General features: G+C 40.8%; 1 pseudogene; it reads right to left on the bottom strand.

Annotated features, from left to right (window-relative positions):
- Positions 1–15,550: 15,550 nt before the first annotated feature.
- Positions 15,551–17,671, bottom strand: LOC102417135 (annotated as a pseudogene).
- Between the last annotated feature and the right edge of the window lie 41,927 nt (positions 17,672–59,598).

Raw genomic sequence — 59,598 nt, forward strand, 5'->3', positions numbered from 1 at the left:
ATATATATATATATATATATATATATATGTATATATATATATATATATATATATATATCTCTAGAGGACTTTAACAGAGGGATTGAGAACAATACAGTCATAATAGGGGACTTTAACACCCCTCTGACTTCCCTGGACAGATTTTCTAGACAAAAATTTAACAAGGAAATGGAGACTCTAAAGGACACACTGTATCAGATGAATTTAATAGTCATTTATAGAACATTTCACTTCAACTCAGCAGAATATACATCTCAAGTGCACATGGATCATTCACAAAAGTATTGTGTTTCCTCAAAATATTAAAAATGGAACTCCCATTTGACCCAATAATCTCACTTCTAGGAATATATCTCAAGAAATCAGAAACAACAATCAGAAAGGATATATGCACTCCTATGTTCATAGCAGCACAATTTACAATATCTAAGTTTTGGAAACAGCCTAAGTGCCCATCAGCAGATGAGTGGATTAGAAATCTGTGGTACATCTACACAATGGAATACTATGCTGCAGTTAAAAAGAAGGCACTCTTACCATTTGTAACAGCATGAATGGACTTGGAGAGCATCATGCTAAGCGAAATAAGCCAGTCAGAAACAGATAAATATCATATAATCTCACTCATTTGTGAAATATAATGAAAAACATAAACTGATGAACAAAAATAGAGCCAGAGGGGGAAAAATATATTGGAACATAATAGAAGTAATGCTGTTATTTGCAGATTTTTAATATGTCCTACAACTTTTGTGATAGCATACTATGTTAGTACAGTTTTGGTAATATTGTTATACTTAAAATCCTTTCATTCTTTAAATATTAATGTTTATTGCCTGTAATATTATATATAAGATCATTTTTCTTGAATAATTGGTGTTTATTGCATGTAACATTATCATACTTAAAATCATTTTTCTTGGAGATAAAAAAGTAATGTAGTATATACATATAGTGGAATATTATTCATCCTTTAAAAGAATGGAAACCCTGCCACATCTACAACATGGATGAATCTTTCAGCCATTAAGCTAACTGAAATGAGCCAGTAGCAAAATGACATATGTATGATTATACTCAGATGAAGTATCTAATATAGTCAAAATCATAAAAAATAGAAAGGTGGTGGTCTAGGGCTGAGTAAAGAGAGGAGGGGAAATTAATGTTTAATGGGTATAGAATTTCAGTTTTGCATGCCCGAAAAGTTCTTGAGATCTGTTGCACAATAATCTATATCCTATATAATAAAAGGCTAATATGCATATTAACCGAATGGCGGAATGACCGGTTGCTATGACACGCACTGACCACCAGGGGACAGACGCTCAATGCACAGGATTGAGCTGCCTCCTGTCTGGATTGGGCCTGCGGGGATTGGGCGAAACTGGCTATCCAACATCCCCTGAGGGGTCCCAGATTGCGAGAGGGTGCGGGCCAGGCTGGGGGACCCACCAGTGCACGAATCTGTGCACTGGGCCTCTAGTCTATATATATAAAAGCCTAAGTGACCATTATGACCGAACGACCAGAATAACTGGAACGACTGGTCAACCAGTTGATATGATGTGCACTGACCACTAGGGGGCAGACACTCAATGCAGGAGCTGCCCCCCTGGTGGTCAGTGCACTCCCACAGCCAACTTCCTGTGGCCAGCCAACCACCTGCAGTCCATCCCCCTGGGGGGCAAGCCCCCATCGGCCCCTGGTGCTAAACCATTTGTAGATGACCTGCTTCTGGGTCAAGGTTTCGTACATAGCAGAGCAGCTCCTTCACTGCAATCTATTGAAAGTCAGCCCTCGACACAAGGTTTTGTCTTGCTCCCATCCTCTCCCTTCCCTGGGGGCTGCCTGTCCACCATGGTGGCAGTGCAGTGACAAGAGAAGGGGGGGGGGGTAGCAGGGAACCGTGTGGTGGCAGGGCAGTGTCAACGTCTGGCATCTTTTCCTTCCACTCCCAGCCCAGCATCCATCGCCTCCTCTCCCGACCCCGCCGGGCCCTTCAGGGCCTGGCCTGGGACGGGGAACCGGGGGGGGGGGGGGGGCAGGGGACACAGTGCCTTTCCTAGGGGGCTGAGGGTCAGCTCCTTCCTTGGAGCTGGGAGCCAACCTCCTGCAGTCCCCCCCCTCGCCCCCTTCCTTTGCACAAATTCCTGCACCAGGCCTCTAGTGTGAATATAATTAGCGCTACTGAGCTATACACACAGAAATGGTTAAAATGAGCCCAGCCGGCATGGCTCCGTGGTTGAGCATCCATCTATGAACCAGGAGGTCAGGGCACATGCCCAGGTTATGGGCTCCATCCCAAGTAGGGGCATGCGGGAGGCAGCCAATCAATTATTCTCTCTGATCATTGTTGTTTCTATCTCTCTCTCTCTCTCTCTCTCCTTTCCTCTCTCAAATCAATAAAAAAATGTTTAAATGGTTAAAATGATAAATTTAACGCTATGTGCTTTTAACCACAATAAAAAAAGAAAAACACAGTTCTGAGCCTTACCCCAGAGCTATTGAACCAAAATATCAAGCATCAGAGCTGTGAGTATGCAGTAGTTCCCTGTGTGATTTTTATCTCCTCAACTTTGAGAACCATTGACAAAATGTATAGTAAATACTCTCTTCACAGCTGTAAATTTAATGTCATGATCTTAGTTTCCCTTTTTCCCCCAGAATATTTATGTGCACGTTCGCTTGCTGCCAACTAGTGTGCTCAGAGAATATAAATTCATTTTATTATTAGCCAAAGCAGAAAAAAATCCAAAAGGCATCTGTACTCCAAAAGAAGGTCATCCAGTCCATTTCCAAACCAAACATAGATGACTTTGAATCCAGCACGGTTTTGGATTACCCATGACTGATTTTCTCCATTAGAGTGAGTAATTGAAAGTTGGCTATGTGTATGCTTACAGATATTATTTTAAATTGTTCATATTAGATAAATCTCAGTCTCTGGTGCTGTCTATAAGAAATAGTGTTAAGAATATTAATGAGAACTGTCTTTAGAATGAAATTTTATAGTTTTAAAAACACTATGAAGACGCCTGTTTTTATTGTCACTAATTAGGGAGCTGCTGAGAAGGGGCTTGCCTTATTATTCAAGGTCAGTGTCAGGCAAAGGATAAGAACATTACCTCACATTTACGGGGCACTTACCATGTGCTGGGCACTGGGTTCAATTATTTCCATGGATGAGTTCATTCAATATTTACCCGAGGCCTATAGATATATGTCATTATCACATTCTTTGTTTAAATGGAGTCTCAGAGGGCCTCAGTAATTTGCTGAAGATGACACAGCATGTGAGACACAGAGCAGGCTTGAAACGTAGGGTGTTCTGTCTCTAGAGCCCATCATTATAACCATGATATGATGACACTGCTAGTACACAGTCTTCCTCTTCTCATACTCCCTACCTATTGGTAGTTTCTGCCCCAGACAAATAGTACTGTCAGACAAGGGGCATTAGATAAGAAGCTTTAGTTGGCTGGTTAGAAGTTAACTTTTCACCTTATCTGTAATATCTGGACTTTGTTCCTAAGACAAGTACACCTTGAAGGCCAGACTTGATACTTCTGTCCTTGTCTTGTTACCTGGCCTGTTCTATGCCTCAGTTCTTAAAGCTAGAAGCCTGTCTTTCTCTTGCCAGTCTTTCCCTGATTCTCTAATTTCATCCTGTCTTGGATGTTCTTGCTCGCTTGCTTGGACATTCCTAGATTCCTCTTTGCTGTGCTATTCATGGGGTGGGTGCCTTGTTGCCTTAACTGAAGTTCTTTGATGCTGACTTCATGGACTCTGAAAATTAAAGTACCATTGGAATCACAGCCCACAAAAGTAGGCTACGACCTATGTGCTAAACTTAAACAGGGTAGCTGACTGAAAAATTAAAATAATTAGTACACAGAGTCTCCTAACATAACAGACAAACTGTTCAGGATGCAATTGAATATCACCTGTTATGCCAAGAACCAAGAAAACTATAGCTTAAATTAGAAAGGTAATTAACTGAAGGAAACACTGAGATTAATCAGATGTTTGGATATTCCGTGTCTGTATGACACATTGGTTTCTACAGTACTCAAGGCTGGGAAGTTCAAGATCAAGGCAAATTCCATGTATGGTGAAATCCTGTTTCTTCACTGATAGCTGTGTTCACACCATAACTTCTCATGCTGGAAGGAGAATGGGATCTATTTGGGGTTTCTTTTTTTTTTTCTTTTTTACATTTATTTTTAATTGAATTTATTGGGCTGACATTGATAAATAAATTATGTAGGTTTCAGGTATACAATGATATAATACATCATCTGTATATTGTATTTTGTGTTCTCCACCCCAAGTCAAGTCTCCTTCCATCACCACTTTATCCCCACTTTACCCTCTCCTACCTCACCTGAACCCCATTCCCTTTGGGAATCTGTTTTATCCATACTGTTGTCTGTTTATGAGCGTGTTTTTTCTTTGCTTAATCGCTTCCTTCACCTTTTTCATCCCTCCTTACCTTCTTACCTCAGACAGTCATCAGTATGTTTTCTATATCTATGAGTCTGTTTCTACTTTGATCCTTAGTTTATCTTGTTTATTATATTCCACATATAAGTAAAATTCTATGGTATTTGTCTTTCTCTGACTGACTTATTTCACTTAGCATAATACTCTCCAGGTCCACCCATATTGTGGCAAAAGGTAAGATTTCCTTTTTAATTTATTATTATTAAAATATATTTTTGTTGCTTTTTAAAAAATTTATCTTTATTGTTGAAAGTATTACAGATGTTTTCCTTTTTTTCCCATTGACCCTTCCATCCCCAACCCAGTCCTCCTAGGTTTTCACCACACTATTGTCTGTGTCCATGGGTTGTGCATTTTGTATATAGGTTCCGCGGTAAGTCTCTCCCCATCACCCGCCTATCACTGCCTTCCCTCTGAGATTCGTCCATCTGTTCCATGCTTCTATGTCTCTGGATCTATTTTGTTCATTAGATCCCACATATGAGTGAGATAATGTGATGCTTATCTTTCTCTGACTGGCTTACTTTGCTTAGCATAATACTCGCCAGGTCCATCCTTATTGTCTCAAAGGGTAAGAAATCCTTATCTTTTATAGCTGCATAATGTTCCATGGTATAAATGTACCACAGCTGTTTTATTCACTCATCTACTGATGGGCACTTGGGCTGTTTGACTGGTGTTTAGAGTTTTTTAGGGTATGTTCCTAGAAGTAGAATCCCTTGGTCATAAGGCAGTTCCATTTTTAATATTTTGAGGAAACTCCATAGTGCTTTTCACAGTGGCTGCACCAATCCGCATTTCCACCAGCAGTGCATGAGGGTACCTGTCTCTCCTCATCCTTGCCAACACTTGTTGCTTGTTGATTTATTGGTGAAAGACATTTTGACAGGTGTTAGGTGATATCTCATTGTAGATTTTATTTGCATTTTTCTGATGATTAGTGACATTGAGCATCTTTTCAGATGTCTATTGGCCATCTGTATGTCCTCTTTGGAGAAGTGTATATTCATGTCCTTTGCCCATTTTTTTAATTAGATTGTAGGGTTGTTGTTTTTTTGATGTTGAGTTGTATTAGTTCTTTATAAACTTTTCATATTAACCCCTTATTAGATGTATTAATGGTGAATAAGTTCTCCCATACAGTTGGTTGTGTTTTTATTTTGTTGATGGTTTCTTTTGCTGTGCAAAACTTTTTAGTTTTATGTAGTCCCATTTGTGTATTATTTTTGTTTCCCTTGCCCAAGGAGATATATCAGAAAAAAAATGTCGCAATGAGAGATGTCTAAGATTTTACTGCCTATGTTTTCTACTAGGAGTTTTATGTTTTCAAGTCTAACATGAAAATCTTTAAAATATTTTGAGTTTATTCTTGTGTATTGTGTGGGGTTGAGGGGCTTGAGGATGAGAAGGACAGGAGCAGCCACTGGACACAGGGTATTCGCCAAGGCTGCTGAACATCACTGCAGGGGCCAACTTAATGGGAGCCACAGCCATCAGACAAGTAGAAGTAAAGGACATCTAAATTGGAGAGGAGGTAGTCAAACTGTCACTATTCACAGATGACATGATATTGTATATGGAAAACCCTAAGGACTCCACCAAAAAACTAACTAGATTTAATAAATAATTTTGGAAATATAGCAGGATACAAAATTAAGACCCAGAAATCATTGGCATTTTTAAATAATAATAATGAATGCTCAGAAAGGGAACTTAAAAGAAAATAATTCCATTTACAACTGAAACAAAAAATTAAGATACTTAGGAATAAACTTAACCAAGGATGTAAAAGGCCTACAGTATACTTGGAAAACTATAGAACGTTGAAAAAAGAAATAGTAGAAGATATAAACTAGTGGAAGAATATACCGGGTTCATACATAAATACAACATAATTAAAATTCCCATAATACTCAATGCAATCTACAGATTCAAAGTAATTCCTATTAAAATACCAACCTTTGTCATTTTAATTATGATGTGTCTTGGTGTGGGCCTCTTTGGTTCATCTTTTTTTGGATTCTCTGCTTCCTGGAATTTTGTGACTATTAGTAGGTATCCTGTGGAACCCAGTGGCACAGTTTCCCTGATCCTCTGATCTGGGTGCTCCAGGAATGTCCCTTATGGGGGTTATGTAGGCCCTTTTGTTGTGATTGAGTCTTGATTGGTATTGGCTCATTCGTGTGTGGGTGTGATCCTTAAGAAGGCTGACTATGAGGATTGACCTCAACCACAGTATATGAGCTTCTGTGTAGGTGCTGAACACTCAAAGTGGAATCTGCCTCAGTAGGGGCTTATGACTGAAGAGATTTCCCTTTGGATGTGCCACTTGTGAAGCTAATTGGATTCTGCTCTAATGTTGTCTGAAACTGACCACTGGGTATATTGGTTCTGGGGCCTCTTGGGAGGAAACCTGATGTAGACCAATGTCAGACGTTGCCTGTGACTGGCCCTGGGCAACCTGTTAGGTGGTACAATGTGATCTACAGTTTTTGACTGCCTCTGATGGGTCTGACTGTACATGGAAAGAACTAATCTATGCACCAAGGCTGCCTATTACTAGCACCAGGCCTGGGGGAAGTTCAGTAAAAGTCCCAAATTACCCCAAGATTTACCTCCACCTGAAAGCAGTCTGTTAGGTTCAATCACTGAAATAGCCTATGGAATTATTTGAATTGCATGAGGTTTGTTCTCAGTGAGTCATCAGGTAGGAGTGAGTGGTGTTCACCAGATTGATACAGGTTCAAACTTGGTTCCAGTGCTGGGCCTGAGGCCACTTAAAAAATGTTCCAGGTTATATCAAGTCTAGCTGCCACCCACAGGGCGCTTGCATACTTTTTGGTGGGGCGGGGTCTCAGGGAGTCATCAGGGTGAGGCCAGCAGTGTTTATCAGGCAAAAACAGACCAAGAGTTGGCCGTATGAAGGGAGGGCTCCGCACTGGTCAAGCATGCAGGGGGAAAATGGCCCTGTCCTAGAGCCACCCAACTCAGTCTATTCCAGATTCTGCAAGGAACCCAATCTCAGCAGGACAGGGCTGCCAGGAGTTAAAAGGGTGAGGCTAGTAGGTCTCCTGTGAGGGGGAGTTATCCGTCAGCCCCCAGAACCACGTAACTCAATCTTTCCTGGATTCTGCCTAGATCTCGGCAGGTTGGAATCACCAGGATTTGGGAGGGTGGGGCCTCTGTGTGCCTAGAGAGTTGAGCTAGTGGATCGTCTGTGAGGGACTGGCACCAGTCAGCTTCATGGGAAAGTGGAGGGAATGGCCCCCATCCCAAAGCCACACAATTCAGCCACTGACAATCCCTGAGTCTGCCTAGACCTCTACACCTCTGGCCTCTGCAGGTCGTGAGCTCTGTAGGATAGGGGTAACAGGGAGCACAGAGGGTGGGGATATTGCATTTCCCTAGGATGATTCCACATGGAGGGAAGTGCTCCACCCAAGAAAAATGGTGTTTGTAGTGTGGAAGAAGGACTCAGCACAGGTATTGTGGTGACTGTCCTTGCAGTTCTCTCCTCAGAGCCACAGACCCTAGTCTTTTCTCACATGGCTCTAGTCTACTCTGACCTCCTCCTGCTGGAGCCCAGGGTGAGTGGTTGCAAACTAGATTTTGTGCACTGGCCTTTTAAGAAGGTGTCTGTTTCTCTAGCAGAGTTCTGTCTCTCCCTGGTGGACAGAATCCCCACTGATTTTCAGAGCTAGTTATTATATCAACATCTCTTCCTGGCTCTGATGATCTGGTCTTGGCTTGGTGTTGAGACCATTTGGCTTGGTGTTGAGACCATTTGCTTCTAAGGAGGGACACCCTAATGCTGAGGTATCTCTCGGGAATCTCAGCCACCACCCATAAGAGCGGGATCAGTCCCTTTCACGTCTCTGCCCTTCCTACTAGTCTCAATGTGTCTTCTTCTGTAAATCCTTGGTTATAAGACTTTTCTTCAGCTAATCTTCTATTGATTATTGAATATTGACTGCTCTATATTTTAGTTGTAATTCCAGTTTAGTTTTGGAAGGAGGGGAGTGTAACATTCACCTATTCTGCTGCCATCTTGGATCTCCTATCTCTGACAAGGATTTTAAAACAATAATCATAAAAATGCTTCAACAATGCAAATTATATTAAAATAAATAAAAAGTAGAAATTTGCAGCAAAGAAATGGAGGTTACAAAAAGAGCCAAATGGAAATAATAGGCCTGAAAAATACAAAGCAGAAATGGAAAACTCACTGGATAGACTCAGTTGTAGAGTGGAAATGACAGGATTGGATTAGTGAAATTGAGGACAGATCAATAGACTTTGCCCATTCTGTATAACGGAGAGAATAGACTGAATAAAATAAGACTGAATATTGACCTATGGGACAATAACAAAAGATCCAGCATTTGTATTATCAGAACTCCAGAAGGGGAAGATAAGGGAGTAGAGCTGAAAGAGTATTTGAAAAAAATAATGTCTGAAAACTTCCAACATTGGGTGAAAGACAAAAACCTACAAATTCAAGAAGGCGAGCAAACTTCAAACAGGATAAACACAAAGAAAGCCATGCCAAGACACATCATAGTTAAACTTTTTGAATTAAAGACAAAGTCTTGAAAGCAGCCAGAGAAAAACAATGCATTACCTATAAGAGGATGCCAATTCAAATTATATCAGATTTCTTATCTTAAACCATGAAGACAGGATGAAGTAACACATTTTTCAAGTTCTGAGAGTAAAGAACTGTTAACTGCAAATTCTATACAGTGGGGCCTTGACTTATGAGTTTAATTCGTTCCGTGACGGAGCTCATAACTCAAATTACTCGTATGTCAAATCAATTTTCACCATTACAATGACACGTGTTGCTGGGCTGATGTTGTGGCGTTCACTGTGACGTTCGCTGCACCAACTAGCGGTGGAGTATCTGAAGCTGGCTAGTAACCCGAATTTTAGCTCGCAACTCAAAGCAAAAAATCGGCCGAGAGATGGCTCCTATCTCGAAAAACTCGTTAGTTGGGACACTAGTAAGTCAAGGCCCCACTGTACTTTCAAAAATATCCTGCATGAATGAAGGAGAAATGAAAGAAACAAAGGATAACCAAAAGAATGTTTCACTAGCAGACTTTCTTTTAAATAATGATTTAAGGAAGTTCTTTAAACAAAAAAATTATTAAAAAAGGAATCTTGCAAAATCAGGAAAGAATGATTAAACTGAGGCACATCCATACCAGGGAATGCAACTTAGCAATTTAAAGAAACAAATTATGGATACATAAAAGTGGTTCAACTCTCCTGGGGTGAGTTTTAGGTTCTGCCTTAGCTTCTCTAGGATGGAGTGATCTAATGGCAGAGTGTTGAGCTTTTAATGGGTATGGTCCTGGAGCTCAAAGGGGGAGTTAATCACTAATAGGTCTAATTTCCACACTAGGAAATTGGCTTTGACTGGCACCAACTTCCTGGAGGTAGGCCTAAAGGTGGTTGTCATTATGCCTGGATTCTTCTTGGGCAAGATGATAGATTAGGCTTTGATTTTGAAGGTGCATGTTCTGGCTATATTGAGATTCACCAAGATTTTGGTGTAAGAGAGTAAGTTTTTGGAACCTGGGATGCCATAACTGGTCATCAGGCATATAGTCTTCCTTTTTGAGATGACTTATTAGTGTTAGCTTGGTGAAAAATAGAATGTGAATCATTGGGATCATTTTTGAAAAACCTAAGAATTCCATGACAACTTAAGCCTAGGACCTTGCTAGGCATTACTCTTGTCATTTAAACAATCCCACTTTGTGCAGTTAGTCATTTTACCCCCAAATGGCCCAGAAGTGGCACTGTCAGAGTTTTTCCAGATTGATTTGAGGCCAGATTGGGTGATATACACCAAAATATTGCCTAGGTGGATCACTACTACTCTGTTCAGTATTCATATAAAAATCCCTTCATTGTTCACTATGTTAATTAGGATAACTCTTGGTTGCTGTAACAAAGGAATCCAAAAATAGTTCGATGGCTTAAAAATTTATCTCTCTTAAATAACAATGACAGTGAGTCGTTCAAATTTACAGAGCCACTCTGTCCCAGGTGCTCATTCAGAGACCTATGGTCAATCTATTCTATTTCTCCATAACTCCTTGAGCATTGAATTTAACAGCATAGTTGCAGCCAGATCAGATGCACCTGTGTGCATCAGCTCATGGGAGGGTCAAGGCTACAGAAAAGCACTTGGCAAATTTTTACAGGCTAGGGCTGGAAGTAACATACATAATTTCCACTCATATTCCAGTGGTGAAAATAATCATAGCACTACTCTAATTACATAGTGTTTTAGGACTAAAAAAAGGAATTCCTAGCCTGGCAGCTATGTCCCAGCTACAGTTCTATTATTATAGAGGAAGAGGAGAATAGTTTAGATGGGCTGTATGCCACATGCAATTACAAGTATACTCTGACCAAGATGCAACATTTACCTTCTTTGTTCTCCCTGATTTATGTCTCAGAAGTCATTAACTCAAATGTATGTAGGAGCCAGGCAGGTAAAATAGTGAAACAGCCTTGACTAGCCAGAGAGTGTGTGACCTATATCAAAGTTGTTCTTGCTTGGCTCTAGCCAATTGTTGTCATTTAGGGTTTTTAGGTTTAGGGACACTGGCACTCTAATAGAGACATACACTGGTGGTGTCCACCCATGCAAAAGTGGGAAGTGGGTTTCAATCAGATGTGCACCAGATGTGCTGAAATAAGGCTTGGTATATCATATGTCCCTAAGCTCCTGAGTGTACCCATGGTGCAGGAGAAGATCTAGACATTTTCCGTTCCAACACCTCCCACAAACACCCCTGAGCTATTCTTATAGGACAAGTGAATTTTCAGAAATGGAAATGAAACAAAGGTTGAGTACATACAGACTGTATGGTCTATCATATAGGGCTGATAGTAGCCTATATGATATCTTTAGAAATTAAAAATCTCAAGCAACGTGGAGATTTCTAAATTAGGATTAGAAAAAGATGGTCCTTTGGAGTAGAAAAATTAGAAGAAGATGCCAATATCCAGACGGACGCAGCCCTTTGCAGGGCAAACAACTTAGTGAAAAAAGAACGAGCTGAATTTTAGTCCCACACCACGTTGACCTGGAACCTTTATGCTAGTCATAAACCCCGCTGCCCTGCTGCCATATCTAGTAGAACTTTAACTATTCTGCCTGCTGTTGTTGCTGCCTGTGGACACCAGGGGGCAGCCAACTACATAAATTGTATCTACTCTTGGGTCTCCAAGGGAGAATCTGATGTGCTCTGGAGATGTCTGGCAGCCTTCACATTCAGGTAAAACCTGTTAGCTCCCAGAGGCTACAGGGCTCAGCTGATTGGGGAAATTCATTGCACATTGATCTCTTTGAGACTTTGAAAAATTGGGCTACCAGTTTGTTTCACCCTACCCGTGGCACCTTTGCTTAAGTAAGCAAAACAAATCCAGTTTCCTGCAGGTGGAGCCGTGAAGTGTTTTTTTTTAAAGCAGTTTGGAAATCTGAAAAATTCTAGCATAGTACACATTATTCCAGCATAATTTCAATGTATTCTTGTTTGCAAAAAGAGCCCTGCTGTATTAATGCCTTTCTGCCAGCTAAGAGACAAGGAAAATTATTTAGGCAGTATTTCCTTAGGACTATTAAAACAGTATTGCCAGTTATAATTGTATCTGAGCAACCTGTGTCTAGTGGGTTCCCTTGTTAATCTCTTAGGTGGCAGCACCAATGGTGATGATGGAACAGGTCAAGTTGATTATGAGAAGAGTTCTACAACCTCCTTGCCTGGCATTGAAGCACAGGGCAGAGTACAGTTGCCCTTCTGTGTCTGTGGGTTTTGCACCTGTGGATTCAACCAACTGCAATAAAAACAGTATTTTCGATCCACAGTTGGGAATCTGTGGATGCAAAGGGCTGACTTTGGGTATACAGTCTTTGACACCGTTTTCTGTAAGGGACTGGAACATCTGTGGATTTGGGTATTTGGGGGGCTCTCTGGTGTCTCCAGCCTTAGGGAATAGGTCAGCTCAGTCCAAGGGAATGGGCAGAAGCTGAGTGTGTGATGCTATGGGGAAACTAACAGAATTTGAGAGCACTTGCTGAGACCCAAATGGAGGAATATGGCTAAAATGGTCCTGGAAGCAGGAGAAAAAGGAAAACATCAGGAGCCTAAGTACTGAATCAATCAGGGCTGACAGAACCAAGGTGCATGGAAACAAGCTTGCTTCAGTGGAGCTGAAGGAGGCTAATCAAGAGCACTGGCATCCAATGCCTCCAGCTGGGTTGTTATGTTTGTATTTCTCAGAACAGAGCAAGCCTAGTTAATGAGGCTAAGATGTGGAAAATAACAGTAAGGCAGGCTTTCAATACTTCTCCTCTAGGCTGTAATAGGCACTGTTCATGCTGTGTAGAGAGAATAGGGGACTTGCCCTGTCTTGTGTCCTGGCAAGGTGTTCTACATGTTCTCTAAGGATAAATGCACTTTGTTGGACAGCTTGGCACCCTGAATAGTTTTTATTAGAAACATATGTTATGAGCTTAAAACCATTAACACACAAAAGGAATTTTTGCAGCGAAGTCTTGCTGTGAAGTTTCCGATGAGGCCTGGCTTTCCAACAGATGGCAACAGCTGCTGGTTATATTTCTTCATTCTGGGACAAGTCTAGTGACAGCTTTAGGGAAATTGAGGGGATGAGGGTTGTGGTCTGAAAAATGGGAAGGAGAGCAGATTTCCTCATGCTTCATATTTTCTTACAGTGTCATGGTACATCTGAGGCACAGCTATCATTGAGCATTTATTCTCTCCATTGGGTAGGTGGAAAAATCATAGAGGGACCAAAGAGGCAGACAGGAACTTTAGCTTCCCTTCCAAAGAATCTTGTGCAAAAGAGTGATCACTCTGTAGAAAAGTAGCTACCAGGATTGCTTGTGATGTGGGGTTCTTTTCTGTGGTATGTGAAAACACTGTCTTTATTTCCTTTTAACTGAAAATGGTTTATCTCAATATGAGCTCATCTTCCTTCCCATTTCCAAGTAGGCCCTCCTCAAGTCTTACTTCCTTATAAAATTTTCCACCTAGTAGCTGCCACACTTTGTTTTGGAAAAAGGAGTAACCAAGACCATTATTGGCTCAAACCTTAAACTACCTCAAAACTTAATTGCTCTCCTTGTCAGGGACTCACAGCTACCTGAGGTCCCTTCTTCCCAGGCCAGTCAGTAATGTAACCAGGTCCTGTGTGTCTGCAACTGATGGGAACCCTTGAAGAGGGGCTTGCATGGAACTTGGTTCCTCTTTCCACTGAAGAAAACCCAGACAAGTCTTAGTCACTCACTGATAACATGATAAGAAGCAGAAGTGGTATTTGAATACAGGATCTTTTGACTGCAAATCTAGCCCTTGTTCTAAGACATTGAAGAGCATTATGAACAATAGAAACTCAATTAATGTTCATTGAGAAGCAGTATATATAACACAGTGGTTAAGATTCAAGCTTTTGACAACTGGCTTGTTTTTATTTTGTATGTCTGGTAAAATATACCATACAGTGGCATTAGGCATATTTGCAATGCTGTGCAATCATTTCCAGAATTTTTTCATCAACTCTAACAAAAACTGTACTGACAACTGGTTTTAAATTCAGGTTCTTCCACTAAGTAGCTGTGCACATTTGCACAAATTTCTTAGAGGACTTCAATTTCCACATTTATAACATAATAATAATAAGTGCACCTGCTTCACAGGATTGTGTGTGTATACATAATACATTGTGATATTAATTAATATTAATTATTATTATATTTTAAATATATTTTTATTGATTTCAGAGAGGAAGGGAGAGGAAGAGAGAGATAGAAACATCAATGATAAGAGAGATAGTTGATTGGCTGCCTCCTGCACACCCCCTACTGGGGACCAAGCCCGCAACCTGGGCATGTGCCCTTGACTGGAATTGAACCTGGGACCCTTCAGTCCCCAGGCCGACGCTTTATCCACTGAGCCAAACCAGCTAGGCCCTAGCTGCTAGGGCAATTAACATTAATTATTACTATCAATTGATTGGACAATTGATTGTTTACTTCATATTTATTGAGTTCTTACTCTGTGTTAAGCACTGTGCTTGAGCTACTAAGTGACAGGGTTTACATTTCTTTTTTGTCATTACAAAAACACCTTTATTTACATTGCACTCCCACCCAAATTAAGGGAAAAACTAAAAACGGAAATAATAAATCCCAAAAAGAGCCCCTCAAGACTTCATAAGCTATTAATATAGAGCTGGTAATTAATACAGTAAAGGCAGAATTTTCAGGCTTGTATAAAAAATTCCTATAACTTAGGTAGATGTTTTTCTCACCCATTACATGTCTTTGCACCACAATGTGAAGTTGTGCTACTCTGAAATTTTTACCCACTGTACAAAAACAAAAGCAAGAGACCATGAAAAAATTTATATATGCTCTTCATGGCCTGAGAGCACAAACAATTTTGAGTAATAAAAAGGTAACTATGAAAGCCTGACATTTTTCTGTACCTCACCTCTTCTGCCTAGCTGTTTAAAAGTCAGTAAGATCTGTGTGTGTGTGTGTGTGTGTGTGTGTGTGTGTGTGTGTGTGCTTTATTGATTTGAGAGAGACAGAGAGAAAGAGAGAGAGAGAGAGAGAGAGAGAGAGAGAGAGAGATTTTGTTCCACTTATGAATGCATTCATTGGTTGATTCTTGTGTGTGCCATGACCAGGTATTGAACCCACAATTTTGGCATATTGGGACAACACTCTAACCAACTGAGCTATCCGGCAAGGGCTGAAGTCAGTAAGATCTTAATAGCAGAAGTCTCCTCTGTCTGACCTCTTCTTTCTTCACTAATACTACTCAATTTTTTCTCTTCTTCCTGAGCATCTTCCATGAACAGCGTTGCAAGTTGGTTAAAAAATAATTAATAAGTAAAACAAAGAAGAAAAAGAAAGCAAATTTTACAAGGGTTTTGTAATTATTATTACTTGTCCATATTATGTAATTAATTACTTATAATTAATTATTTACCAATGTAGTCACTGTTCAATTTCATTGGCTAGCAGGTGGTTCATGTTGAATAGGCCCCCTGGGAGCTTGGTGCTTTCAGGGGTGCTGTTGGCAGAGCTGGAACTTGCGCTCATTTTGGCAGTAGTGCTGGCTGTGGGACTCAGCTCCTTCTAACTAATTTCGCTGGCTGGGGACACCACGAAGAGCAGCAAGAATATGATACCACAAACAAGGATATACACCCAATGAGCAGGCCAGAGGGCAGAAGGGAGGTGGCATAATCTGCTATGATACCAGCTACATCTAGATTACAAACTTTATCAAAGGTGATGAAACCTACATTTTCATTGGCATCAGAGACACAGAAGGCACTATCCTCTTTCATCAACAGGTCAACGCCACACACATCCATCCCCAGAATATTAGACATCTGAATAACTGGCTGCTTCCCTTGTTCACTCAATTTGCACATCATCGCCACACCACTTAATGAGCAGTTGCTTTACATCATCCCGTCTGTTGAACAACATACCATAGTGCCAACCACACGGCCTCCCACAAGAATGACATGTACACCCCTTCCATGAGACTTTAGCATACTTCTGGAACAAGTATGGAGCCACATGGATAATAAAACCACATAGATCAGTCAAATGGTGCTTATCTCGAGTTAAGAAAATAGCTTCGCCTCTATGACTCTGTGTATTCTTTATTTTCTATTTACTTAATTTTTTGCTGCAAAAAGCTTTATTGTTTCCATTTGGTCCAATGCATGGGAGAAGGCTCCAGGGTGGTTAAAAGAATGGCTAGCGGTTTTGGGGAGAGGCTCAGGCTAAAACTAGACATCAGGGAAATGCAGAGGGGCCCCTCAAAGGCCTCTGAGCTTCAAAGGTTGCTTGTCATGCTTGAGGGTGAGCCTTTTGAAGAGATACTCGCTGAGCCCAACCTGGGGGCTTGCCAGCCTGTGGAGATTAGTCAGGTGTTGCCCATCTTCTTGATGAGTTTCACCTCCTCATCCAGGAAGTGGTTCTCCAGGAAGTCACAGAAATAAGGGCCTGTGCGGGTAGAACACAGGGCATCCAGACCCAAAAGGGCCTAGTTCAGGTTCCTCTTCAAGGCCATGGCAGCTTCCATGGCATCCTGAGTTTTGCCCACTCATCTTGGAAAGGCTTCCTAGAAGAGAATGCAGCCACCACGCTGGTTTTGCAACTTTCAGACACGCTCAGCGCCCTTGCGCTTCTTCTCTGCCAACTTGTGGAAGAAGTGGCCCATGCACTTCAGAGCCACACCATTGCAATCGAAAGAGAAGCTCAGAGAGAGGTTAAGTGTAGGAGGCCCACAGATGCAGGTTGGCCAGGCAGTTGACAGCAGCCTCCGCCTTGGTGGAATTATCCTGGCAAATTTGGGTGTTCATAGTTTGTCGGCAATAAGGAGTTTAAGGTTAAAACACACACACACACACACACACACACACACACACACACAACGGAGTTGGCTGGTCTCCGATGCTGAGGATGGCTGAGGTGGTTCCAAAGTTGGTGACTAGAAAAGAGGTTGGACGGTGGTTGGAGGCTGGAAAAAGGGGTGTCCCTGGGTTTGTTCTGTCCAAACATTGTTGAAGCAAGAGACAGATCGGGGGAGGGCACTGCCTGACCCCATGTATTCTTTACTACTAATGGTACCTCCAGTACTTCTGCTTCATCAATAATTTCATAGAAAAATTTTCATGACCACTATAAGAGAAAGTATCTGGGATAGGAACACCATGGCCAACCAAATCTTAAAATGTCCAGAACTTATTAACACAGTTCATGATGGCTTGAGATCAATTCATCAACCAGCATTTCATCTCTAGATGGTACAAAACAGTGATGTCACTATCACTTTGCAACTAAGGGGTTGGTACTCTCAGTACCAACTCTCAGTACCACTTAGGGGTGGGCAGGAATTAATTCTCCATTGGTCCACAGACCCAGGTTTCCTTGTCAGTTATCAGCACCACCTCATCCATCAACATGGCCCTAAAATCCAGTTTCTCCTCACAACACTTGGCCTTTAATGCTCATAAGATCTCTTTTGAGGGATAGTCTTCCCTGATTGATTTAACAATCTGTCAAAAATCATACCTTAGCAGCCACAGCGCTACACATCTTGATCTGCTTGTTCTTCCTTTACCTGGAAGATTTCTTCCTGAATGTAAACTATTTGATTGCAGGAGCTAGCAAAAGCAAGTCCAAAATCTGAGAGCAGGAGTCTTCAGGTGAAACATCTTTCAATAGGGCTAAGATTTTAAACTCAGGTTGGTTTGAGCTCAGGGCTTCCATTTATATTGATTATACTGTGAGGATTAAATAAGATAAGAAAAGTTAGGTGCCTGCCACATAGCATTCTCTCAAAAAGTGTTAGCTATTTTATTGTTATCATTACTGTTATCAAATTGAGTTTCAAACTCATGCTTCCTTACCCTCTCTGGTGATGATAGATTGCTCTCTTCTGCTACAAAGGAATGTTCCCAACTTAATAAATTTTCCTCCACACTTAAATAGAAAAAAGAGGCTGGGAGTCTCTTTGATGTATGTAGGACTAACTACATATGGCTGCCACCTAGGAACTGCCACCCTAGCTGCATGGCCGGAGGATATCTATTTCTGCTGACAACCAAGATCAACAGTAATTGATATAAATGTGAGGAGTCTGGCAGAAGGCTGACCAGGACTCTTTTTGATATTCACAGGGTGAATATCTACATTTTATTACCTGCTGCTGACTCAATGGCCTAAAGCAAACTCCCCCAAGACCTGGCAATCTTACTGTTTGCTAAACATTACCATTGATATGTCTGTTTGCATTCCTAAAGGCAATTGTGTATTCTAGCTAATAAAAGCAGCTGGGAAAGGAGCAACAGGGAGAACTTGACTTCTTTAGTTGAGTTATTCTCTGGTTCCCCCGGTAATTATAAAAATTAATATTCCCTGCTGTGTGTATCATTTGTGAGTCAGCCCTCCCTCCAAGTCTTTGAACCCGCGAAAGCCACGCTGGCCATGAACTCTCGCACATTTCTATCTCAATTTCTCCCTCCTGGCAAGCCCAGGGCAAGAGTGACAAAGACCAACTTCCAGAAGGTGAAGAGGAATGAAGGAAAAATCCCTTTTTAACCACTGCCTTCCACAGCTACTCTCAACTCCCCACCACTCCACCCCCACCCAACCCCTCCCCAAAGTAAATATCAGTGTCAGCCCCAATTGACAACTGAAGTTTTCCCACCACACTCTCTTATTATTTCAGTGTCAGTCTCTTGGGCTGGCCAGAGGTGGAGAGGGGAAAGAGGAAGAGGGGCAGAATTGGAGGAAATGGGGGCAGCTCTTGCTCATTTCTCAGCCCTAACCTAGAGCTTCTCCTCCAAGTGCACGAGCGTATTCTATATCCCAGAATCCTTTTTCAAAAAATTTTCAACCTTCAACCTGCTGGATTCTACATCTTAACACCCTTAGTGTGCCTTACTTGAACTAGAGGAGTCATTGTCCAAACAGGGGGTGGGAGGAAGAGGTTGTTTTTGTTCCTGCTGCCAAGGATAGTCTGGGATTTTCAAGTTACATATCTGGATTCTCCCCTAATACTCTGCAATATTTGCCATTTCCTAGCACATTTCACATTTTCCAATTTCCATGCCTTTGTTTCTGTTGTTCCATCTCCTTGAAACACCCTACCCCTTTAACTTTCACCATTCATGTCAAATTCCACTGATGTCTGTTTTTTTTTTAATATATTTTATTGATTTCTTACAGAGAGGAAGGGAGAGAGATAGAGAGTTAGAAACATCGATGAGAGAGAAACATCGATCAGCTGCCTCCTGCACATCTCCTACTGGGGATGTGCCCGCAGCCCAGGTACATGCCCTTGACCGGAATCGAACCTGGGACCTTTCAGTCCGCAAGCTGACGCTCTATCCACTGAGCCAAACCGGTTTCGGCTGATGTCTGTTTTTTAAAAAATATTTTTTTATTGATTTCAGAGAAGAAGGGAGAGGGAAAGAGATAGAAACATCAATGATGAGAGAGAATCATTGATCGGCTATCTCCTGCACATCCCCCCACTGGGGATCGAGCCCACACTGGGAATCAAACTGTGACCTCCTGGTTCATAGGTCGATGCTCATCCACTGACTCACACTGGCCAGGCTCCACTGCTTTCTTAAAGCCCTTCCATGGTTTCTCCTTCCCAAACGTGGTATCTTCCTCTTTTTGATCTTGACTGTTCTCCATCTGCACCACTCCAACTGGCACTTCAAATAGTCTGTCTCTCATTGTCACTCATGCTAATGTCTTATCTCCCCTTACAAAGGAGATACTTGGTAAACACTTGATCTTAATTGAAAGCATTTTCCATAGAAACATAGGTAAATTTTGATTACTTTATGGATTTGGAGGGATGACCCTGGGGGATCAACTACTATGTGAAACAGTGCTTGTGTTTATAGAATAATGCAGGCAAGCTATAAACAATGGATTTCAACATGCACATGGTGTTTATAAATTGGGGGTGGCCTAGATTAATAGCAGGAAAAGCATGCAGCAAGTGGTCAACTACAAGTTGAGTCTTCTGCCAGCAGAGGTCAGCATCAGTAGCATCCAAGCCAAAACAACCATGAACCCACTTTCCTTTTCCCTGTGTGGCAGTCCTGACAGTGTAGAAGACAGGATTCTCTGGCAACCTGCAACAGAGGCTCCTTATTAGCTATGTTGAAATTCAGGGTTGAGCTGAGAAGTGGCTACAGAAAAAAAAGGGCGGGACTAACCCCCTGTCTCACCACCATCACTACCATCGCCATCACCACTACCACCGTATACATTAAATTCCCTTCCATTGGCTCCCAGTCACTACTGGCATATTCTTGCACTCCACAATGCCTGCTGGGGCTCTCTCCCCTCCTGGCGATTTTCCTGTTATCCTCATTGTAGGTTTCATGATTAACGGCCTTCGGCTTCCAGTAAACCTCCTCACCCAGTATCCAGTGACCGTCTACACCTGGCCCCCACCTGCACCTGGTCCCACTTATTACTCTGACTGATCTTTACAAGAGACAGAAATATCTTGCTCCCCCTACTTTGCCCTGCTGATGCCATTTTGGCCTCAGCCCTTCTGCTAGCAGATGTAATAATAAATTTATAACTCTTTACCCCTTTTGGCCTCGTGCATTCCTCCTTAAGTAACCTTAACAACTACAACTCTTTACATTCTGATATTATAGTATGTATTATCCTAAATAACAAAGAGGTAATATGCAAATTAACCCTCACAAGATGGCTGCCTACGACCAGGCCAGCAGTGGGGTTAGTGAGGGACGACCAAACGACTGAACAAGCAGGTTGTGTGGGGCGACCAGGCCGGCATGGAGGGCAGTTAGGGGCTATCAGGCCAGCAGGGGGAGGGCAGTTAGGGGCGACCAGGCAGGCAGGCAGGTGAGTGATTAGGAGCCAGCATTCCAGGATTGTGAGAGGGATGTCCGACTGCCGGTTTAGGCCCTATCCCTGGAATTGGACCTAAACTGGCAGTCGGACATCCCCCAAGGGGTCCCAGATTGGAGAGGGTGCAGGCTTGGCTGAGGGGACCCCTCCCATGCATGAATTTCATGCACCGAGACTCTAGTAATGATATAAAATGAAAAAATGGCATAACTTATGGTAATTATAGTTTTTAACTCATTTTGCCCTAAGATCCTACTTTTGGTTGGATTTTCATAGGCTTTACAACTGATAGGAAATTTAAGGAATTCGTAGTCTAATACTTGTGGAGTTTTCTTTAAAAATATTTAAATTAAATATTTTCAGCATATGAAAAATATAAATATTATAACCAATATTCACATACCCACCACCCAGATACAGACACAGCACTGGTTATACAAGTATGCTCACACTGCGAACATTTATTGAACTGTACTCTTTTATTTTTACACATTATATTTCAAAAACATTTACCAAAAAACTGATAGATACAAGTGTAGCTTTTGTGTATTTTCCTAGTCTTATCCTCCTATTTGTAGAGGTCCAAAATGTAGAGATTCTCATCCCTAAGCAAGTTTTTGCACATTTATGAAATACATATGCATCCATAAACAACATATGGTAGTTTTTTTACATCTTTTTAAACTTCATATGAATAATGATCTGACTATATCCTTCTTCAATTGGTTTTGCTCCTCACTGTTTTGTGTATTATTATAGTCACTAGGAATGCATTAGAAAAAAAATAGTTGTGAGATGTTTATCTGCATTTATATATATCATTGTCTTCTGCTCTTTGGGACTATCTACTTAAAACTTGATTATGTGATTAGATTTTGAGAAATCACTCAACTTGAAACCTCTAGAAAACAGCCTCCTCTCCCCCTTTCAGGCCCCTAGTCTTCATCAAAGGCTACTATTCATTCAAGGCTTAAACATATTCAATGAGCAATTTCAAACATCTCTGAAATGTAAAGTTCTGCAGAAAGGTATTAGCATGCATATGAAAATGTTATATAGGCAACTCTGTTTTTTTCTGAAATGCTAATGAGTTATCTTGAAATTTACACCTATTAAATTCTGCATCTTGATATTTTTTAAATCCCCATCCTCAAACAAGGGCATATGAAAGCAAATGGAAACAAGTTAAGAAAACATTTTTCATACAAATCTTGATCTCATTCAATGAGCATTTTCAAACATCTCTGATCTCATTTTTCTATTAAGACCTGAGAGGAAAAAAACCCTCAGATAATATTCCCTCTCCCATTCTCCTCAACACTTGTATCATTTGTTTTATCTAAATAATTGATTAACAAGATCAAATAAGGTTATCATACAATTTATCTGTCATTTCCCAGATAAGATATAATGGACTCATACTCTTCTTCTTAGAAATTTTTTTTTAGTTTAGAACCATGTAAATGTTACAAAATATAAATTTTATCTAAAGGTTGAAAAAGTCTAGTCATTTTTTAAGAGTGTCTCATTTTTCAAAGAAGAAATCCTCAATTTATAGCTCTGCAAGTTTGGGCATTTCACTTGTCACTAGAAAACTCACTAGAGTTTTCTTTCTTTCAACACCCCCATCTATTGTAATCTTATGGAATTGCCACTAAAGGCATATGGCTTTGTTTCTGCAACTCCCAGGGTGGGGGTCAGAGGGTGGGGTGGGAGGTGCAAATCTAAGTCAAATGATCCACACATTCTTGGCTACAGCCACTTCTTTTTATAATTTAAATGGGCAAGTTTTTACTTTTCCCGAAGAGCAATTAAGGAAATAGGAAAGCACTAAAATAGTAATAGATTTGTGGGTAGGCCCTGCAGTGGGAAGGAAAAGAACAAACATTTCTGCCATAGATTCATTCCTATAGTCAACAAATAGTTATTGAATTCATACTGTTTGCTGATAATTGTCCTAGTTGCTGAGAGAATAAGCAGCAAGCAAGACCAACAAGGCCTCTGTCCTTGCAGTTAATGGTCTAGTGTGGAGCCACAGATGGCAAAAAAAGTAAACTAATAAAATAAACATGACTTTAGACATTGGTAAGGGCTATGAGAAAACAAAATAGGGTAAAGGTGATGAAGAATGGCAATGGTGGTGTGATTATTTTGGATGGAGTGTCAGGGAAGGGCTCTCAAAGGAGGTCACATTTGAGCAGTGTCCTGAATAGGAGTGAGTCCACTGACAAAAACATGGAGTTGCTATATGACTAAGCAATGTAACGTCTATATATACCCCAAAGAAATAAAAACAGGCCCACACAAAAACTCATACATGGATGTTCACAGCAGCATTATTCACAATAGCCAAAAAGGGGTGTTGCAGTGGACATTTTTCTTCTTCTAACCTTCTAGTATCTTTGGCTGGTCTAATAATCAAATTATCATAAGACAGTTTAGAAAGAAGGAAGCAAATTTAATTATCTATGTACGGGGGCCTCATAAGAATTTGAGACCTATAAGTGGTCAGGTAATTGAGGCTTATATGTCACCCTGAGCTAGGAGAAGTTTGCCTGATTCTGAACTTTAAAAGGGTGGAAGACAATTTAGGAAATGAGAAAAGCAAATGTTAGAAAAGCAAATGTTTTCCATGCCATGCAGAGATAATGGGACACAGAGAATAATTTTATTTCTAAGTCCTGCCAGCTCCTCCACAGCCCACCACACCATATTCTGTGTAGTTATCTCTGGTGATAGTTCTCTTCCTAGACCAGGCCCTCTATAGAAATTCCTTTAGGCAGTTAAGAGGGAGGTAAAAAAAAAAAAAACAAAACAAAAAAACACCAAAACACTTTTCCTGAGTTTTTTGGCCTTGATCGTCTTTAGCTCAAAATACTCCACATGCCAAAGTAACACATTCTGGGGAGACTTCTTTTGAACCTCTTTAGTGGAAACAGCTCAAAGGCCCATCAAATGATGAATGGATAAACAAAAAGTGGTATATCGATATAATGGAATAATATTCAACCATAAAAAATGTTGAATCACTTCTATTACAGGAGTGAACTTCAAAACCATTATTTTAATAGAAAGAAGCCAGTTACAAAAGGCCACATTTTGTATTATTCTGTTTATATAAAATTTCTAGAATAGGCTTATATATAGAGAGAGACAATGGCTTGTTGGTTGTTTAAGGCTGAGGAGGAGATGGCAGGTGTGAGGGGATAATAGCTAAAGGGCATACAGTTTCTTTTTGGGGTAATAAAATGATGTAAAATGAGGTAGTGGTGATGATTGTATAGCTATATGAATTGTGGACAAAAGAAACAACCAAACTTGTAGAGAATTTTTATAAAAGTTTATTTGAGTCAACCTTGTACCATATGCTGGCAAGCAAGATATCAAATGCTCTGGAGAATAAGTTTTGTGTCTTTTGTGCATTTGCAATTAAGGAGGGGACATAAAGAAGATTGGAGAAAGCAAGGTGGGGACTAGATTACAGAATAGTTAACAAGACTATGTGTTCTCTTAAGGGTTAATATCCCCTTTGAGGGGTTTTACTTGTAATATTTCAAAGGTGTGTTAACCTAGATGCACAAGAACAATGAACAGGGCTGGCCTAAAACTTTCACTAAAGAAGTTACAGGCCTGGAGCTTGACTACTCACCATGACCTGCCCAGTTAGGAATTTATATTCAGATCACCCTGTTAGGTTACTTTCCGTATAACCCCTTTTTTCATCCACAGAATATACTACAAACCATGGAATTGCCCACTTTAAAATGGGTGAATTTTATTGTATGTGAATTATAGCTCATTTTTAAAAAGAAAAATTGCTTCATGGATGTGTGAGAAATAATACTTTCTTACTCATTTCAAAATAATAGTAAAACATTTTAAAAGAAGAAAAAAGGAGTGAGTGAGTCAGCCACATGCTTTGTAAGGAAAAAAGGTTTCAGGCAAATATGTAGAATCTAATGAACAAAATAAACTCATGAACAAAATATATACAAAGATATAGAAGCATGGAACAGACTGACGGATCTCAGAAGGAAGGTGGGGGTGGGAGTTTTTTGGGGGGGGATTTAACCAGGGAATTTATATGCATATAAGCATAGCTCATGGACACAGACAATAGTGTGGTGAAGGCCTGGGAGTGGAGGATGTGGGGTGGAGGGGTAAATGGGGGAAAAAGGGGAACATCTGTAATACTTTCAACAATAAAGATAAATTTTAAAAAATGGCAAGTGCAGAGGCCCTCAGGTGGGGAGAGCTTGGTTTGTTTAAGGAACAGAAAAAACACCACGTGATACGGTTTCTGTTGAGCAAATGAGGAATAGAATGATGAGAGATATGGTAGAGAAATAGTAGAGACCAGAAAGTATGGGTTTTTAAGGCTGTTTTAGTGAATTTGGGGTTCTTTCTAAACACAATTAGAAGGCATTGCAGGGTTTTAAAGATGGGAATTATATGATCTGTGTGTAATTTTGCAAATATTTCTTTGACTGCCAGGTAAAGAATAGTTTGTGGGATGGTATTAGAGTAAAGCAGAGAGAGTAGTTATAAAGCTACTTCAGTAATCCAAGCAAAAGTTGATAGTGGCCTGTACTAAGGTGGTAACAGAGAAGATGGAGAGAAGTGGGTGGATTCAGAACATATTTTGAAGGTAGAACTATCAGGACACACTGCTGTAGGGAGTATAGGGTGTGAAGAAAAGAGAAATAAGATATAACTTTTAAATTTTCAGTCTAAATTACAAATAAATAATTGTCCTTGTTTCAGATCTCTCTAGACATCTTTTGGGCTATGTGAAACCATAGGACTCTGTGTAGTTCTAACTCAAAAAAAGCAATGTGTAGATCTGTCCTTTTTTGCTATATTTCATTTTTATCCTTGGTTCTTTCAAATAATCCAACCCCCAGCTGTGTGATAATAACAATGAATAGTCTTTTAATCTTAATTTTATGCTTCATTGTTATTATGTTATTACTTCCTCCCACTGTTTTCTCTTACCTCCTACTTACAATCTTAGACTTCCACAACATAAACTTACCATGAAGATTACCGCCTGACAATTTTTATTTGTCAGTGAGGTCAACTCACGGTTCCAAAGAACTACAGGAGGCCACATTTTTTTCCAAGTAGTTGCCCATGGAGTTTTGAGTTGTCTGTGGTTTTCAATTACTTGTGCTAGTCTTCTTTCCATCAGCATAGCTAATTGAGTTGGCTCTAAGTCTCTGGAAAAAAAACGGCTTTATAATGAAGACTGAAGGAGTGGAGTATTTATTTCATACAACACAGCTAAAAAGCTCTACAGGAGAAACTTAATAAGGTCAAGATAATGTATTTTTTCTCTTGCATTCCAGTTTTATAAAAAGTTTTGTTTCTAAAATTGTTTTTTAAATTGATGACTATTTCTAAATACAGTAGATTTCTCACTAAGAAATCAAGTAATTGGTATTACTTAATTTTCAATTTTATTAGCTATACAGAATCATGCAATTCTCATTAGCTTTTCCTTCAAGCATGATTTCTGCTGTGTTCCTGTTTTAATAAACAGCACTGCCATTCAAAAACTCAATGGAATCAGAAACCTTTTCCCTCCTCTCTCTCATTTAATCCATTATTAAGTCTTGTCATCTACCACTTAAATAAATATCCCATTCATGTACCCAGTTGTCTATTTATATTCGTCCCCATTATCTTGGTTTTGGCTCAAGCCTCTTTCTATTTCACCTAGAATATTGCAATATTTTCTGACAAGTCCTCTTTCTATTACTTGTTTTCCTTTCCAAACCATCCATCCTGCTACTGCCACAGTGATTTTTCTAAATGTAAATCTGATTTTTAAACTTCTACCTAAAAGCTTTCAATGGCTTCCTATAGCCTGTTGGATAAAATCCAAACCCCGAAGCACAGCATACATGACACTTCATTATTTGACCTCTGTTCACTTTTCCAACATCACTTCCAATTCTTTCCCTGTGCTCTAGGTATCCTGAGTTACTTACTGGACCCCTACATATGTTATGAGTTTTATGCCTCATTGACTTTGTACATGTTGTTCCTCTGCCCAGAATAATGTTTCCTTAATCATCTCCCACCCCATCCCCAGCATACGTCTATTCTTCTTCAAGATCCAGCTCAAATGTCTCCTCTATGAAACTTTCTGAGATCCATCCCATGGCCCTGATAGAAAGTAGGCATTTAATGAATGCTGATGAATGGGTAAATGCATTGAATGGATAAAAGGTAGTTCATGGGGCCAAGGGTGAAAGGGTCAGGAATAGGACTCCAGAGCATTGAAGCATGTGAGAAGCTGAACCAGAGAGCTTGGATTAGGGATGTGAAAGGAAGGAAAGTTGCAGAGAACAAAAGAAAGAACAAAGGAAGGTATGTGGTATTCCTGGTTCAGGGTGATTTCCATATACAGTTAGCCCTACATATTTGTGGGTTTCACATATGCAGACCCAACCAACGGGGGATCGAAAATATTAAAAAACATATATTACATTGTTTTCAACATGTACTATGTAGTTAGGCCTACAATGGTTGCATCTGTCCAGAACATGTACAGACCTTTTTTCCTATTATTTTCTAAAACATACAGTATAAAAAGTATTTAAATGGCATTTACATTGCATTAGGGATTATAAATAATCTAGAGATTGTTTAAAATATACAGAAAGGTATGTGCAGGTTATATGCAAATCCTATGCCATTTATATAAGGAAGTTGAGCATCTGTGGATTTGGGTATCTGAGGGGGTCCTGGGACCAATCTCCCATGAATACTGAAGGATGACTGTGCTCAATTAATTCTTTCACAAAAAGTGAAACATGATAACTACTGAGCTGAAGCTGCCCAGAAAGGAAAGGCACTGACATAGAAAGGAGAAAGAAGTTAAGGTCATATTGAGTTACACATTGTTTTTGTTGCTGTTGTTGTTACAAATACACATATGTTTTCACATAGCCCAAAAGAAATACACACCACAAGCATCCCTGCATCTGTTTATTTTTCTACTATCTCCTCTTCCTGCTAACCTAATCTGGAAAGATTACTTTTCACCCGAGGAACTTTGGAATTTTAAAAGTCCCTGAGAGTCTATATTTCCATTACAACTTTTACAAATTTAACTTTGCCCAGCCAGTGTGGCTAAGTGTTTAAGTGTTGACCTACAAACCAGGAAATCATGGTTCAATTCCAGGTCAGGGCGCACGCCTGAGTTGTGGGCTCAATCCCCAGTTTGGGGCATGCAGGAGGCAGCTGGTTGAAGATTCTCCCTCATCATTGATGTTTCTATCTATATCTCCCTCTCTCTCTTCCTCTCTGAAATCAATAAAAATATATTTAAAAAATTTATTGTTGAAAGTATTACAGATGCTCTCCTTTTTCCCCCATTGACTCCCTCCATGCCCATTCCCACACCTTCCCCAGGTCTTTACTGTACTACTATTGTCTGTCCATAGCTTATGCACATACTAGTAAGCATGTAAGTTCTTTGGTTAAACTCTTTTCACCCAAACCCTTTCCCTCTGAAATTCATCTGTCTGTTGAATGCTTCAATGTCTCTGGATCTATTTTGTTTATAAGTTTATTTTGTTCATTAGATTCAACATATAAATGAGATAATGTGATACTTGTCTTTCTCTGACTGGCTTATTTTGCTTAGCATAATACTCTTCAGGTCCTTCCATGCTATCTCAAAGGGTAAGAGATCCTTCTTTTTTAGAGCTGCATAGTATTCCATTGTATAAATGTGCCACATTAAAAAAAATCTTTATTGTTGAGAGTGTTACAGATGTCCCCTCCTATTTTCCCCTCATTGCCCCTTTCCACCCAGATCCTGCCCCACCCCAGGCCGTCACCACCCTATTATCTGTGTCTATGGGTAATATCCTATACTAGAGGCCCAGTGCATGAATTCATGCACCAGTGGGGTCCCTTGGCCTGGCCTGTGAGATTGGACCGAAATCAACTCTGACATTCCCTGAGGGGTCCCATATTGCAAGAGGGCACAGGCTAGGCCGAGGGACCCCACTGGTGCACGATCGGCGCCGGGGAGGGATGCGGGAGGTTGGCCAGGAGGGCTCCAGGGTGTGTCCAGCCCATCTCACTCAGTCTCAATTGGCCAGACCCCAGCAGCAAGCTAACCTACTAGTAGGAGCATCTGTCCCCTGGTAGTCAGTGCACATCATTGCTACTGGTCGATCGGTCAACTGTCTGCCCCCTGGTGGTCAGTGCACATCATAGTGAGTGGCTGAGAGGACTTAGCATATCATTAGCATATTACGCCTTGATTGGTTAAATGGCTGACCAGACGACTGGACACTTAGCATATTAGGCTTTTATTATATAGGATAATAAAAGAGTAATATGCAAATCGACCAAACAGGAGAACAACTGGTCACTATGATGTGCACTGATCACCAGGGGGTAGACACTCAACACAGGAGCTGCCACCTGGTGGTCACTGCTCTCCACAGGGGGAGCGCTGCTCAGCAAGAAGCCCTGAGCCAGGCTCACGGCTGGCAAGTGCAGTGGCAGTGGTGGGAGCCTCTTCCGCTTTCAAGGCAGCGCTAAGGAGCAGTGAGCCCGGCTTATGGCTGATGAGTACAGTGGTGGTGGCAGGAACCTCTCCCACTTCCACTGCAGGCGGATGGTAAGAAGCGAGGGGTCCGGGACTGCGAGAGCCCCAGACTGTGAGAACAATGTCTGACTGGACATCCCCCAAGGGGTCCCAGACTGCAAGAGGGCACAGGCCAGTCTGAGGGATCCCCCAAAAGTGCACGAATCTCGAGCACCTGGCCTCTAGTATGCATATAAGTTTTTGTTAATCTGTTCCCACCCCTTTCCCTCTGAGATTTATCAGTCTGTTCCATGTTTCTATACCTCTGGACCGATTTTATTCATTGGTTTATTTTGTTCATTGGATCCATTGTTTGTTTATTTTTATTTTTAGATTCAATTATTGATAGATATGTATTGATTGCCACTTCATTGTTCATATTTTTTATCTTTTTTCTTCTTCTTAAAGAAGACCTTTTAACATTTCATGCTATACTGGTTTGGTGGTGATGAGTTCCTTTAGCTTTTCTGTGTCTGTGAAGTTTTTTATCTGACCTTCAATTCTAAATGATAGCTTTGCTGGGTAGAGTAATCTTGGCTGCAGGCCCTTGCTTTTCATGACTTTCAATATTTCTTGCCATTCCCTTCTGGCCTGCATAGTTTCTTTTGAGAAATCAGCTAGTCATACGGGTAGTCATATGGGTACTCCCTTGTAGGTAACTAACTGTTTTTCTCTTGCTCTGTTAAGATTATCTCTTTGTCTTTAACCTGTGGCATTTTAATTATGTTATGTCTTGGTATGGACTTCTTTGGGCACCTCTTGTTTGGTACTCTGTGCTCTTCCTGGACTTTATGTCTATTTCTTTCACCATGTAAGGGAAGTTGTCTCATTATTTTTTCAAATAGGTTTATAATTTCTTGCTCCCTCTCTTCTCCTTCTGGCACCCCCATGATGAGAATGTTGGTGTGCTTGAAGTTGTCTCAGAGGCTCCTTATACTATCTTCATAATTTTGGACTCTTTTTTCTTTTTGCTGTTCAGATTTTGTGTTTTTTGCTTCCTCATATTCCAAATAGCTGATTTGATTCTCAGCATCCTCTACTCTACTTTTGATTCCCTACAAATTATTCTTCATTTCAGTTAGTGTATCCTTCATTTACGTCTTCCTTTTTTATGTCGTTCATGTTCTCATTAAGTTCCTTAAAGTTCTTACTAAATTTCTTGATCATCCTTATAATCATTGTTTTGAACTCTGTACTTGGTAGTTTGCTTGCTTCCATTTCATTTAGTTCTTTTTCTGGAGATTTCTTCACTTCTTTCATTTGCAATATGTTTCTTCATCTCCTCATTTTGGCTGCTTCCCTGTGTTTGTTTCTACATATTAGGTAGAGCTTCTATGTCTCCTGGAATTGGTAAAGTGGCCTTGTATAGTAGGTATCCTATGGAACCCAGTGGCTTAGCCTCCCCAGTCACCTGAGCTCACTCTAGGTGAGCCACTCTGTGAGCTGTGTGCTTTGTCCTGTTGTAGTTGAGCCTAGATTGCTGTTGACATCACTGAGAGGGATTGATCCTCCAGGCTGATTATCTATGTGGGCCAACTGCAACTACAATGGAAGAGTTGCTGTGCAAGAGGCGCCCCTATGGAGCAGGTCTTGCTTCAGTGGGCCTATGATGCTCCCTGAGTCTGCCACTTGAGTGTTGTTGCTCTTGGTTGTGGTAGAATTATAATCTGTGGTGGTCTGAAGCTGAACACTGGGTGGACTGGCTCTGGGGCCTCCTAAAAGGTGCAAAGTCGGCTACTGCCTGTGCACTTCCTAGGGCTACCCAGAATGAGCTACAGAGGGATCTACAGATGGCTGCTACTTGTGCTGGCCTAGGACCGTGGTTGGCAAACTGTGGCTCGCGAGCCACATGCGGCTCTTTGGCCCCTTGAGTGTGGCTCTTCCTAAGCCTTAGGGGTACCCTAATTAATTTAATAACAATGTACCTACCTATATAGTTTAAGTTTAAAAAATTTGGCTCTCAAAAAAAATTTTAATCATTGTACTGTTGATATTTGGCTCTGTTGACTAATGAGTTTGCCAACCACTGGCCTAGGAGGTGTCCAGGGAGGCTAGGCTGTGAACAAGGCAGGTTGCTGCTAGTGCCAGGCCTGGGGCCACTTATGAAGAGGTATGGGCATACTGAGGAAAGCTGCTTTTTTGAGAGATTTTAGGAAGCCTGAGCTAGGAGAGGCCATTCATATGGAAAAGCCACTGGAAACAGCTTGGGTAGGGTTGCAAATTGGGTGGGGCAGGGTCTCAGGGAATCACCAGGGTGGGGCAAACAGTGTGGGTCAAGTTGATGGAGACTCAGATATGACAACTGCATATTTGTTCTGTGGCAGGAAGGTCTTAGCAAAGGAACAATGACCTCTGTCAGTACTTTTGTCTGGGAGACAGCTGCCAACCCCCCAAGTTCTTGCCCTGATGCCAGATAATATAGTTCCTCCCAATATGTCTCTGGATCCTTTCAAGCTACTGCCCAGTGCTGGAGCTCAGAGGGAGTGAGACCAAGGAAGTCCATGCATTGGCCCTTTAAGAGGAACTGCCTGGGACTTCAGCAGCCTTTATGCCTTTAAGCCACAATTCCCACAGGTTTTTTTTAAGCCCAAAGTTACAGGGATTTCTCTTTCAGGCATTTGAGCCAGGGTCTTGGGGGTCTGGGACCTTGTGCTCCTCACAGGAGATCTCTCCAGCCAAGATATCCCTCCCAGTTAAAAAAAAACAAAACACCATACTGTGTGCTGGACCAGCCTGTTCTGTACCTCCATCCTTCTTACCATTTGCAATGTGGCTTCTTCTTTAATTCTCTATTTGTAGGACTTCTGTTCAGCCAGATTTCAGGTGGTTCTGAATGATGGTTCTTCTGTAGTTTAGTTGTAATTTTGATGTGGTTATGGGAGGATGCAAGTACCATGGCTACCTGCACTGCCATCTTGACCAGAAGCCTGTACCACATTGTTGTTGTTGTTTTTTAAATTTACCTTTATTGTTGAATGTATTAGAGCTATCCCCTTTTTTTCCCAATAGTACCATACACCCACCCCCTCTCCCCCCACCCAAAGGCCTTCACTACACTATTGTCTGTGTCCATAGGCTATGCATATATGTATATAAATTCCCAGTTTAATCTCTCTCTACCTACCCCTCCATGACCACCTTCCCTCTGAGATTCGACAGTCTGTTCCATGCTTCTATGTCTCTGGATCATTTTATTCATCAGTTTATTTTGTTTATTAAATTCCACATATGAGTGATATCATGTGATACTTGTCTTTCTCTGACTGGCTTACTTTGCTTAGCATAATATTCTTCAGGTACATTCATGCTGTCTCAAAGGTTGAGAGCTCCTTTTTATAGCTGCATAGTATTCCACGGTATAAATGTACCACAGTTTTCTTATCTATTCATCTACTGATGAGCACTTGGGCTGTTTCCAGATCTTAGCTATTGTAAATTGTGCTGCTATGAACATAGGAGTGCATATATTCTTTCTGATTGGTGTTTTGGGTTTCTTAGGACATATTCCTAGAAGTGGGATCACTGAGTCAAATGGCAGTTCCATTTTTAATTTTTTGAGGAAACTCCAAACTGTTTTCCATAGTGGCTGCACCAGTCTACATTCCCACCAGCAGTATACTAGGGTTCCTTTTCTCCACATCCTCACCAACACTTGTTATTTGTTGATCTGTTGATGGTAGCCATTCTGACAGGTGTGAGGTGATACCTCATTGTTCTTTCAATTTGCATCTCTCTGATGATCATTGACTTAAACATTTTTTTCATATGTCTCTTGGCCTTCTGTATGTCCACTTTCGAGAAGTGTCTATTAAGTCCTTTGCCCAATTTTTAATTGGATTGTTTGCTGTTCTTTTGTTAAGTTGTATGAGTTCCTTATATATTTTGGAAATTAACCCCTTATCCAATGTATCATTGGCAAGTATATTCTGCCATACAGTGAGCTCCCTTTTCATTTTGTTGATGATTTTTTTTGCTGTGCAGGAGGTTTTTATTTTGATGTCCCATTTGTTTATTTTCTCCTTAGTTTTCCTTGCCCTAGGAGATATATCAGCAAGCATATTGCTAGGAGAGATGTCTCAGACTTTGCTGCCTATGGTTTCTGCTAGGATTTTTATGATTTAATGACTTACATTTAAGTCTTTTACCCATATTGAATTTATTTTTGTGTGTGGTGTAAGTTGGTGGTCCAGTTTAAATTTTTTGCATGTACCTGTCCAATTTTCCCAACATAATTTATTGAAGAGACTGTCTTGACTCCATTATATGCTCTTGCCTCTTTTGTCAAATATTAATTGAGCATAATGGCTTGGGTCAATTTCTGGGTTCTCTGTTCTGTTTCTTTGATCTATATGCCTGTTTTGTGCCAGTACCGGGCTGTTTTGAGTACAGTGGCTTTGTAGTATAATGACATCTGGTATTGTTTTTCCTCCAACTTTGGAGTCTTCTTGCTTGGAACTCTCTGTGCCTCCTGAATTTGTGTGACTCTTTTCCTTCACCTGGTTAGGGAAGTTTTCTGCCATTATTTCTTCAAGCAGGTTCTCTATCCCCTGCTCACTTTCTTCTCTTCTGGTATTCCTATGATGCAAATATTGTTACATTTCATGTTGTCCCACAGCTCCCTTAAGCTGTCCTGTTTTTTTAATTGTTTTTTCTTTTTGGTTTCCTGATTGAATTATTTTTTTTCTTCCCTGCCTTCTCATTCACTGATCCAATCCTCGGCTTCCCTTTATCTCATGTTTATTCTTTCCAATGTTTTTGGGGTTTTTTAATCACTGATATGTCATTCTTCTGACTGGGTGTTTTTCATAGTTTCTATAATTTCTATATCTTTTCTCATGCTGCTGAGCATCGTTGTAATCATTTTTCTGAACTCTATTTCATTTAACTCTTTTGGATAATTCTTTTTCTTTCATTTGGAGCTTGTTTTTTTGTTCCCCCATTTTGCATGCCTGTTTGGGTTTGTTTATATGTATTAGGTAGTTCTGCTATGACTCTCAGTCATTTTTGGAGGGTCTCTGGTGCAGGATAGTGTCAGACACTGTTTGGAGCTATCAGCAATCCACAGCTTTTGACTCCCTCTAATGGGGCTGGATGTTTTGGAAAGGACCAAGATGTACATCAAGGTCTGCTTTTCCTACCCCCCACCGCAAAAGCCGCTGTGGATGGTAAAGGTTTACCTGAGAAAGATGTCCTCTACAGTATGGTGGGATAATTCAGCACAGGAGACTGGGGTGGCTGCCTTCTAAGCTCTAACCCCAGAGCCCCCAACCCTGGATTCTCTTCACACAGCTCTAGTCCACTCTGCCCTCCCTCTCCTCTGCTGGAGCCCAAGGTGAGTGTCTGCACACAAAATTTTGTGCTCTAGCCCTTTAAGAGGGTACCTGCATTTCCAGCCATCTCTCCCTGGCAGACAGCAACCCTACTTCTTTTCACAACCATGTTATGTGGGCACCTTTCTAAGTTCTGGTGCTCTGGGCTGGAGAGCCCAGCTTTGGGTTTAGACCCCTAAGTTCTCACTGGGAACCCCCCACAGCTGAGATGTCCCTCTGAAACTTCAGCTGCTGCCTGTGGGAGCCCAGCCAGCCCTCTTATTCCTTGGCACTGCTTACCAGTCTCTATGTGGTCTCCACTTTATGTCCTTGGTTATAAGGGTTCTCTCAAACTAGTCTTCAGTTGATTATTCAGAATGGTTTTTCTGTATATTAGTTGTAATTCCAGTTTAGTCCTAGGAGAATGTCAGCATAGCTTCCACTTTCTCAACTACCATGTTGGAAAGCTGTGTCACAGTGTTTTAATCCACTCATCTACTGATGGGCACTTGGGTTGTTTTCAAATCTAAGCTATTGTAAATGGTGCTGCTATGAACTTAGGGTGCATATATTCTTTCTGGTTAGTGTTTCAGGATTCTTTGGCTATATTCCATATTTAGTTTTTTGAGGAAACTCCATACTGTTCTCCATAATGGCTGCACCAGTCTGCATTCCCACCAGCACTGTACTAGGGTTCCCTTTTCTCCACAACCTCGCCAACACTTGTCATTTGTTGATTTGTTGATAGTTGCCATTCTGGCAGGTGTGAGGTGATACTGTCATTTTACTTTGCACCTTTCTAATGATCATTGACTTTGAGCATTTTTTATATGTCTTTTGGCCATCTGTATGTCCACTACAACTTTTAATACACATTCATTGTAGGGAAGAGATATACAGTAATAGCTCAGCCCTCAGATATCCCATGACAGTAGAAGAAGAAATAGCTATAGAATGGCAGGGCAAGAAGCACTCTTGAAGGTCATTTGCTTCAACTCTTATCAATCACAGATGAGGAAACTAAAGCCCAGAGAGTTTAGATTAGTAGCAGGACAAGGACCAGAACCTAAGTTTTATGGCCCCCTTTCCAGTAAACTTTTCATTATAGCAACATATCATTTATTTAACAGAGATAATGATCTGCTGTGTGCCAGACATTGTGCAATGTCCTAGGAATACAGAGATGAATAAGCCATCTTAAAACACAGTCTAGTGGAGGAGACAGAAATGGACTATTAGTACAGCATGGGAGATGAATGAGAGTGTTGTGCATAGGATATTATGGAGGAAGAGAGGAGAGAGAGATATCAGGGCTTAGTGATGGAATGGATAGAGGTGTCAAGGAAGTAAGTATTTCTAGAGGAGGTGAAACCTGAGGTGTCTTTAAAAAAAGGAAAGTTAGCTAGAAGTTATATATTTTCTTGATCTCTAATAGCTTGTCTCTTTTTCTCATTTAGCACAGATTGTGTCACAGATTCATGAAGTATGTCTCATCTTCTTTATGAGATTATACATTTTTTGAAGGAAGTAGCCTGTCTTTACCCTGTTGTATTACTCAGAGTGCTTATGCTTAGCTCCTTCCTGTGTGCATACATGGTAGGTAATAAACAAATACTTGTTAAGTGAATATATAAATAAGTGAATAAATACTTATATTACTGAGTGCTTATATGTTTTAACTCATTGAGGCCACACATAAATTATACAAAGGAGGAACTATCATTACCTCATTTAACATATGAGAAAACTAAGGCAGAGGGAGATTACTCATATAGTAAAAAGAATGAAGAATCAGTTCTGGACTCCAATAAGAAAGAGATTAACAACTATTTGGGGTAAATGACTTAAGCTGGTTAAGCCCCTATTTCTCACTAATTATGCATTATAATAAGACAGGAAGAAATTAAATAGTACTTCACTGGTTATGGTGGGAAATGACTGGTCTAAGGAATAGCTTGGCCTTGTAGGACAGCAAGGTTATTTGAACATAACTTTGGATTATTACTGTCTAATTTCCATGGTCCAACCAGTTGGGAAAAGCTTGCCTTCTCCTTCTGCATGTACAGCCAATGATTTTCGGTGGCTACTAAAAATCCAAGAACCTAAGTATTACTCAAATCCTACCTGCCATCACCCAAGCAGTCTGGAGCCCACCCCAAAGTCTGGCTCAAGGGGTCATGCTGTGGTGGATCTACTTTCTAAGCAGTTGGCCCAAGTTTTGTTATAGGCCAACATAGAAGGTATGTTTCTTTCAGGTAAAATATCACAATGAGGCCAAAAGCTAAAATCTTGCAAACATTTTATGGAGATATTTGTCCAGAGAAAATATATAGAAACCCGGTTTAACAGGACTTTATTTTACATTTCTAACTACTTAATCATGGATTGACTTGGTGGTTTGTTGATTTACTTGCTTGCTTGTTTAGAGTTAGTATAAAAATTCAAACTCCTTTGCCAGATATACTTGGCACTCTACATTCTGTGCACCTATAATCTCACAGATTCTCCAACATAGGTCCTGACCTTTGAGGACCACCTGCTAATCCTCCAGCAAACCCCAATGAGCAGCTACTATTAAGAGCTTTACCTGTTAACCTTTATGTACTTCTATAGTGCATTTGGTCTGCTCACTACAATGTTCCTCCTGTTTGCATGTGCCAGGGGTGCCACTGCTTCAGGAACTACTGGAATTTTGGCCAAGTATTAGCAAATTTCCCAAGTGTTTTGAAAGCCGTGCATTCAGAAGAAGAGCAAACATGTACAGACAGAGACATTGGAATGTCATTGGCGTTAATATATGGATAAGAAGTTGCCAAAGTCATCTTAGCCAGTTAGTAATCAGCTCTGGAATTGATTTGTTGTCAATCTTCAGTTGAGGACATATAGAGCAATCATGATTTTTAACATAATGATCTTATTTCTTATTGTTGCTTTTTTCACCCTAAAATAGAAACTGGTGACTGTTCTGTCATATGGAAAAATGGATAAATTTAAGAAAGACAATCAGAGGTGGTAGTGGAGAGTAGAAAACAAATAAAAAACCATGAAGAAGCCAAGAGGAGCACTAGAAAGTGGATTGAGAGAGCTAGATTCTAGTCATAGCTCGTTCATTAACTAGCTCTATGACCTTGCACAAGACAAGTCACATAGAGCCTCCAATTCCTCATTTCAAATATCTTTTCCAGTGCAGAGCTTGTGAATCAGGGAAAACTAAAATTAGACTAAGTATTAACTAATATTAGAAAATTACTGTTCATTACGTGTAGTATTATGATTGTTTTCTTCCAGTCTTATTGAGATAGCATTGACTTATAATACTGTATTAGTTTAAGGTGTACAGCATAATGATTCAACATATGTATATATAGTGCAATAATTACCATAATAAATTTAGTTAACATCCATCACCTCACATAGTTAAAAATTTTTTCTTGCCATGAGAACTTTTAAGCTCTACTCTCTTAGTAACTTTCAAATTTACAATGCAGCATTGTTAACTGTAGTCACCAAGCTGTATATTACATCCACAGAATTTATTTGTATTATAACTAGAAGTATGATTATGTTGAAAAAATCCACCTTAATCTGCTAGAGATACATATTAATCTATTTGTGAGTGAAATGACAATGTCTGAGAATTGCTTTAATCTTTAACACTCCTCTCCTTTTTTTTAATTTAGGGAGAGGAATGGCTAAATGAAACAGAATGTTAAAATGAAGATTGTTAAAACTGTGCAATAAATGCATAAGATTTGTAATATTAACTTTTGTACATGTTTGACATTTTCAATAATAAAATGTGTGCATTACGGAGGTCCTGGTAAAAAAAAAAATGGCAGCAGCATTACTTTACATGCTGGCCAGGCCAGTGCCTGGAAACAGCTTCTTTCCACTTATTGAATGACATCATCAGTTTTGGCAGTGTAATCCCATTGGAATGAAGAATGTTAAACCCCAAAGTTGATTAAAAGTCACCACCACAGGGATCAAATATTGGGGTTGTTGTTGATTCAGAGATATAAATTGAGCAATAAAATGACAAAGTCTGCCCATGAGATTATTGATTACAAAATAAACTCATGACTCAGTCTCCCACTCAGGTTTATTCAAAATGTTGCAAGTTGGAAAGATCAATCCTTACCATGTAAACTTGGAAAATTCATGGTGAACAAATGTTACATCTTTCCAGGGGTACATCTGGGAACTGCCTTTGCTGGAGAGAGCTGTGCTGGTTTCTTGGCTCACTCTAGCTAAAGGTTACTGTCACCACCTGCTGCCTCTGGGCTGGGCTTGCTTGAGATTGGTCCTTGCCAAAGTTGGGGGTGGGAAATGATGGGAGGAGGAGGGAAGTAAAAGTGGGCCAGCAAGCTGACTCAATCACATGGTTTTTTTCTTGCCACCATGTCCTGCAGCTATTTGAGTAGGCTTCCTAATATTTGGTATTTATAAGGGTTTGGGGTACTTTAGCCTAATCTAGCATCCCAGTCCTCTTGATAATTATTGCCTCTTTTGGCCTCTGGCACATCAGTGTCCCAAGGTTTATCATGTTAGCCCCCAGGCCTGGCTCCCTAAAGAATTTCATCTTTGCACAATAGGCAAAAGATACGTCTCTTATAAGTGGGAGAGATTGAGGGAGGAAATAATAATCACTAACTTTTATAAACCTTGACTCTGCCAATAATTGACTCATGTAGTCTTTACAACAACCCTAAGAAGTATGAACTATTATTATCCCCATTCTGCAGATGAGCAAGCTGAGACTAGGAGAGGATAAGTGACATAGCTAATGTTACATGGCTTATAAGCTGTAGAGCCAGAATTTGATCCAGGTCTATTTCATGTCTGAACCCATGCTTTTAACCACCTTGCAAATACTGTCTTTTGAAAGCATGCCCACTGAACTCCCATTTATGGAACTATGCTGTAGTTGCTACAGGTAAAGAAGTCTCACCGACTTGAATTTACAAGTCAGGAACTGTGGCTTATTCTTTTTGTATGTTGTCACCACGCTTGACTCAGTTTCTTGTGTAATATATGTGTTAGTTCATTAGAGGTCATGAGAACAGATTGTCCTCTAAAACACAGTTGGGTAATTCTTCTTTTCAGGGTCTAAACATTTCTGGGGTTTGGGAGTAGTATAAAGGCTAAAGATGTACTTCACTGTGTGTGGGATCTCAAATCATGAGTCAGTCACTTAGAGGCTACTCGTCATTTGGGGGAGATGTTTACAAACCGGAAAGAACAGTGTTAGTGAAAGCCAAAATAGAACTAGAGATGGAATTCCCCTCATAAAGACTCACTGTTTGCATGGGAGGGAGATTTTGTAAGGGGATATTTCCCAAGGGCTGTAGTAGACATAAATGCGGTAGTGGGTACTGCTGGAGAAGTTACAACTATATAATTGTTCAGGGGAAGGCAAGCAAAAGAAAGGAGCAGAGTTGGGTGATACTCATCAGAAAAGCCTTCCTGGAAGAGATGACTTGAGATGGATATTAAAGAAAAAACAACAAACAAAAAATAAAGGAAAGAAATAAGAAATTAAAATGAGTGGAAACACATATACAAAGGCTTAGAGCAAAGTGTTTGAGATTAGTTTGCCATATTTGACTAGACTGGAGTATAAGAAGATATTAAACAACAAACATTTATTGTGTATCTACTGTATATCAGGTGTTGTGCTGGGCTCTGAGAATACAAGGGGGAAGCCAATATGGTTACAGGCAGCCTTTGGGGACCTCTTCATCTAGCAGGAGGGGCCAAGGCACACATAAATACTCATGGTCCAATGGGTGCTATAGTAGAAAAATATAGCAGTGTTATGGAGAACTGATGGTGAATGACCTGGTATCTGGGGAAGTTAGGTAGGCATCACAAGTGAAGGACATTGGAGCTGGATCCTGAGGGATGGAGGGTTTTTACCAGGATGAGCAGTGGAAGAACAAAGGACATTCCAGGTACAAGAATAGTATTTTTATAACAGTAAGTGTTCTAGAGGGTGGAACAATTATTGGTGGGGTGTGTCATTGGGAGCAACAAAAGGGGAGTGAAAAAGGTGGTTGGGATCAGCCTGTTCATAGTTTTCTAGGTCACTCTGTTTTGTACTTTGTTCTATGAAGCAATGGGGAGCCATATATGGTTTTTATTAAGGCAGAGGAATGACAGACCAGGAAGACAATTCTTACGGCACAGGATGGGAAGGGTTGGAGAGGTGAGAGGCTAAAAGCAGGTAGACTAATTGGGAGGCCATCTCAAGGGCACTGTTGAGAAGTGGCAGGTTTCTTGGCTCTGTGCTCACTCTGTATCTGGACTATGGCAGTAAAAGCAGAGAGGAGGGGCCGTTCTGGAGATAAGTCAGTAGGTACAATGACTGATGTCCCAGCATGGGTCTGTGTGAGACTGTTAAGCTGAGACAGGCACCACACAAGACTATTGGTTGGAAAGGGGATGAGTAGAGACAGGTGATAAGTTAGCTGGGACAGGTTGGGTTGGGGATGCCAGTGGGACTTCCCAGTGGACAGGCTCAGCAGGAAGTGAGGTGAGAGATGGGGCCTGAGAAGCCGCTAGGGTCCAAGTGGTATTCGTTGACTCTGTGGGACTGGATGGAGTGTCTCTTCTCCCATTTATTCCTCCAGGGCAAGGGCTGGGGTCAGAGCCAGGTGAACCTTAGCATGAAAGGGGTGAGGTGGTGGGGGACACTGGCCCAGAATGAGAAGACACCCTTCTTCTGACCCCTCCCAGGAACCTCAGGATCAGCACCATCTTCCCAGGGCTGCCTTCAGGGCAGCAAAGGGAGGTACTCTGTGGGCAGAATTCATGTCCACACAGGGGCAGCATGCCAAGGAAAGAACAGTCACTTCAGCTTTTGTTTTTAAATATATATTTTTTTATTGATTTTAGAGAGGAAGGGAGAGGGGAGAGAGAGAGATAGAAACATCAATGATGAGAGAGAATCATCAATCAGCTGCCTCCTGCACGCACCCTATTGGCGATCGAGCCCACAACTCAGGCATGTGCCTTGACCAGAATAAAACTGTGACCCCTTCAGTCTGCAAGCCGTCGCTCTATCCACTGAGCAAAACCAGCTAGGGCAGACTTCAGCTTTTGAGTTCTGTACTGGGGGAGGCGGTGTATTTTAATGAAATCCCCAAAATTAACCACTGGGGACTTGGGACAGAAGGGACAAACACCAAGGGACAAACAGCCACTGGAGCAGTCAGGGCAAACAACTCAGACTTCAATGCTCTGGAGCAGGGAACACATGCACAATGGCATTTTTAAGGATCCAGTCTGTGAGAACCACAGCCGGTCTCCTAGGAGTCCTAAACTTTAATTAAACCTAGCAGGTCCCATAACCAAATCCCATAATCCCGTAAATCTATAGCAACAAGTTAAGCACAAGAGTTTAGTCCCACTCTCAGTGTAGGTAACATTTATACAAGATGGTAGGAAATGGCTCTTACCCCCAATCAAAGGTGATATTTTAACTAAGATTTGTCATAGTCACTATCACCGGAGTTGGGGACATAGAAACTAAGAATATGCCCCCCCACACACTTGTACGCACACAAGCATACACATGTAAACATGCACACACATACATGTGTCCTTAGTCATGTCCCTTTAATATCTGCTGTATTTCGCTCTCAAACAAGTCTTGGATTGAACACTGGGGACAGAGCTAGCTAGGGTTTAGCACAGGATCCAGCTACCACAAGGCCTCTTCCCAACCACCTCTCTGCTATGAACTCAGAAATGCATATATTCTTTCTGATTGGTGTTTCAGGTTTCTTAGGATATATTCATAGAAGTGGGATCACTGGGTTAAAAGACAGTTTCATTTTTAATTTTTTGAGGAAACTCCATACTGTTTTCCATAGTGGCTGCACCAGTCTACATTCCCACCAGCAGTGTACTAGGGTTCCTTTTCTCCACATCCTCACGAGCACTTGTTCATTTGTTGATTTGTTGATGATAGCCATTCTGATAGGGGTGAGGTGACACCTCATTGTCATTTTAATTTGCATTTCTCGGATGATTAGTGACTTTGAGCACTTTTTCATATATCTCTTGGCCTTCTGTATGTCCACTTTTGAGATGTGTCTATTTAGGTCCTTTGCCCATTTTTTTTTTTAAATTGGCTTGTTTGCCTTCCTTTTTAACGTTGTATGAGTTTCTTATATATTTTGGAAATTAACCCCTTATCAAATGTATCATTGGTAAATGTGTTCTTCCATGCAGTCGTCTCCCTTTTAATTTTGTTGATGGTTTCTTTAGCTGTGCAGAAGGTTTTTATTTTGATGTAGTCCCATTTGTTTCCTTTCTCCTTAGTTTTCCTTGCCCTTGCTACAAGAGATATCTGAGATTTTGCTACCTGTTTCTTCTAGGATTTTTATGGTTTAACATCTTACATTTAAATCTTTTTTTCCATTTTCAGTTCATCCTTATGTATGGTGTAAGTTGGTGGTCTAGTTTCATTTTTTTTGGCATGTATCTGTCCAGTTTTCCCAACACCATTTATTGAATGGACTTTCTTAACTCCATTGTACACCTCTGCCTCCTTTGTCAAATATTGATTGAGAGTAATGGCTTGGATCAATTTCTGAGGTCTCTGTTCTGTTACATTGATCTATATGCCTGTTCTTGTGCCAATACCAGGTTGTTTTGAATACAGTGGCTTTGTAGTATAACTTGATATCTGGTATGGTGATCCCTCCTACTTTGTCCTTCTTTCTCAAGAGTTCTGTGGCTATTTGGGGGTCTCTTTTGGTTCCATATAAATTTTTGGATTGTTTGTTCTAGATATGTGAAATACACCATTGGTATTTTAATGGGTATTGCATTGAATCTATAGATTACTTTGGGTAGTATGGACATTTTAATGATATTGATTCTACCAATGCGTTAACACAGTATATTCTTTCACTTGTTTATATCTTCCTCTCTCTTTTTTTTCAGCATCCTATAGTTTTCTGAGTAGAAGTCTTTTACTGCCTTGGTTAAGTTTATTCCTAATTATCTTAATTTTTGTTGTAGGAATGGTATGGAGTGTTTTTTCAGTTTCTCTCTCCCAGAGTTCATTATTGGTGTATAAAAATGTCATCAATTTCTGGGTGTTAATTTTGTAACCTGATACATTGCAGAATTTCTTTATTAAATCTAGTAGTTGTGTGTGTGTGTGTGTGTGTGTGTGTGTGTGTGTGTGTATAGTCTTTATGGTTTTCTATGTACAGTATTATGTCATCTGCGAATAATGACAATTTTACTTCCTCCTTTCCAATTTGAGTGCCTTTTACTTTTTCTTCTTCTCTGATCACTGTGGCTAGGACTTTCAATACTATGTTGAGTAAGAGTGGTGGGTGAAAGTGGACATCCCTGCTTGTTCCTGTTCTTAGAGGCAATGGTGTCAGTTTTTTGCCCATTGAGTATGATGTTGGCTGTAGGTTTGTCATATATGGCCTTTATTATTTTGAGGTATGATCCTTCTATTCCCACTTTGCTAAGAGTTTTTATCAAAAAAGGGTGTTGGATTTTGTTGAATGTTTTTCTCTGTGTCAATTAATATGATCATGTAGTTTTTGTCTTCCAATTTGTTTATGTGATGTAGCACATTTATTGATTTGTGAGCATTGTACTAGCCTTGCATCCCTGGAATAAATCCTACTTCCTCGTGATGTATGACTTTTATGTATTGCTGGATATGATTTGCTAATATTTTGTTGAGGATTTTAGTATCTATGTTTATCAGGAATATTGGCCTGTAATTCCCTTTCTTTGTAGTGTCCTTATCTGGTTTTAGAATTAGGTTACTGCTAGCCTCTTAAAAAGAGCTTGTAAGTGTTTCTTCTTCTTGGATTTTTGGAATAGTTTGAGGAGGATAGGTATTACTTCTTCTTGGAATGTTTGGTAAAACTCCCCTGTGAAGCCAGGGTTTTTGTTTGCTGGGAGTTTTTTCTTTTTCTTTTTCAATTTCATCAGTTGTTATAGGCCTATTCAGATTTTCTGATTCTTCCTGATTGAGGTTTGGAAGGTTGTATTTTTCTAGGAATATGTCTATTTCGTCCAAGTTGTCCAGCTTATTGGAATATAGTTGTTCATAATATATTTTTTAAGATCCACTGTATTTCTGTGGTATCAGTTATTCTTTCACCTCTTTTGTTTCTGATTTTATTTGGGTCCTCTCTCTTTGTTTCTTGATGAGTCTGGCTAGGGGTCCATCAATCTTGTTTATCTTTTTGAAGAACCAACTCTTAGTTTCATTAATCTTTTGTGTTGATTTTTTAATCTCTATGCCATTTCTTTCTATTCTTAACTTTATTATTTCCTTCCTTCTACTTACCTGGGCTTTTCTTGGTGTTCTCTTTTTAATTATTTAAGTTTTAGGGTTAGATAGTTTATTAAATTTTTTTGCTGTTTTTTTGAGTTATGCTTCCCTCTCATGATTGCTTTGGCTGTGTCACTTAGATTTTGGGTTGTTGTGTTCATTTTCATTTGTTTCTAGGAAGTTTTTAATTTCTTCTTTTATCTCTTTGGTAATCCATTCATTGTTTAGTAGCATGCTATTTATCTTCCATGTGTTTGAATGTTTTTGAGTGTTTTTATTGTAGTTGATTTCTAATTTCATGCCATTGTGATCTGGGAAGATGCTTGATATTATTTCAATCTTCTTGAATCTGTAGAGACTTGTTTCATGTTCTAACATGTGATCTATCTTTGAGAATAACTCATGTACACCTGAGAGGAATGTATATTCTGCAGCTTTGGGATTAAATGTTCTGTAAATATCAATTAAATCCATCTGATCACTTTTTCCTTGTTGATTTTTTTGTCTGGAAGATCAATCCATTGATGTCAGTGGGATGTTAAGGTATCCTACTCTGACTGTATTGCTATTTATCTCTCCCTTAAAGTCCTCCAGGAGCTTTTATAATACATTTGGGTGCTCCTATGTTGGGTGTATAAATGTTTACAAGGATTATATTTTCTTGATAGATTGATTCCTTTATTATTATATAGTGACCTTCTTTGTTTCTTTGATGGCCTTCATTTTGAAACCTATTTTGGCAGATGTGAGTATTACTACCCCAACTTTTTTTGTTTGTTTTGTTTCCCTTTGCATAGAATATTTTCCCCATCTCTTTACTGATAGTTTGTGTGAATCGTTTGTTCTGCGGTGTGTCTTTTGTAGACAGCATATTTTTTTAAATATATTTTATTGATTTTTCACAGAGAGGAAAGGAGAGGGATAGAGAGTTAGAAATATCAATGAGAGAGAAACATCGATCAGCTTCCCCCTGCACACCTCCCACTGGGGATGTGCCCGCAACCAAGGTACATGCCCTTGGCCGGAATGGAACCTGGGACCCTTCAGTCCGCAGGCCAACGCTCCATCCACTAAGCCAAACCGGTTAGGGCGACAGCATATTTTTCATTTAATTCAGTTACATTTAAAGTTATTTTTGATATGTACTTATTTATTGCCATTTCTCTCTCTCTCTCTCTCTCTCTCTCTCTCTCTCTCTCTCTCTCTCTTTCTTTTTAAAGCAGTCCCTTTAAAATGTCTTGCAATGCTCATTTGGTGGTAATATACTCCTTAGCTTTTTTTTTTTTTTTTGGTCTGGGAAGCTCTTTATTTCACCCTGAATTTTAAATGATAGCCTTGCTGGGTAGAGTAGTTTTGGATTCAGATCCTTGCTTTTTCTTTTCTTTCTTCTCTCTCTCTCTCTCTCTCTCTCTCTCTCTTTCTCTCTCTCTACTTTTTGTTAATCCTCACCCAATGATATTTTTCCATAGATTTTTAGGGAGGGCTGGAGAGATAGATAGATAGATAGATAGATAGATAGATAGATAAAATGTCAATGTGAGAGAGACACATCAATCAGTTGCCTCCCACACATGTCCCAACCATTGCTGGGGATCAAACCTGCAACCCAGGTACATGCCCTTGACTTGGAATAGAATGTATGACTCTTTGGTGCACAGGCCAGTGCACCCTTTGGGCCTAAAGTGTTTCTGTTGAGAAATCAGCTGACAATCCAATGGGAACTCCCTTGTAGGTAACTTTGTGTCTCTCTTTTATTGCCTTTAAGATTCTTTGTCTTTAACATTTGTCATTTTAATTATGATGTGTCTTGGGTCTCTTTGGGTTCATCTTGATTGAGACTCTGTGCTTCCTGTACTTTTATCACATTTCCCTTCACCAGGCTAGGAAAGTTTACTGTCCTTATTTCTTTAAATAGGTTCTCTATTCCTTGCTCACTTTCTTCTCCTTTTGGTACCCTTATGATATGAGTGTTGTTACATTTCATGTTATCCTAAAGTTCCCTTAAACTATTCTCCTGCTTTTTAAATACTTTCTCATTTTCCTGCTCTAATTGTGTGATTTTCTACAATGTCTTCCAAATCACTAATTCAATCATCTGCTTCAATCTGCTTTTGATTCCTTGCAGTGTATTCTTGATGTCAAATATGGTATTCTTCATTTCTGACTTGTTCTTGTTCATGGTATCTATTTCCCTTTTCATGTTGTAGTTCCCACTAAGTTCCTTGTAATTATCACTATGTTTCTTAAGTATCCTTATAACCATTACTTCCAACTCTGTATCTGATAAATTGCTTGCCTCCATTTCATTTAGCTCTTTTTCTGGAGATTCTTCCTTTCTTTCATTTGGGTATTGTTTCTTCTTCTCCCCATTTTTGCTGTCCTTTTGTATTTGCTTCTATGTATTATATAGAACTTCTATGCCTCCCAGTCTGTGTTGGGAGGCCTTATGTAGTAAGTGTCCTGTGGGACCCAGTAGTGCAGTCTCTTTGATCTCCTGAGCCGGATGTTCTAGGAATGTCCCTTGTGTGGGTTACTTAGGCTCTCCTGTTGTAATTGGGTATTGATTGTTGTTTTCCCATTAGTGGTTGGGATCTTCCCTCAGGCTGGCTGGCTGTTAGTCTCAACCATGACCACATCATGTGAGCTCATGTGCAGGTGCTGACACTCTCAAGGTGGTTTCTGTCCTTCCTTGTTAAAAGTCTCCTCTTCAGTTAGTCTTCAGTTAGTAATTCAGGGTGAATGTTCCCCAATTAAGTTTTTACTACCAGTTTGTTTCTGGGAGGAGGTGCAAGAAAGATCCACCTGCTCTGCCACATCTTGACAACCTCTATAGGTAAATATTTGAAAATATTGATGGATACTGCCAAATTGCCTGTATGGGGGTAGTACTATTTTCCATCCCCAAAAGCAATGTGTGAGACATGAAAGAAAAAATAGAGACAAATAACAAAGCAATAAAAAGGAAAAATAAAGAAAATAATGCAAAAATGAGCTTGTCTTGGCAGAGTTTAGAGCCTCCTGGAAGCTCCCTTTAAATCTTGGTTTTATGTTTTCTGAGGCTCACTATTTTGTTTGCCATCTCTGGACTTACTAGAAAATACTTTGATGCTAGCTACTTTCCACATTTGGCTCTCTGCAACCTCATCAAAGTTTTAAGCAATCCACATTTTGTGGCTGCCTCCACAGGGCTTTGCTGCATGAGAAAGGAGCCATGCTTCACTCTAGGGCAAGCTTGTTAGCAGCACAGGGCCCAGGGATGGTTCAGCAAATATCCCAATGCCTCATGGGCTCTGCCTCTGCCTCCTGGCCAGCTCTCAGACTTAGTCACTGAGAAGGTTATTTATGAAAGGGCTTTTGGTGGATTCAGAAGTATGAGACCTCTGGGTATCTTGTAAGGGGGAGGTGCTGTTCAGATTTCAGGGAAGATGCTGGGTGTGTTCCCTCATCCCAGAGTCTGTCCTGGAATATTTCCCTGACCTCAGCAGGACAGAGCCCCATGTATACAGTCTGAGGGTTCTGCTGGAAGCCATGAGTTCCTATCAGCTCTATAATCTCAAGGTGGTTTCTGCCATTCCTTGTTAAAAGTCTCCTCTTCAGGTAGTCTTCAGTTGGTAATTCAGGGTGAATGTGCCCCAATATAGTTTTATTTCAAGTTTGGTTCTGAGAAGAGGTACAAGAAAGATCCACCTACTCCACTGCCATCATGAAACCTTTCTTGGTTGAGGATCAGTTGGGGATGCTGTGCTTCCTCACCAGGACTGTGCAAGGTGGGGGCTGACCCAGGGACCTCACTTTCAGGTCTCTCCCAGAAAAGACTGGGGCAGGGGGTTCGCAGATAGAGTTCACAGAAGATTCCAAAAAGTGCAGACTGTGCACACTCCAGACAGGCGTATTGAGCATCCACCACCTCCTTTCTTCTCTTTAGAAGCAGTACACCTACTTGTGGCCCTCTCTGCAAATGCAATCTGAGGACAATCTAGATATTCTGGAAATACTTTCAGTGGGCACAGTAGCTGCTCACCCTACAATGCCACATATAACCCCATGTTCTCACGACCAGTTTTTCCTATGCTGTTCCCTCATTAATTCTGTCCCTGAGGCCTCTCTCAATTTAGGCAGCTAATAACTGGGCATCAAGTTTGAGAATGTGAGAGAATCCAGGAACTGCTACTATGAGCTCCCAGGCCTCAAAATATTAAATGTTAGCCTTCCCTGATACTAACATAACCACCAGGAAGTGATCTATATCCTTTTTGAGGTCCTCAAGCTTGCAAGGAGACTCCAGAAAACTCCAACTTAGCCTTATCCCCTGATGCTTGACCTGACCTATGACCCTTGATCTAATCTTATTTTCAGAAGACTCTATCTGGGATGGCCTTGGTCTCCTAATGATTTTTTTTGTGAGTCCCTGAAGTCCCAAAGCTGAGAACTCCTCAAGGAGATAAAACAGAGCATGGTTAACTTTAATTGTCAAGAATTCCTTGCCTTGCGTGTGCTTTTTTGTATAGTCAGCCAGTCTCCCAGACCCATGGGACCTAATTCTACCTTCTCTTCTGAATCCAGGAAGGGGGTGGTTATGGGTAGGTGCATTATTTTATTTTTTATGTATATGTTTTTATTGATTTCAGAGAGAGGAAGAGAGAGGGAGAGATAGAAACATCAATGATGAGAGAGAATCATTGATCAGCTGCCTCCTGCATACCTCCCACTGGGGATTGAGCCCCCAACCCACGCATGTGTCATGAATACACCAGCCAGGCTAGTGGGTGCAGTCTTGGAAAACCTCTAGGTCAGGGCAAATCTGACTTTTTGGGTCCCATAAATCTAAAGGACCTCTTCTCCAGTACCCATTAAAGCCATCTTTAACAATCCCTCATTTCCAGAGCCTAAGAAATGATCTATTGTGCACACTGTTACTCCTAAAGTATGAGAGTCTAAGAACCCTGAAATGTTCTCCTCTAGGCTCAAGGTTCCCTAGGTTCACAGAAGCAGTTTCTAGCTAGCAGGGCAGGTCCCTTGAAACAAGGAGCCCAACATTTGTTTTGTAGCCCTGACAAACAGAGAAGGCCCATGGTTCACCATAGGTAGGATAGGATCCCCAAGCCTGGTGGAATTATTCCTGAATCTTCCTAGAAGAAAGGCAACAGAGTTGGGTTCTCTCCCTGAAAGGGGATGAATTACTTGCCCACTGACACTGTAGGATAAACTTTCCCCCCTGCCTTCTAGGTCCCCTATGCAATGGTCAGCCATGGCCCCCAACTTGCTTTCAGAGATAATTATGAGTCTCAGTTTGTTCCTGGAGCAAACTGTTAATCAGGTGAGAAACATAAAACTGGTTATTCCATGGCACTATAGTTGAATGGTCTGTAATCTCAAGAATACCAATATCTCAGAGAGCAGGTCCAGTAATGGGGACCTTTGAAACTCCCAGGGAGAGTTTAATGGCCACTCTTGGGCCTTTCTTCCTGTCTCCATAATCAGCCAAGGAAGGAGGATTTATGAGAATGGGTGTTTTCTATCTAAAGCAGTGGTTCTCAACCTGTGGGTCGCGAACAATGAAAATACATCCTGCATATCAGATATTTACATTACGATTCATAACAGTAGCAAAATTACAGTTATGAAGTAGCAACAAAAATAATTTTATGGTTGGGGGTCACCACAACATGAGGAACTGTATTAAAGGGTCGCGGCATTAGGAAGGTTGAGAACCACTGAAAGGAACTTCAGAGCTTACAGGAAGGCTGAGAGCCAGCTGAGGTCAATTTACACCTACTCTGGGGAATCCATGAAGCTAGAATAAAAGAAGCACTCTCAATTGTAGCTATTGTTAGCCTCAGTGGTGAAGGCCTTGGCCAGAGGGAACAAGTGGAACCATCTTGGAAATACAAACAATCTCTTGCTTAATGTTCCAGCCTCTGCAGTCAGACAGACTTGGGTTTGAGTCCAAACTGTGGCACTTTGTAGCTTTGTGACCTGGGGTAAGCCACTCAACCTCTTTCAGTATTAGTTTCCTCATGTATAAATTAGAGATTATAGTCCTGGCCAGGGACCCTAAGCTGGTTAGGGCATCATCCTGATACACCAAGGTTGCAGGTTTGATCCCCAGTCAGGGCACATCCGAGAATCAACCAATGGAACAGCAAACTAATGTTTCTCTCTCCACTCTCTCTTCCCCTTCCTCTCTCTCTAAAATCAACCAATCAATAAAAAATAAATAAATAAACTGGAGACTATAGATGTACTTAGTTTACAGGGTTAACTGTATTCAATGAGTTGATGCATGGTAAGTCTTGAACATATGACTTGTAGCAAAACTCTAGAAATAGTGCTTATTGTTACTACAGATGTCATCAGCCTGTTCACTGGGATATAGTAGAGAAAGGAAAGGTCAAAGGCCAACTACTAAATGGGCTAAACTGCCCAGCACCTATGCCTCATCATGCCACCCTTGAGAACATTGATTTCCAGATACAGTTTATGAGAGGGTCCTTATTTTCTTCCATGCTCCATGAGACCTTAGTTGTAAGTACCTCCAGAACTGTGGTGGAATATCTAGAGTAGTCATTTTTCTTCTTTACTCCCATGCTGCCATCATGGAATTGTATCATGTAGGCTAAGAGCCTTTATCCAAAAGGATCCTGTTCTCTTTCCTAGTGCATGTGACCTGAGGAGTTGGCAGGTTTCTCTAGGATTGGTAAATTTGGGATACTTATTATAAGCACTGTTTTTCAAATGAGTGTGTTAGGACAGGACAGGTGGGAGGCACAAGCCAAGAATAATTTTGTGACAAATCAAGTTGATCCTTAGGAGATTGTTTCAGAACTAACTAGGCAGCCTTAACAATTCAAATTCTTTTAGCCCATCCTCAGGGACTGATTTAAAGTGTTTGGAGTAGAACAAAGGGTTAAATAAACTCCCAAGTTGAATCTAATGCATAGCTAGGTTTGAGAAGCCAGACCTATCTGAATAATAATCCTCACATTTCAGTGAACATTGTATTCACTTGGTAGCATGGGACTTGTTAAATGCAGATTTCCAGGCCCATCCCACTAGATATTTTGTTGTGGTGATCCAGATCTGATCTAGCAGGCCTCAGAAATCTGCATTTTAACCAGCATCCCCAGGTAACCTTGGCCTAGAGGAAATGATCATTCTCTTTGTTATTATTCCTGGCTGGCATGACCCAAAGATTCTGTAGAGAAGGAAGGCATTGCTTAATCTATTACAAGTTTCAATACTTGTAATATTAATATATAATCTCCTAAATTCTTTTTAGAATTTGTTGAAATATTTTCTCATTCTTGCTATGGTATACAAAAAAATGATTCTAGGCAAAAAATATTTGAGATCGCTATTATTATTGAAAATTGTATTAGTTATCTATTGCTTCAAAACAAATTACCCCAAATTAGTAGGTTAAATAACATTTACTATCTCACTAGAGGCCTGATGTACATAATTCATGCAGCAGTAGGTATTACTTCCCTGGGCTGTCAGCACCAGCTTCCCTCTAGCACTAGGGACCCGGGCTTTCCTCCAGCCGCCAGTAAACACCCAGGACCTGGACTTCTCTCACAGCCCTGGCTTCCTCTGGAAGGTCGACTGCAAGTACTGTAAGATGTCTGGCCTAATTAGCATATTACGCTTTTATTATTATAGACTAGGGGCCCAATGCACAAATTCTTGTACCTTGAAAGTAACTGTGAGCTGCAAGGCTACGGTGGGCACAGGGGTGGGTCTCGGCCCATCTTCTGCACCCCCGCCTGGCCCCTCCTGCCAAGGCCCCCGGGTCCCGTGTCTGCTGGCAACCCCACTCCCGCCACCACCGCTCCCACACGCGGATGGCACCAGCCCCACTCGCACCCACTCAGAGCAATTGGGACTGGTGCCAGCAGTGGGTGCAAGTGGTGGCTGCTGCCCTGATCACCCCTCAGGAGCAAGGGGAGGTGGAGAAGCCTTCAGGGGCCATCGGGGCTGGCAGCTGCCGCTTGCACCCACTGATAGCACCGAGTGATCAAGACTGGTGCTGGGTGCCGGCAGTGGGTGCGAGCGGCTGCTCTGGCGCTGGCAGCAGGTGCGAGCAGGGCTGGCGCCAGCAGTGGGTACAAGTGGGGCCATCGCTGGTAGTGGGTGCTAGAGGTGGCTACTGGCCCCGATTGCCCCCCAGGAGCAGGGAGAAGTGGAGAAGCCCTGAGGGGTGATCGGAGCCAGCCTGGGTGCCGGCAGTGGGTGCGAGTGGTGGCTCTAGCACCGGCAGCAGGTGTGAGCACCGGGCGGGACTGTGGTGTGTGGGAGCAAAGAATTTACAGTAACCACCAGAGGCTCGCCCCGATGACAGCAACCATCGCCCTGCCTTGGTCTGGCGCCCCTGCTCACCTGCTCCATCATCCCACCGCAGCCGACACCCACCATGTTCTGTGCTTTGCCGCCTGCTGTTGATGCCCGCCATGTTCCACATGCACTCCATGGTGGTCAGTGCACATCATAGCAACTGGTTGTTCGGTTGTACGGTTGTTCTGCCATTCGGTCTATTTGCATATTAGGGTTTTATATATATAGATAGTGTCTATGGGTTAGGCATCTGAGCATGGCCTGATGTTTGCCTCTGGCTCAGGGTCTCTCACAAGGGTACATTCTAGGCTTTAGTCATGGCCATAATCTCATTTGGAAACTCAACAGGTAGAGAATATGCTTCTAAATTCCCTCATGTAATTGTTACAGGGATTCTGTTGCTTTCTGGTTGTTGGCCAGAAACATCAGTTCCTTGCCATGTTTACCTTTCCATAAGGCAACTCACAGCTTACAACATGGCAGCTGGCTTTTGAGAGAGAGAGAGAGAGAGAGAGAGAGAGAGAGAGAGAGAGAGAACCATGTGAGAGAGAAACATGTATTGGTTGCCTTTGCATGCGCCCAGACTGGGATTGAACTGCAACCTGGGTATGTGCCCTGAACTGGACTAGAACTAGCAACCTTTCAGTGCATGGGCAATGCCCCAAGCATCTGAGCCACACCAGCCAGGAAAGTCATCCTCTTTCTGTAACCTTATCTTGGAAATAATATCCCATCACTTTAGCTATATAGGTATAGCTCATTTTATTGAGCTTAGCTTTATTGCACTCCCCAGATGTTGCATTTTTTATAAACTGAAGGCAAGACCCTCCACCAGCAAAATGATCATGTCTTGCTTTACTCTAATACTTGCTTTATTGTGGTGGTCTGGAACCAAACCTGCAATATCTTCTAGGTATGCCTGTATTTTGTTAGTTAGAAGCAAGTCACTAGGTCCAGTCCACACTCAAGTGAAGGGGATTACCCAAGGGCCTGAATACCATCTCAGAGGCTTTTTTATTTTTAAAGTATATTTTAAAGCAATCTTTAATGTTACTCAGAATATAGGAAAATATTGATTTATTGACAAATGCATTTAAACATGACATTACAGTATGTTTTGTTTGGAGACTGAAAGCATATTGAGATATTATAAGTAATTTAGCTATCTGTGGTGGCCTCAAAATATGACAAAAATGCCCAGACCGGTTGCTCGGTGGTTAGAGTGCTGGCCCACAGATCAAAAGGTCTCATGTTGGATTCCCAGTCAAGAGTACATACCTCAGTTGCAGGTTCGATTTCAGGCCCTTGTCTAGGCATGAGCAGGAGGCAACCAATCGATGTGTCTCTCTCACATTGATGTTTTTCTCTCTCTCTCTCTTCCCCCTCACCCCTCCTTCTCCCTTCCACTCTGTCTAAAACTCAATGGAAAAAATATCCTTGGTGAGGATTTTTTAAAAATTAACAAAAATGCTTTCATGTTGTGATGTTTGAAATTCTTGCATTTTTTACTATAAAATAAATTCACTTATTTACAAAATTTTAGTCTTTTTTTAAGTGATGACATACCTTCTACACAAATCACATAGAAAATGTGTTTACTCTTTTCCTTCCAATAAATGTAGAACCAAATTGCATATAATTGTCACTATACTTTCATCTTTGCCATTGATTTTTGAAGTGTGAGAGAGAGCTTAATGTACCATGTAAGATTTTTTTTCATCATGTTTTCAATTAAGAATCTGGTAACGAGCAGCTTCAGTTGATGTATTAAAAAGTGCCATAGGCTAGGTAGTTTAAACAACAGAAATTTATTATCTCACAATTCTGGAGACTGGAAGTCCAAGGTCAAAGTGTAAAAAGGGTTGATTTTTTCTGAGTCCTGTTAACTTGGCTTGTAGATGCCTGTCTTCTACCCATGTCTTCAAATGATCTTCCCTCTGTCTTAATCTCTTCTTTTTATAAAGACACCAATCATACTGGATTAGAGCCCACCCTAATGGCCGTATTTTAACTTAACTCTTTAAAAATTAACTATTCAACTCTCTGCTTCATTTAATTATTGGTTTTGCTGCAACCACTTTTTGCTATTTTCTTTGGCCAAGATTCAGCATTTCAACAGCATTAAAGCTTGGTTGTGGGCTGGACTTGAGACCTAGTCATCTATCTATATAATAGAGGAATATGCAAATTAGCTGGGATGCCGTAACATCACGACTGAACAGCAGGGACCTCAGGCTGCATGAGGCCTGGCGGGGGTGAGGGACCTCAGGCTGCACCCCCCGCCTGGAGAGGCTTGACGGGGGTGGGGCTGGCCAGGTCTGGGTCTCACCCAATGGAGGTGGGGCTGGCCGGGTCTGGGTCTCCTGCATTTTCGAAGCGCATGCAGGTGATGGGCGGGGACTTGATTCTAGGTCCCGTGGCGTGCCCCAGACTCTGACAGGAGGGAGATTTTCATATACATTTTACTAATTTTCTTTCATCTCTGACACTTCTGTAATAGAGAAAGCAAAAATAGCAATATTAAAATATTTCCTCTAATTAATTCCCTTTTAATGTGCATGAATTTCATGCACTGAGCTACTAGTCATTTATATCATTGATTCTTGGGGAAATGGGACCTGAGCTCAAGAAAACTTTAGTCACACACCACTTAACAACAAAGAGAAGTGCTGAGAAATTTTTTGTTAGGCAATTCTGTCATTGTGTGAATATTATAGTGTGCATTTACACAGACCCAGATGGTATTGCCTAAGCTACATGGTATTGCCTATTATTCCTAAACTATAACCCTATATAGCATTTTACTGTACAAAGCAACATGAGATTATATCAAGCACAAGATAAAATGATGCAATCAGGAGACACAGTAAACACAGATGTAAGAGGCTGATGCCAGCATAACATGGCACAGTGTTTTACGGCAAATTTTTTATAGTAGGAAGATAATACTCTAAAATAAAGATAAAATATAATACAGCAAATATACAATCCAAGAGCATAGTTATTATCATTATCAAGTATTATATACTGTACATAATTATATGGGTTATACTTTTATATGACTGGCAGTGCAGTAGGTTTGTTTACACCAGCATCTCCACAAACATGTAAGTTACAACGGCTATGACATTACTAGGTAATAGGAGTTTTTCAGCTCCATTATAATGTTACTAGAGGCCCGATGCATGAAATTCGTGCATGGGTGTGTGTGTGTGTTTGTGTGTGTGTGTGTATGTGTCTCTCCAGCCCAGCCTGCACCCTCTCCAATCTGGGACCACTCTAGGGATGTCCAACTGACCGTTTAGGCCAGGGTCGGGCCTAAACGGGCAGTCGACCATCCCTCTCACATTCCGGGACTGCTGGCTCCCAACTGCTCGCCTGCCTGCCTGCCTGATTGCCCCCTAACTGCTTCTGCCTGCCAGCCTGATCACCCCCTAACCACTCCCCTGCCAGCCCGATTGCCCTTAACTGCCCTCCCCTGCTGACCTGGTCACCCCTAACTGCCTTCCCCTGCAGACCTGGTCACCCCTAACTGCCCTCCCCAGTAGGCCTGGTCACCCCCAACTGCCCTCCCCTGCCAGCCTGTTCATAGCCTAACTGCTCCCCTGCCAGCCCGATTGCCCCCAACTGCCCTCCTCTGCAGGCCTGATCGCCCTCAATTGCCCTCCCCTGCAGGCCTGGTCACCCCCAACTGCCTTCTCCTTCCGTCCATCTTGTGGCGGCCATCTTGTGTCCACATGGGGGTGGCCATCTTGTGTGTTGGAGTGATGGTCAATTTGCATATCACCTCTTTATTAGGTAAGATGGGACCATCTTCATATATGCGGTCCATTGTTGTAAGAAACATTATTATGCAGAACATGACTATATTTACTGGCTCTATTTGTAAGCTTGGAACTGCTTATGTCCTGTATGACAATTACCAATTTAAAATATATAGAAAGGCAATAAGATATATTTGACATTGATATATTCTTTCTTGAAGGATTCAAAAAACTCAGCAGCCAATCAATGATTCTCTCTCATCATTGATGTTTCCATCGCTCTCCCTCTCCATTACTCTCTGAAATCAATAAAAAATATCTTTGAAAAATATCCTTTCCTTTTTCCTCAGACTGAATGTTGCATGGTGATCCAAATTAGAAGGTATTGTGATTGTCTTATAATTGAAAAGATTCCATCTTGACCTCTTTGAAATCTTTTTCAAGCATTTATTAGAAAGAACCAATTTAAATGACTTAGTTTTAAAATAAAATATAAAAATAATTTGTTAAATAATTAATACAATTTCAAATTACTTTTCCCAGAATTCCCTAAGGGCAAGCTATAAAATGCATCAAAGTTACCCATGTGCTGCCAGAGCCAATCTTCATTCTGAGTTTTATAGCCCTTGTGTGTTTCCTATTTATGCGACCTGGCATTCTATGAGGTTGTAACTACTGGCACCTTGTCAGTTCTTTATTAGTTCATCCTGTATTTTCATTTCTGCCTATTGAGAGAACCACAATCTAAAGCGCACTCATAGGCAAGAGTTTTATGGACAAACACACCTAAACTATGTGGCACCTTGATTTGAGTCATGGTTTAATAAAAACAACCACCACAACTGCAGTTTAAAGAGTCACTTCCCACTTCAAATTTAGAACTCACATTTAATTTTCAAAATGCACCAAGAGAAACTTGGTGACATTTTGTGCATTATGCCACTAGTGGGCGCCAGAGATACAGTGAGAAATGATAGATGAATTTAAGAAAACAGCTTTCCTTTTACCAGGTTGAAGAAATGAAAAATATTTTTGATAATTATGGGCTCCCTTCAACTTTTGTGTTTTTCAAGTTTGGATAATAAAGAAAGAGACCTTAGGCTTGATTAGAAACCTTTTGATTCCCATATCTGAAGTGGAAAGGAATTGCTTCACTTTTCAAGGTATGGAGGTAAAATAATACTTTTCCTCCCACCTTATAAGTTTTTCTATCTGAGCTAATAATCAAATTAACAGATCCAGATTAACAGGAGAAAACCGAATTTTTATATACATGCAAGGAGAATTCACATATCCATGAAAATTCCAAAGACAGTGAGGCAAAATTGAATATACTATATGTAATTTTGGACAAAGGAGAAAAGTGAGGAACATGATATTAGATCTCAAAAGTGAGAAAGGGTGATTTATAGGTAATTGAGGAAGAGCAGAGAACACATGGCAGGCAAATTCTTACTTCAATGAGACACGGAGTGATCTAGCTACCAGGTTCCTAACCAGAGCCCTGTCATGTACCATTTTAAATTCAATTTAGGCTAAGGCAGACACCGTAAGATTTCCTTCCTGGCATAGGCCTTTCCATCTGAATCTCTTAGGCAGGAAAGAGGGAGGGTAAAATGTTTTTTCTGTGTCTTTTGTTTCTTAATCAGCAGCTTAAAATAAAAATCCTAAAAGTCAAAACTTTGATCTCCTTCAGACATGTGATGAATAAAGACAACTGCTTTTTGTTGCAGCCAATACATTCTTGCTTTTCTTACTATGCACCAGGCACTGTGTGAAGCAATATACATGCTGTATCTTATTGAGGCCTGAGGGGAATCTTAGAGAGTGAATATTAACATCCGCCTTTACCATTTGAGAAAACTCAGGCACAGAGGGGTTAAGTAACCTGCCTACAGTGACAAACAGTGGTACAATTGACACTAAAACCCAGATCCATCTGACTCTAGAGTCAGGGCTTTTATTGGAGACCACACTACCTATACACTCTATTCTTTAAACTCTCTACTAGACTGTGGTATAGAAGTTTATTCTAATTATGGTGTGACTAGACTTTTAAATAAACTCAGATTCTCTCAAACCATGGTTCTAGTATGCAATTGAATGGGAGGAAGAAAAAAACAACAACAAATAAAACATGGTTAGGAGAAGAAAATGGTGGCTGACTAGGCAGATGTGTGGATTAGAAAACTGTGGTACATCTACACAATGGAATACTATGCTGCTGTAAAAAAGAAGGAATTCTTACCATTGCAACAGCATGGATGGAA

Source organism: Myotis lucifugus, unplaced genomic scaffold (genome assembly GCF_000147115.1).
Source record: "Myotis lucifugus unplaced genomic scaffold, Myoluc2.0 scaffold_2, whole genome shotgun sequence".
Taxonomy (NCBI): Eukaryota; Metazoa; Chordata; class Mammalia; order Chiroptera; family Vespertilionidae; genus Myotis; species Myotis lucifugus.